Genomic DNA, 72,089 nt, shown 5'->3' with positions numbered 1-72,089 from the left:
GGCTGGGTCATTGAATATATTTAAGGTGGAGATGGACAGATTTTTGAGCGATAAGGGAATAAAGGGTTATGGGGAGCAGGCAGGGAAGTGGAGCTGAGGCAAGGATCAGATCAGCCATGATATTAAATGGCGGAGCAGGCTTGAGAGGACAAATGGCCTACTCCTGCTCCTATTTCTTATGTTCTTATGTGGTGTGGCTGGTGTGGACTGCAATCATTGTTCTCTCTAAGCCACGAGCATGTGCAGCCACGCAGTAATTGGCAAGGACCCGCGCAGGCCGCTCACCGCCGTTTACAGTGGCAATGCCGCGCATGCGCCGTAATTTAAAGGGACCGCATATTGAGAGAAACGGGCCACGCGGAATGGAGCACAGCTCACAGGGAAGGTTGACTTTTGTTGCTTTAACACTGTGAGAGGGAATCAAGCCCACAGCCTTCTGAAGCAGACAGGAAAGAGCTACCCACTGGTGAGCAGGGAGGGCTTACTGCAGTTGTACAGGGCCTTAGTGAGGCCACACCTTGAACATTGTGTACAGTTTTGGTTTCCTAATCTGAGGAAGGACATTCTTGCTATTGAGGGAGTGCAGCGAAGGTTCACCAGACTGATTCCCGGGATGACAGGACTGACATATGAAGAAAGACTGGATCGACTAGGCTTATATTCACTGAAATTTAGAAGAATGAGAGTGATTCTCATAGAAACATCTAAAATTCTGATGGGATTGGACAGGTTAGATGCAGGAAGAATATTCCCGATTTTGGGAAAGTCCAGAACCAGGGGTCACAGTCTAAGGATAAGGAGTAAACCATTTAGGACCGAGATGAGGAGAATCTTCTTCACTCAGAGAATTGTGAACCTGTGGAATTCTCTACCACAAAAAGTCGTTGAGGCCAGTTTGTTAGATATATTCAAAAGGGAGTTAGATGCGGCCCTTATGGCTAAAGAAATCAAGGGGAATGGAGAGAAAGCAGGAATGGGGCAGTGAGGTGAATGATCAGCCATGATCATATTGAATGGTGGTGCAGGCTCGAAGGGCCGAATGGCCTGTTCCTGCACCTATTTTCTATGTTTCTACGTCCAAACCACTACCGGTACGGTAGCAGACTGGTTCTGTTACTAATCTGGCGATGTGAACTCAAATCCCACGATGGCAGCTGGGGGAACTTAAGTTCACTTCATTAAAAATGGAACAAAAAAATAAAAAGCTAGTAGCAGTAATGGTGACTGTGCAACTAGTGGATTGTCGGGAAAAGCCCAACTGGTTCACTAATATCCTTTAGGGAAGGAAATTTGCTACCTTCACCCAGTCTGAGCCTATATGTGATTCCAGACCCACAGCAATGACTCTTAACTGCCCCTCTGAAATGGCCCAGCGAGAAAATCAGTTGTACCAAAACTCCTACAACAAAGTCAGCACTGTGGGAGCACCTTCACCACATGGACTGCAACGGTTCAAGAAGGCGGCTCACCACCACCTTCTCAAGGGGCAATTAGGGATGGGCAATAAATGCCGGCCTTGCCAGCGACGCCTACATCCATGAACAAATTTAAAAAAATATAACTTTCAAAAGTCAACAACCAAAGACCCTTTGCAAAGGCAGCGACACTGATAGAAATATTGCTCACTTTTTTCAAAAGTTAATTGTATAATTTTATCTTGTGATTTCTGCAATAAATTGGACCTTTTCCGGCACTAAACATAAAAGAAATAAGCAAAGATTTTTCTTGCTTTCCATTCTCCACAAACAAAAGTAAGATACTAGTATCTTGTAACCGTGTCTCAGCTCTACCCTCACTCGCTAGTTATTTCTCTTTGCCTCTCCGCAATTTTATTTGCCTTCCAATCTTTCTCTCTTTGTCATCCCCGTTTCTCTCAATTTGTCTCCGATTAATTGTTCAACAGCCTCTTTCTGTAAGCGAAATAAGCAGGGCTTCCCTTTTAAATAAATCTATACGACCTTGCTGTGATTTGGTTAGAGTTGTTATGGCAACGGTTGGAAAGGTTGCTACAAATATGCACATGCATTCAAAAAATCTCACTGTACCCAATCTAATTCCTAGATATTTTCCCTATCAGTCTCCCTGGGGAGTTTCCTACCCAGCGAATCTTGGGCAGCTTGTACCTTTGTGTTTGCTTCCCTCTTTTTCTCATTTTTCTTTCATCATCATAGGCAGTCCCTCGAAATCGAAAAAGACTTGCTTCCACTCTTAGCATGAGTTCTTTGGTGGCTGAACAGTCCAATACGGGAACCACAGTCTCGGTCACAGGTGGGACAGACAGTGGTTGAAGGAAAGGGTGGGTGGGGAGTCTGGTTTGCCGCACGCTCCTTCCGCTGCCTGCGCTTGATTTCTGCATGCTCTCGGCGACGAGACTCAAGGTGCTCAGCACCCTCCCGGATGCACTTCCTCCATTTAGGGCGATCTTTGGCCAGGGACTCCCATATGTCAGTGGTGATGTCGCACTTTATCAGGAAGGCTTTGAGGGTGTCCCTGTAATGTTTCCTCTGCCCACCTTCGGCTCGTTTACCGTGAAGGAGATCCGAGTAGAGCGCTTGCTTTGGGAGTCTCGTGTCTGGCATACGAACAATGTGGCCTGCCCAATGGCGCTGATCAAGTGTGGTCAGTGCTTCAATACTGCGGATATTGGCCTGGTCGAGGACGCTAACGTTGGTGCATCTATCCTCCCAGGGGATTTGTAGGATCTTGCGGAGCCACCATTGGTGGTATTTCTCCAGCAACTTGAGGTGTCTACTGTACATGGTCCATGTCTCTGAGCCATACAGGAAGACGGGTATTACTACAGCCCTGTAGACCATGAGCTACCTCTGGACTGGAATATCCCAATGCTCTCGCTCACCACCAGCTCTCTCGGCTCCTATACTCTCTCTGATTTGTCACGCTGTTCCGTCCGACATCCAGAATTGGATGAGCAGAAATTTACTCCGGTTAAACATTGGACAGACCGAAGCCATTGTTCTCACCACAAACGCCATTCTCTAGCCACAGACTCCACCTCACTCCCTGGCCACAGTCTGAGACAGAACTATTCGCAACCGTGGAGTCCTATTGGACCCCAAGCTGAGCTTCCTACCCCATATCCTCTCCATCACCAGGACTGCCTAATTCCACCTCTGTAACGTCACCCGACTCCACCCCTGCCTCAGCTCATCTGCTGCTGAAACCCTCATCCATGACTTTGTTACCTCTAGACTCGATTATTCCACTGCTCTCCTGGCTGGCCCTCCATCCTCCACGTAAACACAAGCTCATCCAAAATTCAGCTGCCCGTGTCTTAACTCACAAGTCCCGTTCACCCATCACATAGAAACATAGAAACATAGCAAATTAGAAAATAGGTGCAGGAGTAGGCCATTCGGCCCTTCGAGCCTGCTCCACCATTCAATACGATCATGGCTGATCAGTCACCTCAGTACCCCGCTCATTCTTCTAAACGCCAGTGAATACAGGCCCAGTCAATCCAGTCTCTCCTCATATGTCAGGCCTGCCATCCCGGGAATCAGTCTGGTGAACCCTCGCTGCATTCCCTCAATAGCAAGAATGTCCTTCCTCAGATTAGGAGACCAAAACTGAACACAATAGTCCAGGTGAGGCCACATCAAGGCCCTGTAAAACTGCAGTAAGACCTCCCTGCTCCTATACTCAAATTCCCGAGCTACGAAGCCCAACATACCATTTGCCTTCTTCACTGCCTGCTGTACCTGCATGCCAACTTTCAATGACTGATGCACCTTCCCTTTTCCTAAACTGTCGCCATTCAGATAATATTCTGCCTTCCTGTTTTGGCACCAAAGTGGATAACCTCACATTTATCCACATTATACTGCATCTGCAATGCATTTGCCCACTCACCTTACCTGTCCAAGTCATCATGCAGTCTCTTAGCATCCTCCTCACAGCTCACACCGCCACCCAGCTTAGTGTCATCTGCAAACTTGGAGATACTACACTCAATTCCTTCATCTAAATCTTTGATATATATTGTAAATAGCTGGGGTCCCAGCACTGAACCCTGCGGCACCCCACTAGTCACTGCCTGCCATTCTGAAAAGGACCCTTTTATCCCAACTCTCTGCTTCCTGTCTGCCAACCAGTTCTCTATCCATGCCAATACATTAGCCCCAATACCATGTGCTTTAATTTTGCACACTAATCTTTTGTGTGGGACCTTGTCAAAAGCCTTTTGCAAGCCCAAATACACACATCCATTGGTTCTCCCTTGTCCACTCTACAAGTTATATCCTCAAAAAATGCTAGATTTGTCAAGCATGATTTCCCTTTCATAAATCCATGCTGACTTGGACCGATCCTGTCACTGCTTTCCAAATGCGCTGCTATTTCATCTTTAATAATTGATTCCAACATTTTCCTCACTACCGAAGTCAGGCTAACTGGTCTATAATTACCCGCTTTCTCTCCGTCCTTTTTTTAAAAGTGAGGTTATTTTAGCTACCCTCCAGTCCATAGGAACTTATCCAGAGTCGATAGACTGTTGGAAAATGATTAACAATGCATCCACTATTTCTTGGGCCACTTCCTTAAGTACTCTGGGATGCAGACTATCAGGCCCTGGGGATTTATCGGCCTTCAATCCCATCAATTTCCCTAACACAATTTGCTGACTAATAAGGATTTCCTTCAGTTCCTCCTTCTCGCTAGACCCTCGGTCCCCTCGTATTTCCGGAAGCTTATTTATGTCATCTTTTGTGAAGACAGAACCAAAGTATTTGTTAAATTGGTCTGCCATTTCTTTGTTCCCAATTATAAATTCACCTGATTCAGACTGCAAGGGACGTACATTTGTCTTCACTAATCATTTTCTCTTCACATATCTATAGAAGCTTTTGCAGTCAGTTTTTATGTTCCCAGCAAGCTTCTTCTCATGCTTTATTTTCCCCTCCTAATTAAACTGTTTGTCCTCCTCTGCTGAATTCTAAATTTCTCCCAGTCCTCCGGTTTTCTGCTTTTTCTGGCCAAATTATATGTCTCTTCCTTGGATTTAACACTATCCCTAATTTCCCTTGTTAGCCACGGTTGAGTCACCTTCCCCATTTTATTTGTACTCCAGACAGGGATGTACAATTGTTGAAGTTCCTCCATGTGATCTTTAAATGTCTGCCATTGCCTGTCCACCATCAACCCTTTAAGTATCATTCGCCAGTCTATTCTAGCCAATTCATGTCTCATACCATCAAAGTTACCTTTCCTTAAGAAGGTTACTGCCCCCAAGATGGGATTGTGAGAGACTTCTTCACTCGGGGAATTGTTGGCCTGTGGGGTTCCCTGCCGCGGAGAGTTGTTGATGCCAGTTCATTGGATGTGTTCGCGAGGGAGTTGGATGTGGTCCTTGCGGCTGGAGGGGTCGGGGGGGTATGGAGGGGGCGTGGGGGGGAGGTGCTGGGGTGGGTGATCATCCATGATCTTGTTGAATGGCGGTGCAGGCTCGAAGGGCCGAATGGCCTACTCCTGCACCTATTTTCTATAATTCTATGTTTCTACGTTAAGTACAGGACCCTAGTCTCTGAATCAACTGTGTCACTCTCCATCTTAATAAAGAATTCTACCATGTTATGGTCACTCTTCCCCAAGGGGCCTCACACAACAAGATTGCTAATTAGTCCTTTCTCATTACACATCACCCAGTCTAGGATGGCCAGCCCTCTAGTTGGTTCCTCGACATATTGGTCTAAAAAAACCATCCCTAATACACTCCAGGAAATCCTCCTCCACTGTACTACTATCCGTTTGGTTAGCCCAATCTATATGCATCCCTAATTTTTTGTTTGATGCATTCCCCAACCTCACTACTACTGTTTGGTGGTCTGTACACAACACCCACTAGCGCTTTCTGCCCTTTGGTATTCCGCAGTTCTACCCATACAGATTCCACATCAACCAAGTTAATATCCTTCCTTACTATTGTGTTAATTTCCTCTTTAACCAGCAACGCTATTCCACCTCCTTTACCTTTCTGTCTATTCTTCCTGAATGTTGAGTTTCCAGCATTGGTCACCCTGGAGCCATGTCTCTGTCATCCCAATGATATCTTATTCGTTAATAGCTGCCTGCGCAGTTAATTCGTCCACTTTATTATGAATACTCCTCGCATTGAGGCACAGAGCCTTCAGGCTTGTCTTTTTAACACACTTTCACACATTTCCTTTTAGAATTTTGCTGTAATGTGGCCCTGTGCTCACTGACCTACATTAAGTAATGCCTCGATTTTAACATTTTCATCCTTGTGTTCAACTCTCTCCGTGGCCTCGTCCCTCCCTAAATCTGTAACCTTTTCCAGCCCTATAATTCTTCAAGAAATCTGCATTCTGAACACTCCGGTCTCATGTATATCCCCCACTCTCTTCACCCCACCATTGGTGGCCGTGCCTTCAGTTGCCTGGGCCCTAAGCTCTGGAACTCCCTCCCTAAACCTCTCCGCTTCTCCAAATCTCCTTTAGGAAGCTCCTTAAAATGTACTTCTTTCGCCAATCTTTTGGTCACTTGTCTCCTAATGTCTCCTTATTTGGCTCAGTGTCAATTTTTGCTGAATACCCTCCTTTGAAGCACCTTGGAACATTTTACTGCATTGCTGCAAGTATGGTCGAACCAAGGTCTGATCTTAGGCTGCCTTTACGTGGGTTTCATTCTATTACGGTGCTACCAGCTACTGACGCAAGGCTCTTGCGTGATTGGCGGCATCCAAAAGGTAAGCATGAGGCAAGTGCATGGAACAAACTATTTGCACTAAACCAGCATGAAACCTGTGACTTCCACCACCGAGAAGGACAAGTGTAGCAGGCGCATGGGAGCATCACCACCTCCAAATTCCCCTCCAATTCACACACTGACTTGGACATATTCCTTCATTGTCGATCGGTCAAAATCCTGGAACTCCCTCCCAAACAGCACTATGGGAGCACCTTCATCATCATCATCATCATCATCATAGGCAGTCCCTTGGAATCGAGGAAGACTTGCTTCCACTCTTAGAATGAATCCTTAGGTGGCTGAACAGTCTCTGCCACAGGTGGGACATACAGTCGTTGAGGGTAAGGGAGGGCGGGACAGGTTTGCCGCACGCTCTTTCCGCTGCCTGTGCTTATTTTCTGCATGCTCTCGGCGATGAGACTCGAGGCGCTCAGCGCCCTCCCAGAAGCACTTCCTCCGCTTAGGGTGGTCTTTGGCCAGGGACTCTCAGGTGTCAGTGGGGATGTTGCGCTTTATCAGGGAGGCTTTGAGGGTGTTGTTTCCTCTGCCCACCTTTGGCTCGTTTGCCATGAAGGAGCTCTGAGTAGAGCACTTGCATTGGGAGTCTCGTGTCTGGCATGCAGACTATGTGGCCTGCCCAGTGGAGCTGATCGAGTGTGGTCAGTGCTTCAATGCTTGGGATGTTGGCCTGATCGAGGACACTAACAGGAGGACATGAGGAGCACCTTCACCACAGAGACTGCAGCAGTTCAAGAAGAATGAAAGAAGAAAGAAAGAACTTGCATTTCTATAGTGCCTTTCATGACCTCAGGACATCCCAAAGCTCTTCTCAGCCAATGGAGTACTTTTTTTTAAAGTGTATTCACTGTTGTATTGTGTATTGTGTATATACACTATAGATATACTCTCTGTGTAGTCAATGTATAGTTGCATAACATGGAGACTTGTTACCTGATGTACCATCAATAAGGTTTACACTGTGTATATAAGATGCTGGCACCGCTAGAGGGTGCAACTGGTGGAGACCGAGGATTCCTGCCCCTGTGGCAGTAGCTGGCCACCAGAGGGCACAGCAGTGGGGGACCTGAGGGTCACCTGCATAGGTGTGCAGGGCCCAGTATAAAAGGCTGCCCACCATGCTTGTGCCTCACTCTGGAGTTTGGAATAAAGGACCAAGGTCACTGCAGTTTGAGTACAACACATTGCCTCGTGGAGTCATTCATAAGTACATTGTAGACATAACATATTGTAGGAAATACGGCTGCAAAATTAAGCACAGCAAGCTCGCACAAACAGCAATATGATAATGATCAGATGATTTGGTTTAGTGGCAGGCAGTGACTAGTGGAGTGCCGCAGGGCTCAGTGCTGGGACCCCAGCTCTTTACAATATACATCAATGATTTGGATGAAGGAATTGAGTACAATATCTCAAAGTCTTCAAATGACACTAAACTGGGTGGTGGTGTGAGATGTAAGGGGGACGCTAGGAGGCTGCAGGGTGACTTGGACAGGTTAGGTGAGTGAGCAAATGCATGGCAGATGCTGTATAATGTGGATAAATGTGAGGTTATCCATTTTGGGGGCAAAAACGCGAAGACAGAATATTATCTGAATGGCGGCAGATTAGGAAAAGGGGAGGTGCAACGAGACCTGGGTGTCATGGTTCATTAGTCATTGAAAGTTGGCATACAGGTAAAGCAGATGGTGAAGAAGGCAAATGATATGTTGGCCTTCATATCTAGGGGATTTGAGTATAGGAGCAGGGAGGTCTTACTGCAGTTTTACAGGGCCTTGGTGAGACCTCACCTGGAATATTGTGTTCAGTTTTCATCTCCTAGTCTGAGGAAGGACATTCTTGCTATTGAGGGAGTGCAGCGAAGGTTCACCAGACTGAATCCCGGGATGGCAGGACTGACATATGAGGAGAGACTGGATCAACTGGGCCTTTATACATTGGAGTTTAGAAGGATGAGAGGGGATATCATAGAAACATATAAGATTCTGACGGGACTGGACAGGTTAGATGCGGGAAGAATGTTCCCGATGTTGGGGAAGTCCAGAACCAGGGGACACAGTCTAAGGATAAGGGGTAAGCCATTTCAGACTGAGATAAGGAGAAACTTCTTCACTCAGAGAGTTGTTAACCTGTGGAATTCACTGCTACACAGAGTTATTGATGCCAGTTCATTGGATATATTCAAGAGGGAGTTAGATATGGCCCTTACAGCTAAGGGGATCAAGGGGTATGGAGAGAAAGCAGGAAAGGGATACTGAGGGAATGATCAGCCATGATCTTATTGAATGGTGGTGCAGGCTCGAAGGGCCAAATGGCCTACTCCTGCACCTATTTTCTATGTTTCTATGTTTCTATGATGTTGGTTGAGGGATAAGTCTCCTTCTCTTCTGTGAAGTAGTGCTATAAGAGGGTAGACGGGGTCTCGGTTTAACGTCTCATCACCTCCTTCTTAGGGCAACTAGTGACAGGCAATAAATGACAGTTTTTCCAGCGACGCTCATATCTCAAGAATTGTTTTTTTTAAAAAACAGCTTAACCAGGATTGTTGTAGCATGCAGCAAGACCTGGATGACATTCAGGCTTTGGCTGATAAGTGGCAAGTAACATTCGCACCACAGAAGTGCCAGGCAATGACTATCTCCAACAAGCGAGAGTCTAACCAAGGCCCTTTGACATTCAACAGCTTTACCATCGCCGAATAACCCACCATCAACATTGTGGGGGTCACCATTGACCAGACACTTAATTGGACCAGCCAGATAAATACTGTGGCAACAAGAGCAGGTCAGAGGCTGGGTATTCTGCGGCGAGTGTCTCATCTGCTGACTCCCCAAAGCCTTTCCACCATCTACAAGGCACAAGTCAGGAGTGTGATGGAATACTCTCCACTTGCCTGGATGAGTGCAGCTCCAACAACAAGAAGGTTCAAGAAGGCGGCTCACCACCACCTTCGCTTTGGGCAATTAGGGATGGGCGATAAATGCAGGCCTTGCCAGCGATGCCCTGATCCCAGGAATGAATAAAAAAAGTCAACGTTTGCCCTTAGCACCTGCTCCTCCGAGGCAACAGACCCAGAAACCATCTCCCTGTGCCGATGGTTCAACAGGACCTCAAAGGTTCTGTGGCACTATTGGAAGAAGAGCAGGGAGTTGTCCGGGTGCCCCCGCCAAGATTTTCTCAACCTGGAAGAATCTTCCAGAATTCCCACTCCTGGTCAATGTTCAGTTTAGGTCACAACCTCAAGAAGGATATGCAAGTACTACCTCCGGATTCTCGAAGCCTCGGGACCGAGGCCATTCTGGTTTTCGGGGACCTCCAGATTTCAGAACAAAAAACCCACATCCCGAATCCGGAAACCCCTGGGCCGAGTTTCGGGATTTTCCGGATTATGGAGACGAAATCCGAAGTCCCAAAATTTGGCTCGTAGTGCAGACGTAGTTAGGAAATAAAAACGCCTGGGAAAAACCTGCATTGCAGCCCTTGGAACAGGTATGAAGACCTGAAAAAAAGGTAAGTTAAAGTTTTTATTTTTTAAATTTTTAGCAGCGATTCGATAGTTATGTGTCTTGTGAATGTTTTGTGATTTTTTCTTTTTTGTTTTTTGCAATTTTTTTTTGGTGTGTGATTATGTGCGTGTGGACGGGGGGATTATTTACAGAATCATTTATTGCAAAGGGGATGGAGCATAAAAGCAGGGAAGTCTTGCTACAGCTATACAGGATATTGGTGAGACCACACCTGGAATACTGCCTGCAGTTTTGGTTTCCATATTTATGAAAGAATATACTTGCTTTGGAGGCAGTTTAGAGAAGGTTCACTAGGTTGATTCTGGGGATGAGGGGGTTGACTTATGAGGAAAGGTTGAGTAGGTTGGGCCTCTACTCATTGGAATTCAGAAGAATGAAAGGTGATCTTATCGAAATGTATAAGATTATGAGGGGGCTTGACAAGGTGGATGCAGAGAGGCTGTTTCCGCTGATGGGGAAGACTAGAACTAGAGGGTATGTTCTTAGAATAAGGGACCGTCCATTTAAAATAGACATGAAGAGAAATTTCTTCTCTCAGAGGGTTGTAAATCTGTGGAATTTGCTGCCTCAGATAGCTGTCAAAGGTGGGACATTGAATAAATTTAAGACAGAAATAGACAGTTTCTTAAATGATAAGGGAATAAGGGACTATGGGCAGGGGAGTGGAGCTGAGTCCATGATCAGATCAGCCATGATCTTATTGAATGACGGAGCAGGCTCAAGGGGCCGTATGGCCTACTCCTGCTCCTATTTCTTATGTTCTTATGTTCTTATACTGATCAGAATACCGGTGTCTGGTTGTTGGACCTCTGAATTTCGGAGGTTGTACCGGTATCGGCTTGGAGCGGGTGTAGCGCAGATTCACCAGAGTGAGACTGGAGTTTAATGGGTTAAATTATGAAGACACGTTCCACAGACTTAGCTTGTATTCCCTTAAGTTTAGAAGGTTGAAGAATGATCTAATTGAGGTGTTTAAGATGATTAAAGGATTCGACAGGGTGGATACAGTGACAGATTTCCTCTGATGAGCGATACAGAGCAAAGTGCCACAATGTTAAAATTAGAGCTAGGTAATTTAGGAGTGAAATCAGGAATTATCCTCTCACACATAGCGTAGTGGAAATCTGGAACTCTCTCCCCAAAAATGGATGCTGGGTTTTTAAGACTGAGATCAATAGATTTTTTGTTGGATGGAGGTATCAAGGCACACGGAGCAAAGGTGGGGAATGGGGAGTGGAGGTATAGATCCGCAATCAATACTTCTCTTCCTACACAACAACAACAACAAAAACCTGTATTTATATAGCGCCTTTAACATAGTGAAATGTCCCAAAGTGCTTCACAGGAGGATTATAATGATAAAATTTGACCACGAGCTGCATAAGTAGAAATTAGCGCAGGTGACCAAAAGCTTGGCCAAAGAGATAGGTTTTAAGGAGCATCTTGAAGGAGGATAGAGAGGGAGAGAGGCGGAGAGGTTTAAGCAGAGCTTGGGGCCCAGGCAACAGAAGGCATGGCTACCAATGGTTGAGCAATTATAATCAGGGATGCTCAGGAGGGTAGAATTAGAGGAGTGCAGATATCTCGGTGCGTTGTGGGGCTGGAGGAGATTACAGAGATAGGAAGGGGCGAGGCCATGGAAGGATTTGTAAACAAGGATGAAAATTTTGAAATCGAGGCGTTGCTTAACCAAAGTTCGCCAATAAACGTTAATGGAAGTATGTGTGTAAAGAACATTGGGGGAGGGCAGATAAATTGATGAAAAAAGTTAAACAAATTTAATTTTCTTCCTGGTTATTGAGGTATGATGGTTTATACAAATGGATAATTCTCACACTCCTCATTTTGTGCCTTCAGTTCATGCTTAGGTGTGGCCTGATTGGTTCAGCAGCCCCACTCCCAATACCTCAGATAATGAGGCCGGTGGCGGGAGGTTATTGGTGGCGGGAGAGGTTGAAGGAGACAGAGGTGTAGGATGGCAGCAGATGTCCAGAGGAAGGTTTGTTCGGGGAGAGCTCCATAAGGAGCTGCCATCCCATCCGCCATCATGGATTTCCAGAACTCACGCACAGTCATCTTCCACCCTTCAAAATGAAGTTCGGGATCTGGAACATCATGAACAACCCCAACAGCGAAAGACCGGAACGCCACACTGCCATCGTTGCCCGGGAGCTCACATGCTTCGATGTCAACATCACCGCCCTAAGCGAGACCCAGCGGGCAGGGGAAGGCCAGCTCAAAGAACAAGGTGGAGTTTACACCTTATTCTGGAAAGGCAAACCAGAAGAAGAACACCAACTCCATGGAATTGATTTCACCATCAAAAATGAGCTGGTCGACTGCCTCAGAGACTCCCCCTGCAGGATTAGCGAACGTCGCATGACTCTCCGGCTCACCCTATCCTGGAACCAGTGCACCATATTTATCAGCACGTACGCCCCAACACTCGACGCAACAGATGAGACCAAAGAGGTATTCTACTCCAGCATCGAACAATCTCTGTCCCACGTCCCTACGGACGACAACCTGATCCTCCTCGGCGACGTCAACACCAGAGTCAGTAAGGACACAGATCTCTGGGGAGACGTGATCAGCAGAGAGGGGGTAGGGAAAACTGACTCCTACGGAACCCTGCTCCTGACAAAATGTCTAGAACACGATCTTGTCATCATCAACACCTTGTTCCGTCAGAGGGAGAAGTACAAGGCATCGTGGCAATACCCTCACTCCAAACACTGGCATCTGCTTGACTTTGTCATCATTCGAACGAGGGACCGCAAGAACATGCATACCACCCGCGCCATGACAGGAGCCAACAAATAACAAATGCTGGATGGACCACCGCCTAATCTGATCCATCATCAACATTAATATAGCCCCAAAACAATTATGGCAACAGAAGCAATGCTGCAGAAAAATCAACACCGGGACACTCAAAGATCCAGCTAAGAGAGCCCTATACAGCCAGCACCTCACTGCCAACCTGGCGACCCTTGATGACCCCGAGACACAGAGTGTCCAAGCGCCTGGTCTGCCCTCCAGGCCACCATAACCAGTGCCTGCGAAGAGACACTTGGTCACTCAACCACCAAACAGCAAGACTGGTATGGCGAGAATGACCAGGAGATCCAGGAGCTAATAAGCCGCAAGCGAAAAACATTTCTGAACTTAAAGCAGCAACCCAACTCGGGAGCAGCAAAGCAGCTCTACAGACAGCGGAAGGCCGAGGTCCAACAAAAAGCCCGCGATCTAAAGAATAGATGGTGGGTGGGAGAAAGCACAGTAGATCCAGCAGTTAGCTGACAGCCATGATGTTTGAGGATTCATCATTGCAGTCAAGGCCACCTACAGCCCAAGCACCCAAGGCCCCACCCCATTGTTAGCCAAGAACGGGAGACACTCATCAAGGACATCAAGGCAGTCAGGGCCCACTGGAAGGAGCACTTCGAAGATCTTCTTAATCGAGACTCTGCCTTTGACACGTGTGTCCTCGACTCCATCCCGCAGCATGCTACCCACCACCATCTCAGCAAAACCCCAGCCCAGCACGAGGTAGAAAAGGCCACCTGTCAGCTCAAGAACAATAAGGCATCAGGAGCAGATGGAATCCCCGCTGAGGCACTAAAGTATGGCGGAGAGGCACTATTGGCATGAATGCATGACCTCATCTCTCTCATCTTGAAGGAGGAGAGCATGCCTGGAAATCTCAGAAATACCGTAATTGTGATCATCTGTGAAAAAGGGGACAAGTCCAACTGTGGCAACTACAAAGGAATCTACCTGTTATTGGCCACTGGGAAAGTCATCGCTAAAATTCTCCTCAACCGTCTTCTCCCTGTGGCTGAGGAGCTCCTCCCGGAGTCACAATGCGGATTCCATCCACTATAAGGTACAACCAACATGATCTGTACAGCGCGACAACTGCAAGAGAAATGCAGGGAACAGCACCAACCCTTGTACATGGCCTTCTTTGACCTCGCAAACGCCTTTGACACTGTTCACCGTGAGGGACTATGGAGCATCCTCCTCCATTTCGGCTGCTCCCAAAAGTTTGCCGTCATCCTCCGCCTGCTCCACGACGACATGCAAGCCGTGATCCTGACCAACGGATCCACCACAGACCCAATCCATGTCCGGACAGCAGGTAAACAGGGCTGCGTCATCACGCCAACCCTCTTCTTGATCATCCTTGCTGCAATGCTCCATTTCACGCTCAACAAGCTCCCCGCTGGAGTGGAACTAAACTACAGAACCAGTGGGAACCTGTTCAACCTTCATTGCCTCCAGGCTAGATCGAAGACCGTCCCATCTTCTGTCGTCGAACTACAATACGTGGACGATGCTTGAGTCTGCGTGCATTCAGAGGCCAAACTCCAAGCCATCGTCGAAATCTTCACTGAAGCGTATGAAAGCATAGGCCTTACACTAAACATCCTTAAGAAAAAAGGTCCTCCACCAACCTGACCCCACCACACACCACTGCGCCCCCGGTCATTAAAATCCACGGCTCGGCCTTGGACAAAGTGGACTATTTTCCATACCTCGGCAGCCTACTATCAGCAAGGGAAGACATCGACGACGAAGTTCAACACTGCCTCCAGTGCACAAGCGCAGCCTTCGGTCGCCTGAGGAAGAGATTGTTCAATGATCAGGCCCTCAAATCTGCCACCAAGCTTATGGTCTACAGGGCTGTAGTGATACCCGCCCTCCTGTAAGGCTCAGAGATGTGGACCATGTACAGTAGACACATCAAATCGCTGGAGAAATACCATCAACGATGTATTAGCAAGATCCTGCAAATCCCCTGGGAGGATAGACGCAACAAAGTCAGTGTCCTTGACCAGGCTAACATACGCAGCATCGAAGCACTGACCACACTCGACCAGCTTCGTTGGGTAGACCACATTGTCCACATGCCCGACACAAGACTCCCAAAGCAATGCTCTACTTGGAACTCCTACACGGCAAGCGAGCCCCAGGTGGACAGAGGAAATGTTTCAAGGACACCCTCAGAGCCTCCTTGATAAAGTGCAACATCCCCACCGACACCTGGGAGTCCCTGGCCCAAAACTGCCCGAAGTGGAGAAAGAGCATCCGGGAGGGCGCTGAGCACCTCAAGTCTTATCGCCGAGAGCATGCAGAAAACAAGCGCAGGCAGCGGAAGGAGCGTGCAGCAAACCAGACTCCCCACCCACCCTTTCCTTCAATGGATATATTCGTTGGATATATTCGTTGGTTATATTCAAGAGGGATAGATTTTGTTCTTACGGCTAAAGGGATCAAGGGGTATGGAGAGAAAGCAGGAAAAGGGTACTGAGGTGAATGATCAGCCATGATCTTATTGAATGGTGGTGCAGGCTCAAGGGGCCGAATGGCATACTCCTGCACCTATTTTCTATGTTTCTATGTTTCTATGTTTCTATTTTTCAACCACTGTCTGTCCCACCTGTGGCAGAGACTGTAATTCCTGTATTGGACTGTACAGTCACCTAAAAACTCACTTTTAGAGTGGAAGCAAGTCTTCCTCGATTTCAAGGGACTGCCTATTATGATGACCTCACATAAGTGTGAGCCGAGACAGTGAGGTTCAGCTGGTATTTGACTGCTGAGGGCGTTACACCGGACCCCCCACCTTGCCCTCGCTGAATCCTGCGAGAATTCATCCAAAATCATTGAGGCTCATCGCAATACCAACATTGCCATCCCAACTGAAATCAAGATGCGCCCCGAGGAGCGGGATTGCAACTGGTAACTTTCTGATCGATAAGAATCAGTACATAGAATTACATCAAGTGTACAGCACAGAAACAGGCCATTCAGCCCAACAGGTCTGTGCCGGGGTTTATGCTCCACACGAGCCTCCTCCCACCCCTCTTCATCTCACCCCATCACCATATCCTTCTATTCCTTTGTCCCTCATGTGTTTATCCAGCCTCCCCTTAAATGCATCGATATTATTCACTTCAACCCCTCCCTGTGGCAGCGAGTTCCACATTCTCACCACTCTCTGGGTAAAGAAGATTCTCCTGAATTCCTTATTGGATTTATTAGTGACTATCTTATATTTATGACCCCTAGTTCTAGTCTCCCCCACAAGCAGAAACATCTTCTCTACATCTACCCTATTAAACCCCTTCCTAATTTTAAAGACCTCCATCAGGTCACCCCTCCCTCAGCTTTCTCTGTTCTCGAGAAGAGCCCAGGCTCTTCAATCATTCCTGATAGGTATAATCTCTCAGTTCTGGTATCATCATGGTAAATCTTCATTACACTTTCTCCAGTGCTTCTATATCCTATTTGTTACATATGTAAACTTGTATTTATTCTGTACAGCCATCAGAGGGCTCATCCCCTGGAGTCTCAAGGGATCCCATAATGCCTTGGGAGCACAGGTATTTAAGGAGATTTCACAGGTTGGAGAGGCACTCTGGAGACCTGCAATAAAAGACTAAGGTCACACTTTACTTTAAGCTCACAGTGTTCAGTCTGATTCTTTCTCCATACACAACAACTGGCGACGAGGTACAGATAGCGAACCCAAAGATGCAGAGAACAGTGGGCATCCTGGAGAACTTCTCGGAGGGAGATGATTGGGAAACTTTTGTGGAGTGACTCGACCAATACTTCATGGCCAATGAGCTAGATGGGGAAGAGAGGGCTGCCAAATGAAGGGCAATCCTCTTCACCGTCTGTGGAGCACCAACATATGGCCTCATAAAGAATCTGCTCACTCCAGCGAAATCCACGGAGGAATCATATGACGATTTGTGCACACTTGTCCGAGAGCATTTGAACTCGAAGGAAAACGTTCTGATGGCGAGGTACCGGTTCTACACCTACAAAAGGTTTGAAGGCCAGGAAATGGCGAGTTATGTCGCCGAGCTAAGATGCCTTGCAGGACATTGCGAATTTGAAGCACGTTTGGAGCACATGCTCAGAGACTTTTTCGTACTTGGCATTGGCCACAAAACCATATTTCGCAAACTTTTGTCTGTAGAAACCCCAACCTTGAGTAAGGCCATAGCGATAGCCCAGGCGTTCATTGCCACCAGTGACAATACGAAGCAAATCTCTCAGCACACAAGTGCTGCTACAAGTACTGTGAACAAAGTGATGTTGTTTTCGAATCGTAACGTACAGGGCAGGTCACACATATCTGCAGCTATACGTCCGCAGATGTCTCAGAGTGCACCATCAACGATGATGAATGCAAGGCCATTAAAACCTTGTTGGTGCTGCGGGGGTGATCATCGTTTCCATTCATGCCGATTCAAAGAGTATGTTTGCAATGGCTGTGGAACAATGGGGCACCTCTAACGAGTGTGCAGGCAATCCTGTTAAACCTGCAAACCACTCTGTTGCAGAGGAGGACAGATCCACGGAGGATCACGATGAATCAGAGCCTCAGATCGAGGAGACAGAGATACATGGGGTGCACACATTTACCACAAAGTGTCCCCCGATAATGCTGAATGTTGAAATAAATGGTGTCAATGGAGCTGGATACAGGCGCAAGCCAGTCCATCATGGGCAAAAAGAACTTTTGAAAGGTTGTTGTGCAACAAGGTCTCAAGGCCAGGCTTAACTCCAGTTCGCACGAAACTAAGAACTTACACGAAAGAACTGATTCTTGTAATCGGTAATGCTACCGTAAAAGTCTCCTACAATGGAGCGGTGCACAAGCTACCACTCTGGGTGGTACCAGGTGATAGTCCCACGCTGCTCGGCATGAGCTGGCTGGGAACTGGGACTACGGCCGAGCGCTATCGCCCGCTGATGACACTTCGTGTGCCCAGGTCTTAAACAAATTTCCTTCGCTGTTCGAACCAGGCATCGGGAAATTCCAAGGAGCAAAAGTGCAGATCCACCTAATTCCGGGGGTGCGACCCATCCATCACAAGGCAAGAGCAGTACCATACATGATGAGAGAAAGGGTAGAGATCAAGCTAGACCGGCTGCAAAGAGAGGGCATCATTTCCCCGATCGAATTCAACGAGTGGGCCAGTCCTATCGTCCCAGTCCTCAAGGGAGACGGCATCGTCAGAATCTGTGGCGATTAAAAAGCAACTATCAATCGTTTCTCCCTGCAGGACTAATACCCACTACCAAAGGCCGACGACTTCTTTGCAACGCTGGCGGGAGGAAAGACATTCACGAAGCTGGATCTGACTTCCGCCTACATGGCGCAGGAACTGGAGGAATCATCGAAATCCTGCACCTGCATCAACACGCACAAAGGTCTTTTTGTTTATAACAGATGCCCGTTTGTAATCCGATCGGTGGCGGCGATATTCCAGAGAAACATGGAAAGCTTACTAAAGTCGGTCCCGCACACCGTGGTCTTCCAAGATAACATCTTGGTCACAGGTCGGAACACAGTCGAACATCTGCAGAACCTGGAGGAGGTTCTTAGTCGAGTCAACCGCGTGAGGCTCAGGTTAAAACGCTCGAAGTGCGTTTTCCTGGCACCAGAAGTGGTGTTCCTGGGAAGGAGGATTGCGGCAAACGGCATCAGGCCCACCAACGCAAAGACAAAGGCAATTGAGAACGCACTGAGGCCACAGAACGTTGCGGAGTTGCGGCCGTTTCTGGGACTCCTGAACTACTTTGGTAACTTTTTACCAGGTCTCAGCACACTGTTAGAACCACTGCATGTCTTACTATGAAAAGAGGACGAATGGGTTTGGGGCAAAAGCCAAGAAAATGCCAATGTAAAAGTGAGAAAATTGTTATGCTCAAACAAATTGCTTGTGTTGTATGATCCATGTAAACGTTTGGTACTAGCATATGATGCGTCGTCATATGGCGTCGGATGTGTATTGCAACAAGCTAATGATTTCGGGAAACTGCAACCGGTTGCTTCTGCATCCAGGAGTCTGTCTAAGACTGAGAGAGCCGACAGCATGATTGAAAAAGAAGCGAGGTAAAGAATGTACATCAGTACCTGTTTGGGCTAAAATTCGAATTGGAAACTGACCATAAGCCACTTATACCCCTGTGATCCGAGAGTAAAGGGATAAATACCGATGCATCAGCCCGCATCCAGAGATGGGCACTCACATTGTCTGCATACAACGACGCCATCCGCCACAGGCCAGGCATAGAAAACTGCGCCGACGCTCTCAGTAGGTTGCCATTGCCCAACACGGGGGTGAAAATTGCGCAGCCCGCAGATCTAGTCATGGTTATGGAAGCATTTGAGAGTGAGCAATCACCCATCACTGCCCAGCAGATCAAAACCTGGACAAGCCAGGACCACTTATTATCTCTAGTCAAAAGCTGTGTGCTTCATGGGAGCTGGTCCAGTGTCCCAGTGGAAATGCAGGAAGAGATAAAGCCGTTCCAGCGGCACAAAGATGAAATTTCTATTCAGGCAGATTGCCTTCTGTGGGGCAATCAAGTTGTGGTCCCCAAGAAGGGCAGAGATACCTTCATCAATGACCTCCACAGTACCCATCCAGGCATCATAATGATGAAAGCGATAGCCAGATCCCACATGTGGTGGCCCGGTATCGATGCGGACTGCGTTCACAGATGTAATACATGCTCGCAGTTAAGCAATGTACCCAGGGAGACGCCGCTAAGTTTATGGTCTTGACCCTCCAAACCGTGGTCTAGGGTACAAGTCGACTATGCAGGCCTGTTCTTGGGTAAAATGTTCCTTGAGGTTGTAGACGCTTACTCCAAGTGGATTGAATGTGAGATAATGTCGGCTAGCACGTCCGCTGCCACTACTGAAAGCTTGCGGGCCATGTTTGCCACACACGGCCTACCGGATGTCATGGTGAACGACAATGGGCCATGTTTTACCAGTGCTGAGTTCAAAGAATTCATGACCCGTAACGGGATCAAACATGTCACATCTGCCCCGTTTAAACCAGCGTCCAATGGTCAGGCAGAGAGAGCAGTGCAAACCATCAAGCAAGGCTTGTAGAAGGTACAGAAGGCTCACTGCAGACTCACCTATCCTGAGTCCTGCTTAGCTACCGCACGAGACCCCACGCACTCACTGGGATCCCACCTGCTGAACTGCTCATGAAAAGAGCACTTTAAGACAAGGCTTTCGTTAGTTCACTCTGATCTACATGAACAGGTAGAAAGCAGGAGGTTTCAACAAAGTGCATACCTTGATAGCGCAAATGTGTCACGCGAGATTGAATTTAAGGATCCTGTATTGTATTAAATTATGGACAAGGTCCCAAGTGGCTTCCCGGCACTGTTATGGCCAAAGAGGGGAGCAGGGTGTTTTGGGTCAAACTTTCAAATGGGTTCATTCACCGGAAACACTTGGACCAAATCAAACTCAGATTCACAGACTATCCTGAGCAACCCACCTTGGACCCTCCCTTTTTTGATCCCCCAACATACACACCAGTGGCAACTGGCACCACATTTGACCACGAAGCAGAACCCATCATCCACAGCAGCCCTGAAGGGCCTAACACACCAGGCAGCCCAGCAAGGCCAGCTGCACAGCAACCCAGTGAGGGCCCAAAAATGATTCAACACCAGCTTTCACACCGAGACGATCAACCAGTGCAAGAAGGGCCCGAGATCGACTCACATTGTAAATAGTTACACTGTTGACTTTGGGGGGAAGTGTAGTTATATATGTAAACTTGTATTTACTATGTACGGCCAACAGAGGGCTCATCCCCTGGAGTCCAAAGGGATCTCATAATCCCTTGGGAGCACAGGTATTTAAGGAGGCTTCACAGGTTGGAGAGGCACTCTGGAGACCTGCAATAAAAGACTAAGGTTACTCTTTACTTTAAGCTCATAGTTTTCAGTTTGACTATTTCTCCATAATACAGAACCATTTTATAGAGACCACAACTGTGCAAAGTGTGGTTTCACCAAGGTTCTATGCAAGTTTAACATAACAACAACAACTTACATAGAAACATAGAAAGATAGAAAATAGGTGCAGAAGTAGACCTTTTGGCCCTTCGAGCCTGCACCACCATTCAATATGATCATGGCTGATCATTCCCTCAGTACCCCTTTCCTGCTTTCTCTCCATACCCCTTGTGTTGCTATGAATTCTTAAGCAAAGAACCCATGAAGCAAATACATTACAGTGTTCAAGAGTCCATCAGTTAGGAAAAGCAAGAAAATAAATTAAAGGTTAGACTTTGTTAGTCCTAAGGCAATACCCTTAGCCGTAAGGGCCATATTAACTCCCTCTTAAATATATCCAATGAACTGGCATCAACAACTCTCTGTGGCAGGGAATTCCACAGGTTAACAACTCTCTGAGTAAAGAAGTTTCTCCTCATCTCAGTCCTAAATGGCCTACCTCTTGTCCTAAGACTATGTCCCCTGGTTCTGGACTTCCCCAACATCGGGAAATTCTTCCCGCATCTAACCTGTCCAGTCCCATCAGAATCTTACATGTTTCTATGAGATCCCCTCTCATCCTTCTAAATTCCAGTGAATAAAGGCCCAATTGATCCAATCTCTCCTCATATGACAGTCCAGCCATGCCTGGAATCAGTCTGGTGAACCTTTGCTGCACTCCCTCATTAGCAAGAACGTCCTTCTTCAGATTAGGAGACCGAAACTGAACACAATATTGCAGATGAGACCTCACTACGGCTCTGTACAACTGCAGTAAGACCTCCCTGCTCCTATACTCAAATCCCCTAGCTATGAAGGCCAATATACCACATGCATTCTTCACCGCCTGCTGTACCTGCATGCCAACTTTCAATGACTGATGAACCATGACACCCAGGTCTCGTTGCACCTCCCCTTTTCCTAATCTGCCGCCATTCAGATAATATTCTGCCTTCGTGTTTTTGCCCCCAAAATGGATAACCTCACATTTATTCACATAACACTGCATATGCCATGCATTTGCCCACTCACCTAACCTGTCCAACTCATTCTGCAGCCTCTTAGCGTCCTCCTCACAGCTCACACCGTCACCCAGTTTAGTGTCATCTGCAAACTTGGAGATATTACACTCAATTCCTTCATCTAAATCATTAATGTATATTGTAAAGAGCTGGCGTCCCAGCACTGAGCCCTGCGGCACTCCATCAGTTACTGCCTGCCATTCTGAAAAGGACCCGTTAATCCCAACTCTCTGCTTCCTGTCTGCCAACCAGTTCTCTATCCATGTCAGTACATTACACCTAATACCATGCTTTTGCACACCAATCTCTTGTGCGGGACCTTGTCAAAAGCCTTTTGAAAGTCCAAATACACCACATCCACTGGTTCTCCATTGTCCACTCGGCTAGTTGCATCCTCAAAAAATTCCAGAAGATTCGTCAAGCATGATTTCCCTTTCATAAATCCATGCTGACTTGGACCGATCCTGTCACTGTTTTCCAAATGCACTGCTATTTCATCCTTAATGATTAATTCCAACATTTTCCCCACTGCTGATGTCAGACCAACCGGTCTATAATTACTGGTTTTCTCTCTCCCTCCCTTTTTAAAAAGTGGTGTTACATTAGCTACCCTCCAGTCCATAGGATATGATCCAGAGTCGATAGACTGTTGGAAAATGATCACCAATGCATCCACTATTTCAAGGGCCATTTCCTTAAGTACTCTGGGATGCAGACTATCAGTCCCCTGAGATTTATCGGCCTTCAATCCCATCAATTTCCCCAACACAATTTCCTGCCTAATAAGGATATCCTTCAGTTCCTCCTTCTCAATAGATCCTCGATCCCCTACTGCTTCTGGAAGGTTATTTTTGTCTTCCTTCGTGAAGACAGAACCAAAGTATTTGTTCAATTGGTCTGCCATTTCTTTGTTCCCCATTATAAATTCACCTGAATCTGACTGCAAGGGACCTATGTTTGTCTTCACTAATCTTTTTCTCTTCACATATCTATAGAAGCTTTTGCAGTCAGTTTTTATGTTCCCGGCAAGCTTCCTCTCGTACTCTATTTTCCCCCTCTTAATTAAACCCTTTGTCCTCCTCTGCTGAATTTGAAATTTCCCCCAGTCCTCAGGTTTGTTGCTTTTTCTGGCTAATTTATATGCCTCTTCCTTGGATTTAACACTATCCTTAATTTCCCTTGTTAGCCACGTTTGAGCCACGTTCCCTGTTTTATTTTTACTGCAGACAGGGATGTACAATTGCTGAAGTTCATCCATGTGATCTTTAAATGTTTGCCATTGCCTATCCACCATCAACCCTTATATTGTGCCTTTAACGTAGTAAAACAGCCCAAGGCACTTCACAGGAGCGTCATCAAACAAAATTTGACACCGAGCCACATAGGGAGACATTGGGATAGGTGACCAAATGCTTGGTCCAAGAGGGCGGTTTTAAGGAGCGTCTTAATCGAGGAGAGAGACATAGAGAGGTGGAGAGGTTTAGGGAGGGAATTCCAGAGCTTAGATGTCTAGGCAACAGCAGGCACGACTGCCAATGTGAAGCGATGGAAATCAGGGATGCTCGAGAGGCTTGCATCGGAGCGGCGCAGAGATTTCAGAGAGTTGTGGCACTGGAGAAGGTTACAGAGATAGGGATGGGCGAGGCCATGGAGGGGTTTGAAAACAATGATGCAAATTTTAAAATTGAGATGTTGCCGGACTGGGAGCCCATGTAAATGAGCGAGCTACTTCTCTAGTTCTGAATTGTATTCTTCCTGAAATTAAGTGCATTGTCTGCATTTGTTATGGCTTTGTTAACCTGTGTTGCTGCTTTTAATGATTTGTGAATGTGTTGTGATACTGTGCGGGGAAATCCATTATATACAAGCGAGGAGCCAATGATTGAGTTGTTGATGTTATGTGTTTATCAGGATCACCGCAGACCTTTGACCTCACAAAGATCATTGACACTGTCAACCGTGAGGAACTATGGAGCATCCTCCTCCATTTCGGCTGCCCCCAGAAGTTTGTCACCATCCTCCTCCTGCTCCACGACAACATGCAAGCCGTGATCCTGACCAACGGATCCACCACAGACCCAATCTACGTCCGGACCGGGGTCAAGCAGGGCTGCGTCATCGCACCCACGCTCTTCTCGATCTTCCTCGCTGCAATGCTCCACCTCACACTCAACAAACTCCCTGCTGGAGTGGAACTAAACTGCAGAACCAATGGGAACCTATTCACCCTTCGTCGCCTCCAGGCCAGATCCAAGACCGTCCCATCCTCTATCGTTGAACTAGAGTATTTGGACGACGCGTGCATCTGCACGTTGGAGGCCGAACTCCAAGCCACCGTCAACACCTCCACCGAGGTGTATGAAAGCATGGGCCTTATGCTAAACATCCGTAAGACTAAGGTCATCCACCAACCTGACCCCGCCACACAGCACTGAGCTCCCGGTCATCAAAATCCACGGCGCGGCCTTGGACAACGTCGACCACTTTCCATACCTCGGGAGCCGACTATCAGCAAAGGCAGATATCGATGATGAGGTCCAACACCACCTCCAGTGTTCCAGCGCAGCCTTCAGTCGCCTAAGGAAGAGAGTGTTTGAAGACCAGCACCTTAAATCTGGCACCAAGCTTACGATCTACAGGGCAGTAGTGATACCTATATGGCTCAGCGACATGGACTATATACAGCAAATATCTCAAAGTGCTGGAGAAGTACCACCAACGAAGTCTCCGCAAGATCCTGCAAATCCCCTGGGAGGATAGACGCACCAACGTTAGTGTCTTCGATCAGGCCAACATCCCCAGCACGAAGTGCTGACCACACTCGACCAGCTCCATTGGGTGGGCCACATCGTCCGCATGCCTGAAATGAGACATCCTAAGGAAGTGCTCTACTCGGAACTCCTACATGGCAAGCGAGCCCCAGGTGGGCAGAAGAAACGCTTCCAGGACCCTCAAAGCCACCTTGATAAAGATTAACATCCCCACAGACACCTGGGAATCCCTGTCCCAAGACCACCCTAAGTGGAGGAAGTGCATCCGGGAGGGCGTTGAGCACCTCGAGTCTCGACGCCAAGACCATGCAGAAAACAAGCGCAGGCAGCGGAAGGAGCATGCGGCAAACCAGACTCCCCACCTACCCTTTCTTTCAACCACTGTCTGTCCCACCTGTGACAGATACTGTAATTCCCGCATTTTACTGTACAGTCACCTGAGAACTCACTTTTAGAGTGGAAGCAAGTCTTCCTCGATTTTGAGGGACTGCCTATGATGATGATGTTGGTGTTAACACGACTCTGTAACTGATGGAAAAGCATCCTCATTTAACTCTATCCACAGAGTAAACAGAATTCGTAAAGTGTTACCAACAATTGGAACTGGCAGTTTCTGTCCTTCCTATTCTTCAGTTAAAATCAAGAAATTTTACCTGTTGAGTTTTCACGCTGGAGTTTGACTCCCAAAATTTAAATTTACCTTCATATACATTTAAAACTCTATTGATCCTCCTCTGTGAGTTTGCCTGGTCACACTGTACCAAGCTGCCAATTTTGACTGACCTGTTCCTATTGTGTTGTACAAGAGGAGCTGGGTGGTAGAGACTGTCTCTGTTTCTGCCTGATACCCAATGAACCAAAAATCTCTGCAAAATAGCTTCTCTCAAACGCCTCTCCACAAAATTAGATTTGCGTGCAAGTGCTGGCAGACATGGGTCGGGCGAAATGTTCTTTCCGTTTCGGTTTCTCCATTTACAGTCTATTAATAAATTGAGGTCATCTAAAACTCGGCTGCCCGTGTCCTAACTCGCACCAAGTCCCACTCACTCATCACCCCTGTGCTCGCTGACCTAACTGGCTCCCAGTTAAGCAACGCCTCGATTTCAAAATTCTCATCCTTATTTGCAAATCCCTCCATGGCCTCGCCCCTCCCTATCTCTGTAATCTCCTCCAGCCCCTTGAGATATCTGTGCTCCTCTAATTCTAACTCTTGAACATCCCTGATTATAATCGCTCAACCATTGGCGGCCGTCTCTTCAGTTGCCTGGGCCCCAAGCTCTGGAACTCCCTCCCTAAACCTCTCCACCTCTCTAGCTCTTCTTCCTCCTTCAAGACGCTCCTTAAAACCTATCACTTTGACCAAGCATTTGGTTGGCTCGCTGTCAAATTTCATTTTACAACGTTCCTGTGAAGCGCCTTGGAACATTTTACTACATTAAAGACGCTATATAAATTCAAGTGGTTGTTCTTCTTCTTTCTGGGATCTTGCTGGTCGCAAATTGAATGCTGCGATTCCCCGCATTATAATGCTGACGTCACTTCCAACGTATAGGTACAACGTCGGAAATCCGGCAACCTCGGGACCGAGACCGTGCTGATTTTAGAATTTTTATGGATTTCAGACCTCGCTGTTGGCACTCCTCGCCTCCCGTTGATCCTCCGCTCCTCGCCGCCCGCCGATCCTCCGCTCCTTACCTCCCGTCGATCCTCCGCTCCTCGCTGGTTTTTACCGGTTTCCTCGTCCCTCGCCGTCCGATGTCGCGGGATTGGAGACGCCCGGTGGTTGGGCCAGCTCTAAAGTGTCCGGTTTTCGGACAGCCGGATTCGGGACATTGTACTTGTCCTTGGTTTGGCTGTGAAATACTTTCGCGACCTCCACAGGGGTCATGAACGGTGCTATATCTTTCTTTCCATCGGTCAGCGAAAGTGACAAATTGCAACGTGGGGCAGAGTCAGGTAGGCAAATGAGACCTGGCAGTTAAAATCCCTCGAGCCTCACGCTCCGGGGGGCCAGATGAATCACTTCGGCCCCCCACAAATGCCTCCCTGCCCCCAAGTTAAAATCATCTGTTTACAGCCTCAGGTCTTAAAGGGACATCCCTGATTAGGTTCTACTGTGCAGAATAATACACTGTATATGGTGTAACACAGCAGACCCACCGGTGAATTAAACTGCCCAGATATGGAATGAAATGACATGCAGTTTCCGACAGCTTCACAGTGGATTAATGCTCAGGCTTTTAATTCAGTCTGAAGCTCAAGACTGACCCTTCCCAAGTAACCCAGTGATCATGTGTACAGTCTCTTGTTCGACTGCAGGAGAGAGACCCACCGCTAGACTACAAGCATCAGGCGCATACCTGATAATTGACCATCACAAATTGAAGATCAGAAGGCCAGCTCTTCAGTTGCTTTGCTGATGGATTTGCCGGCCAGCTTGCAGCTGGGCCACGCAGGCTCGAACAGGCCCTTTGATCCAAGCTCTGTGCTGAGTTAGCTCAGCCCAGCTGGGGTAACTATTCCAAGGCTCTGCTGGCCGGGCTCCCACCTTGCACTCTCTGTTACCTGAGCTATTCCAAAGCTCTGCTGGCCCAAGTCCCGGTCACCCCCTGTACTCACTGACCGCAATCGGCTCCCGGTCCGGCAACGCCTCCATTTTAAAATTGTCATCCTCATGTTCAAATCCCTCCATGGCCCTCGGCCCTCCCTATCTCTGTAACATCCCCCAGCCCTACAGCCCTCTGAGATCTCTGCGTCCCTTCAATACTGTCCGCTAGCACATCCCCAATTTTAATCACTCCACCATTGGCGGCGAGGCCCTCAGCTCTGGAATTCCCTCCTTAAACCTCTCCGCCTCTCTACCTCACCCTCCTCCTTTAAGACGCTCCTTAAAATCTACCTCTTTGACCCAGTTTTTGGTCTCCTGTCCTCATGTCTCCTCAGTGGCTCGGAGTCAGATTTTGTTTGAAAGCACTCTCGTGGAATACGGGACATATTACTATGTTTAAGGCACAGTATAAATGCAAATTATTGTTGTAGGGAGGGAATTAAAGAGCGCAGCTGGCAATAGGGGCATGAAGGAAAGAGGTTGAGGAGGTTGGGATGTACCAGAGGCCAGAGTGAGAGGAACATATGGGGTCAAATTTGGTCAAGGCCCCCGCCCACCCAAGTGCTGCCCCAAGTGCTGCCGATGGCTGCCGGGTTACCAGACGCTACTCTGGGTGGGATATTCATCGCCGAGGTCCCTCGAGGGTCGGCGGGCAGCAAATGGACGACGTACACCGCCAATCTGAGCGGCAGCGGATAGGAGCTCTCATTCTCAGTGGCAGAGGCGCTTGCCACCCAAGTGTCGCTGAGGATGGAGTCGGGCCCATGGAGGGTCGAAGAGCTGAAAAAATAAATCATCAGGAAAAAAAAAAACTATCAGACCTTCAGGGGACCCCATGCAGGTAAGTCGCTGTGAAAAAATCTTTTAAAAATGTTCACTAACCTTTTTTACAGGATCTTCAGACTCACCGTCGGAGACAGACCAGCTTCCAGCCAGCGATCCGTCCCCGTTCTGTCGCCGACTCCCGCCCGCAGGAATCTGGGAGTTCGGCGGGCAGGAGCTCAGTTATGCCATTCGGCCGTCCGCTGACGACAGCGGGAGGTTCCCGGCGGCTCTCCCCTCCCGCCCACTCCAGACCACCCTGAAAGTGGCACTGAGCGGATCTTACATAAGAACATAAGAAATAGGAGCAGGAGTAGGCCATTTGGCCCCTCGAGCCTGCTCTGCCATTCAATAAGATCATGGCTGATCTGATCATGGACTCAGCTCCACTTCCCCACCCACTCCCCATAACCCTTTATTCCCTTATCGCTCAGAGGAATGCTGGCGGCAGTGGGCGGTGAGTTGATCAATTTCGGCCCCACACTGTTTTGCGGGGAGAGGGGGCGGAGGGGGCAGGAGGCACACGGGAGAGGTTGTAGATCTGGAGTGGAAAATAGAGATAGGAAGGGGCGAGGCCATGAAGGTTACGTAAACACAAAGATGAACATTTAAAAATGGAATAGTTGAGGGACTGGGAGATAATGTCACTCAGCAAGGACAGGAGTGATGGATGAGTGGGACATGTGGATGGACAGACTGCAGAGTTTTGGATGATCTGTAGTTGACCCACAATGGCTATGACAGCTGTGGGTCAATGGGTAGCAAACTTGCTTCTGAGTCAGAAGGTTGTGGGTTCAAGTCCCACTCTAGGGATTTGAGCAAAAAAATCTAGGTTGACACTCTCAGGGGAGTGCCGCACTGTCGGAGGTGCCGTCATTCAGATGAGACATTAAACCTGAGGCCCCGTCTGCTCTCTCAGGTGGATGTAAAAGATCCCATTGCAGTATTTTAAAAGAAGAGCGGGGAGTTATCCCCATTGTCCTGGCCAATATCTATCCCTCAATCAACATAACTAAAACAGATTATCAGGTCATCATTGCATTGCTTTTCGTGGGAGCTTGCTGTGCACAAATTGACTGCCGCATTTCCGACATTACAACAATGACTACACTTCAAAAGTACTTCATTGGGAGTTCCTGAGGTCGTGAAGGCGCCACAGAAATGCAAGTCTTTCGTTCTTTCTTTCTTTCTGGATGACCTGATATCGGCCAAGGTTGGAAGGCATTTTTTGGATGGGCTGAAGTTTACAGGAGAACATTAGGCAAAAGCTGGATCGCGCTCATCTACGATGCCACACCACCACTCCAACCACCCCCAAGTCAAATAACCTAGTACATTTCACCACATCCAGGCTCATCAAGTAAATAAAAAAACACAGTTCTGACCAAGGGTCACCGACCTGAAATGTTAACTCTGTTTCTCTCTCCACAGACGTTGCCTGACCTGCTGAGATTTCCAGCATTTGCTGTTTCCATTTCGGAGTCCAGCATCTGCAGTATTTTGATCTTGTCATTAAGTGAACTGTTGAATTCTTGGCTCAGGCATTCCAGAACTGCCACTGCCGATGAAACTGCTTCATCGTTTGAGACAATCCCTTTAGAAGATGAGGGGGGTAAAGGCAGAACACTGGAATGGGTAAAATAGTGAGATGGGTGTATCTAAATTTAAAATGGTCTAAGTTAGGTCAAATCGAGCCATTTCTGAATTAGCCCAAAGGTCATCAGTCCGAGTCATTTAGTCTCTTGCCGTTGATGTCTACACTGACTGCTTTCCCTCTTTTAATTTTCAGTGTATTTATCTTGTTCTTATTACTCTGGAGACTGGTTTTGGACTGTTTATTTTAAACTCAAACCAGTCTGACATAATTATTAATTACACATGAAACAAAATGGAAACGTGGCTATTCTGGGGGCAGGAGGTAGAGGGGGGGAAGTAGCCCTGTGCACACTGGGGCATTCTGCAACAATATTTAGTCAGAGGCTGCAGAAAACCACAGGGGCTTGGTACCATGCGGAAAACCCAGTCTCTAAAGATAAAAAAAATAGTGTAACGAATTATTACCGAGCAACTGAAAAGCTCCGAAATGTTTGTGGCAGTAAAGCGGTTGTTGCGAATACATGTCAGGCACAATCATAAATATCACAAAATGTTTAGACTCTCACCCGCTATTGTGGGTCTGTGAGCCAACATGGGTGAATGGGCGGTGATTCCTTAAAGTAAATTAAATTAAACCTAACCTTGTTTCCCCATGCCCTTTGCAGATGTTTGGTTAAATACATTCAATAAGTTGAATGAGATGGGGGTGACCCCCTTCAATGACGACCTCCACTGGTCCAGATGAAATTGGGAGAGTTTTTTTTTCTTTCGCTGAAAAGGATCAGGAGCAGAATTTATAACATATGCATTTTTTCCCTTTGGAGGCTGGGCATCTTGATCCAATTACGCATGTTCAAAACTCCCGGCACAAAGAGGTAAATCATGGGATTTAACTATAAAGCTGCACTGGATTAAGCTGGGGATTTAAGTAATGAACTCTCTGTAGCACTGAGACCTCACGAAGCGGAATAGTTTCAGCACGCGTAGCGCCGTGACACAAGATGTGCCACTTTCTAGCCTTTTAGAAGAATGAGAGGGGATCTCATAGAAACATATAAAATTCTGATAGGGCTGGACAAGTTAGATGCTGGAAGAATGTTCCCGATGTTGGGGAAGTCCAGAACCAGGGGTCACAGTCTAAGGATAAGGGGTAAGCCATTTAGGACCGAGATGAGGAGAAACCTCTTCACTCAGAGAGTTGTGAACCTGTGGAATTCTCGACCACAGAAAGTTGTTGAGGCCAGTTTGTTAGATATATTCAAGAGGAAGTTAGATGTGGCCCTTACGGCTAAAGGGATCAAGGGGTATGGAGAGAAAGCAGGAATGGGGTACTGAAGTTGCATGATCAGCCATGATCATATTGAATGGTGGTGCAGGCTCGAAGGGCCGAATGGCCTACTCCTGCACCTATTTTCTATGTTTCTGTGTTTTCTCTGCGAAAACCTCGCGTCCTGGTTCCATAGCTCCCTTAATTAGGTTCGTATCGCTATTTGCGACCCATTCGTGAATCCGAAACAGAGAAGGAACTTGCATTTATGTAGCACCGTGCTGCAATTCTAAAGGGGGTGCAGGAAAACAGAGACTTGGGGGAGGGGTGTATGCACCACAAATCTTTGAAGGTGGCAGGGCAAGTTGAGAAGGCTGTTTAAAAAGCATATGGGATCCTGGGCCTCAGAAATAGAGGCATAGAGTACAAAAGCGAGGAAGTTATGCTAAACCTTTATAAACCACTGTTAGGCCGCTGCTGGAGTATTGTGTCCAACCTTGGGCACCGCACTTTAGGAATGTCAAGGCTGTAGCGAGGGTGAGGAGAAGATTTACTGGAATGGTACCAGGATGAGGGACTTCAGTTATGTTGAGAGACTGGTGAAGCTGGGATTGTTCTCCTTAGAGCAGAGAAGGTTAAGGGGAGATTTAATAGAGTTGTTCAAAATAATGAGGGGCTGTGATAGGGGAACTAAGCAGAAACTGTTTCCAGTGAGAGGTGGGTCGGTAACCAGAGGACACAGATTTATGGTAATTGGCAAAAGAACCAGAGGCAAGATGAGGAAATGTTTAACGCAGCGAGTTGTTGTGATCTGGAATGCGCTGCCTAAAAGGGCGGTGGGAGCAGAATCAATAGTAGCATTCAAAAGGAAATTGGATAAATACTTGAAATGGAAATATTTGCAGGGCTGTGGGGAAAGAGCAGGGGAGTGGGACTGATTGGATTGCTCTTTCACAGAGTCAGCACAGGCTCGATGGGCCGAATGGCCTCCTTCTGTGATTCTCTGAGAACAAGCAGAAACCAAGCGCAGACAGCAGAGGAGCGTGCGGCAACCCAGACTCCCCACCCACCCTTTCCTTCAACCACCATCTGCCCCACCTGTGACAGAGACTGTAGGTCCCGCATCGGACTCTTCGGTCACCTGAGAACGCACTTTTAGAGTGAAAGCAAGTCATCCTCGACTCCGAGGGACTGCCTGTGATGATGATGATAAAGAATCTCAGATAACCCTTTATCAAGGTTCATGACCAAAGAATTATATCTGGAATGTTAACCTATTTTTTCTCTCTGCTTTTTTTTGTCCGAGGAATGATTATTAGCGATGTTAGTGGACTCCTGTTTATGGGGTACGTATACCACACTTCCCTGCGCTATTGTAACGGAGGTGTTAACCCATTTAAAATCAATGTAATTCAGTGTTAAAACAGCCGGCAGCAGATTGTCAAACAACGTTAACAGTTCATCCAGTAAACTGCTGGCTGCTATTTCTGGGCTAGTATTACTGAGCTGTAATTGTTCTTCTCATTGTCAGAAATCTATTTCACTCTTCACAAAGTCTCGCCAATAGTTCCCTGAGTTATTATTCATGTTCAGCACTTCACAGATCAGAATCCCAAACTGTGTTAATGCTGTTCTGTCACTGTAACCTACAACTCATCCTCAAGTAACCAAAGCCAATCAGAATCAGCTGCAGAACACGTCACTTCGAATGGAGCTGTGCTTTTTAGTCATGTTATCTGCACAGTGCATCATCATCATAGGCAGTCCCTCGAAGTGAGGATGACTTGCTTCCATGCCAAAAAGGGATGAGTTCACAGATGTTTCAATGAAGGACCTAATATTCCAGGTCCCGAACTACATCGTGAAGGGTGGAAGATGCCTGTGCGTGGATTTTTTTAATGTGTGGTGGCCAAAAAGACAGTGCCTACCATTGTTAAAATTGGCATGGGCCCGGCCTGCAAGACCATCAGCAGGCAGGGGCCATTGGAGGGAGCAGTGTGCGACGGCATACCACTGCAGGGATCTGCGCGTGGTGGTGCAGGAGGGCGACGGCTGTGAAGCCAGGTCGCTGATTGCAGTGCGGGCAGGCACAGCAGGTGGGACAAACGAGCGGCAAGGGTCCATAGAGGAAAGTGACCAGGGCCCAGGAGAGGCGTGAATCTGGGGCCCAGAAGAGGCGAGGGCCCAGGGGCAGCACGGGCCAGCCCACACTGCGATATGTGTGTGTGCTCGGTTTGTTCTGGACCAAGACCTAGCTCTGTCAAGCCCGTGTGGTGCACATTGCATGTGATCATTCAACAACATCAGTGACAACAACTGGCATTTATATAGCGCCTTTAACGTAGTGAAACATCCCAGGGAGCTTGACAGGAGTGATTATCAAACAAAATGTGACACCAGGCTACAAACAGCAAAATTAGAAAAGGTGATCAAACAATTGGTCAAAGAGGTAGGTTTTAAGAAATGTTTTAAAGGAGGAGAGAGGGACGGAGAGGTTTAGGGAGGGAATTCCAGAGCTGAGGGCTCAGGCAGCTGAAGGCACGGCCGCCAAGGATGGGGTGATTGAAACCAGGGATGCTCAAGAGACCAGAATTAGAGGAGCACAGATATCTCAGAGGATTTTACGTCTGGAGGAGATTGCAGTGATAGTGAGGGATGAGGAGGCCATGGAGAGATTTGAAAACAAGGATGAGAATTTTTAATTCGAGGCGTTGCTTAACTGGGGGCCAATGTAGGTCACCGAGCACAGGGGTGATGGGTGAACGGGTCTGGTTAGAGTTAAGACATGGGCGGAAGAGTTTTGGATAATCTCAAGTTTACAGAGGGTAGAAGATGGGAGACCGGCCAGGAGAGGACTGGAATAATGGACTCTAGAGGTAAGAAAGGCATGGATGAGGGTTTCAGCAGCCAATGAGCTGAGACAAATAGCAATCCTGAAGTCGGGCACTACTCTCCGAACAACCCTGGAGTCATGGCCTGCTGTATTTCGGAGATTGATCGCACTCAAGCATTGGCGAAGGATTTGATGGGCTGATGATATCCATAGAGGTGTACAGCACAGAACGAGGCTATTCGGCCAGTTGCTTCATCCCAAAAGAAATCCCACTCCTTTGCTATTGGCTGGTAGCCCGTATCTTTCTGTGGGTGTGCAAGTCAACTGGGATAGGTCACTGGAAAGCAAGATTGGTCTTGGTGTGGTGGGATTTGGCTACCGGGAGTAGATCCTCTCCCACAACATTTACACCCCAGCCGATGTTGAACTTTCCCCCTTGTCACTGTTCTGATGTCCCCAGAATGACTCACGATCAATGGATCACTTTGGAATTGCAGCCAATGTTGTTCTGCGGCCAAATGCAGCAGAGCAAATTCCCGTAAACTGCAAGGAAGTGACTGACCAGGTAATCTGTTATTGGGCAGCGGAAACGTTACATGGACACCCTCAAAGCCTCCCTGATAAAGTGCAATATCCCCACTGACACCTGGGAGTCCCTGGCCAAAGACCGCCCTAAGCGGAGGAAGAGCATCCGGGAGGACACTGAGCTCCTCGAGTCTCATCGGCGAAAGCATGCAGAAATCAAGCGCAGGCAGCTGAAGGAGCTTGCGGCAAACCTGTCCCACCCACCCCTTCCCTCAACGACTATCTGTCCCATCTGTGACAGGGTCTGTGATTCTCATATTGGACTATTCAGCCACCTAAGGATAATTTTTAGAGTGGAAGCAAGTCTGAGGGACTGCCTATGATAATGATGATGATGATGATGTGCCCCAGGGTCTGATTAGGAGCTCCACAGTCACATGATGGGGAAGCTTTAATCTTCCACCTATGGAGAAGGTGGCAGCATCGACCGTGACCGGTTCTGAGGCGGTCGATGGTTGTCCACTGTTTGCGAGGAAGGTTTGATCCTTCAGGTTGTACTGTGGGGTCCTCGATAAGGAATCCATTCCATGTGTCGCAATTCTTCAAAGCATTCATCGCAAACAGTATTGGTAATATTGTTTGAGTGTGGAATGTTGGCCGGAACATGGGGAGAATTCCCCTGCTCTTCTTTGAATAGTGCCTTGGGATCTTTTACGTCCACCTGAGAGAGCAGGTTCAACATTTCATCCAAAAGCACTCTGTCAGTAAAAGGGAAAAAAATGAATGACTTACATTTATATAGCACCTTTCATGACCTCAGAACATCCCAAAGCACTTTACAGCCAATGAAGTACTTAAAAAAAATATTGTTGTCACTGTTGTAATGTAGGAACAGCCAATTTGCGCACAGCAAGCTCCCACAAATAGCAACGTGATAATGACCAGATCATCTGCTTTTTAGTGATATTGATTGAGGGATAAATATTGGCCCCAGGACACCAGAGAGAACTCCCCTGTTTTTCTTCAAAATAGTGCTGTTGGATATTTTAATCATAGAATCATAGAAAATTATGCCACAGAAGTGTAATGTAGGCACCTGTGAGTATGCTCACAGGTTTGTGGAGCCGTTGAGGTCATTCAGCACGACTGCCTGCCTCTCTTCCATGGATACATCTGAGCCAGGGTGTCCCTGGAAATGGAGCACGTGTTGTTCACCGTTACGCTCGCGGCCTTCCGCGAGAGGTGGGCACCGGAGGGACTGGAGTGCATCATCACCCCCGGCAACCAAATTTTAATTTGATCCATTTACTGTTAAAAGTTTAATTTGTTAATATCTTGGTTTTAGTGCCCCCTTTAATCAAGGGGTACTTGATTATTGGTTCAACAACAAAATAGTTGCAGAGCTGTTGAGTTGCGAGTGGCTTAGCCAGTCATGTGATGTTCACATCATCATCATCATCATCATAGACAATCCCTCGAAATCGAGGAAGACTTGCTTCCACTCTAAAAGTGAGTTCTCAGGTGACTATGCAGTGCAATACGGGAATTACAGTCTCTGTCACAGGTAGGACAGACAGTGGTTAAAGGAAAGGGTGGTTGGGGAGTTTGGTTTGCCGCACGCTCCTTCCGCTGCCTGCACTTGATTTCCATATGCTCTTGGCGACCAGACTCGAGGTGCTCAGCGCCCTCCCGGATGCTCTTCCTCCACTTGGGGCGGTCTTAGGCCAGGGATTCCCAGGTGTTGGTGGGGATGTTGCACTTTATCAAGGAGGCTTTGAGGGTGTCGTTGAAATGTTTCCTCTGCCGACCTGGGGCTTGCCTGCCGTGTAGGAGCTCCGAGTAGAGCGCTTGCTTTGGTAGTCTCGTGTCGGGCATACAGACGTTGTGGCCCACCCAACGGAGCTGGTTGAGTGTGGTCAGTGCTTCAATGCTGGGGATGTTGGCCTGAGTGAGAACACTGAAGTTGGTGCATCTACCTTCCCAGTGGATTTGCAGGATTTTGCAGAAACAGTGCTGGTGGTATTTCTCCAACGCTTTGAGATGTCTGCTGTCTATAGTCCACGTCTCTGAGCCAAAGATTGGTGACAGATTTGAGGGCCTGGTCTTCAAAAATTCTCTTCCTCAGTTGAACGAAGGCTGCGCTGGCACACTGGAGGCAGTGTTGGACCTCGTCATCGATGTCTGCCCTTGATGATAGTTGGTTCCCGACGTATGGAAATGGTCCACGTTGTCCAAGGCCGTGCCGTGGATTTTGATGACCGGGGAACAGTGCTGTGTGGTGGGTCATGTTTGTGGAGGACCATTGTCTTACAGACGTTTATTGCAAGGCCCATGCTTTCATACGCCTCGGTGAAGGTGTTGATGATGGATTGGAGTTCGGCCTCTGAGTGTGCGCAGACGCAAGCGTCATCTGCGTATTATAGTTCGATGATAGAGGATGGGACGACCTTGGATCGAGCCTGGAGACGGTGAACGTTGAACAGGTTCCCATTGGTTCTATAGTTTAGTTCCACTCCAGCAGGGAGCTTTTTCAGACTGAGATGTTCACAAGTCTTCTGTCTTCATGAAGGAAGACACAAATGACCTTCCGGATGTACTAAGGGACCGAGGGTCTAGTAAGAAGGAGGAACTGATGGATATCCTTATTAGGCAGGATATTGTGTTGGGGAAATTGATGGGATTGAAGGCCGATAAATCCCCGGGGCCTGATTGTCTGCATCCCAGAGTACTAAAGGATGTGTCCCATAGAAATAGTGGATGCATTGGTGATCATTTTCCAACAGTCCATCGACTCTGGATCAGTTCCTATGGACTGGAGGGTAGCAAATGTAACACCACTTTTTAAAAAAGGAGGGAGAGAGAAAACGGATAATTATAGACCGGTTAGTTTGACATCAGTAGTGGGGAAAATGTTGGAGTCAATTATTAAGGATGAAATAGCAGCGCATTTAGAGAGCAGTGACAGGATCGGTCCAAGTCAGCATGGATTTGTGAAAGGGAAATCATGTTTGACAAATCTTCTGGAATTTTGTGAGGATGTAACTAGCGGAGTGGACAAGGGGGAACCAGTGGGTGTGGTGTATTTGGACTTTCAAAAGGCATTTGACAAGGTCCCACATAAGGGATTGGTGTGCAAAATCAAAGCACATGGTATTGGGGGTAATGTACTGACGTGGATAGAGAATTGGTTGGCAGACAGGATGCAGACAGTCGGGATAAATGGGTCCTTTTCGGAATGGGAGGCAGTGACTAGTGGAGTGCCACAGGGCTCGGTGCTGGGACCCCAGCTCTTTACATTATACATTAATGATTTGGATCAAGGAATTGAGTGTAATATCTCCAAGTTTGCAGATGACACTAAACTGGGTGGTGGTGTGAGCTGTGAGGGGGATGCTAAAAGGCAGCAGGGTGATTTGGACAGGTTGGATTAGTGGGCAAATGCATGGCAGATGCAGTATAATGTGGATAAACGTGAGGTTATCCACTTTGGTGACAGAAACACGAGGGCAGAGTATTATCTGAATGGTGGCAGATTAGGAAAGGGGAGGTGCAACGAGACCTGGGTGTCATCGAAAGTTGGCATGCAGGTACAGCAGGTGGTGAAGAAGGCAAATGGCATGTTGGCCTTCATAGAAACATAGAAAATAGGTACAGGAGTAGGCCATTCGGCCCTTCTAGCCTGCACCGCCATTCAATGAGTTCATGGCTGAACATTCAACTTCAGTACCCCATTCCTGCTTTCTCGCCATACCCCTTGATCCCCCTAGTAGTAAGGACCTCATCTAACTCCTTTTTGAATATATTTAGTGAATTGGCCTCAACAACTTTCTGTGGTAGAGAATTCCACAGGTTCACCACTCTCTGGGTGAAGAAGTTCCTCCGCATCTCGGTCCTAAATGGCTTACCCCTTATCCTTAGACTGTGACCTCTGGTTCTGGACTTCCCCAACATTGGGAACATTCTTCCTGCATCTAACCTGTCTAACCCCGTCAGAATTTTAAATGTTTCTATGAGGTCCCCTCTCATTCTTCTGAACTCCAGTGAATACAAGCCCAGTTGATCCAGTCTTTCTTGATTGGTCAGTCCCGCCATCCCAGGAATCAGTCTGGTGAACCTTCGCTGCACTCCCTCAATAACAAGAATGTCCTTCCTCAGGTTAGGAGACCAAAACTGTACACAATACTCCAGGTGTGGCCTCACCAATGCCCTGTACAACTGTAGCAAAACCTCCCTGCCCCTGTACTCAAATCCCCTCGCTATGAAGGCCAACATGCCATTTGCTTTCTTAACCGCCTGCTGTACCTGCATGCCAACCTTCAATGACTGATGTACCACGACACCCAGGTCTCTTTGCACCTCCCCTTTTCCTAATCTGTCACCATTCAGATAATAGTCTGTCTCTCTGTTTTTACCACCAAAGTGGATAACCTCACATTTATCCACATTATACTTCATCTGCCATGCATTTGCCCACTCACCTAACCTATCCAAGTCGCTCTGCAGTCTCACAGCATCCTCCTCGCAGCTCACACTGCCACCCAACTTAGTGTCATCCGCAAATTTGGAGATACTACATTTAATCCCCTCATCTAAATCATTAATGTACAATGTAAACAGCTGGGGCCCCAGCACAGAACCTTGCGGTACCCCACTAGTCACTGCCTGCCATTCTGAAAAGTACCCATTTACTCCTACTCTTTGCTTCCTGTCTGACAACCAGTTCTCAATCCATGTCAGCACACTACCCCCAATCCCATGTGCTCTAACTTTGCACATCAATCTCTTGTGTGGGACCTTGTCGAACGCCTTCTGAAAGTCCAAATATACCACATCAACTGGTTCTCCCTTATCCACTCTACTGGAAACATCCTCAAAAAATTCCAGAAGATTTGTCAAGCATGATTTCCCTTTCACAAATCCATGCTGACTTGGACCTATCATGTCACCTCTTTCCAAATGCACTGCTATGACATCCTTAATAATTGATTCCATCATTTTACCCACTACCGATGTCAGGCTGACCGGTCTATAATTCCCTGTTTTCTCTCTCCCTCCTTTTTTAAAAAGTGGGGTTACATTGGCTACCCTCCACTCTATAGGAACTGATCCAGAGTCAATGGAATGTTGGAAAATGACTGTCAATGCATCCACTATTTCCAAGGCCACCTCCTTAAGTACTCTGGGATGCAGTCCATCAGGCCCTGGGGATTTATCGGCCTTCAATCCCATCAATTTCCCCAACACAATTTCCCGGCTAATAAGGATTTCCCTCAGTTCCTCCTCCTTACTAGACCCCCCGACCCCTTTTATAACCGGAAGGTTGTTTGTGTCCTCCTTCGTGAATACCGAACCAAAGTACTTGTTCAATTGGTCCGCCATTTCTTTGTTCCCCGTTATGACTTCCCCTGATTCTGACTGCAGGGGACCTACGTTTGTCTTTACTAACCTTTTTCTCTTTACATATCTATAGAAAGTTTTGCAATCCGTCTTAATGTTCCCTGCAAGCTTCTTCTCATACTCAATTTTTCCTGCCCTAATCAAACCCTTTGTCCTCCTCTACTGAGTTCTAAATTTCTCCCAGTCCCCAGGTTCGCTGCTATTTCTGGCCAATTTGTATGCCACTTCCATGGCTTTAATACTATCCCTGATTTCCCTTGATAGCCACGGTTGAGCCACCTTCCCTTTTTTATTTTTATGCCAGACAGGAATGTACAATTGTTGTACTTCATCCATGCGGTCTCTAAATGTCTGCCATTGCCCATCCACAGTCAACCCCTTAAGTATCATTCGCCAATCCATCCCAGCCAATTCATGCCTCATACCTTCAAAGTTAGCCTTCTTTAAGTTCTGGACCATGGTCTCTGAATTAACTGTTTCATTCTCCATCCTAATGCAGAATTCCACCATATTATGGTCACTCTTCCCCAAGGGGCCTCGCACAATGAGATTGCTAATTAATCCTCTCTCATTACATAACACCCAGTCTAAGATGGCCTCCCCCCTAGTTGGTTCCTCGACATATTGGTCTAAAAAACCATCCCTTATGCACTCATAGCTGGGAGATTTGACTATAGGAGCAGGGAGGTCTTACTGCAATTGTACAGGGCCTTGGTGAGGCCTCACCTGGAATATTGTGTTCAGTTTTGGTCTCCTAATCTGAGGAAGGATGTTCTTGCTATTGAGGGAATGCAACGAAGGTTCACAAGACTGATTCCAGTGATGGCTGTCCTGACATATGAGGAGAGGCTGGATCAACTGAGCCTTTATACACTGGAGTTTAGAAGGATGAGAGGGGCTCTCATCGAAACATATAAGATTCTGACGGGACGGGCAGCTTAGATGCGGGAAGAATGTTCCCGATGTTGGGGAAGACCAGAACCAGGGGACACAGTCTTAGAATAAGGGGTAAGCCATTTAGGACTGAGATGAGGAGGAACTTCTTCACTCAGGGAGTTGTTAACCTGTGGAATTCCCTACCGCAGGGAGTCGTTGATGCCAGTTCATTGGATAAATTCAAGAGGGAGTTAGATATAGCCCTTTCGGCCAAAGGGATCAAGGTGTATGGAGAGAAAGCAGGAAAGGGGTACTGAGGTAAATGATCAGCCATCATCATATTGAATGGTGGTGAAGGCTCGAAGGGCCGAAAGGCCTACTCCTGCACCTATTTTTTTTCTATGTTAAGACTCAATAAAACCCCAGCTAGTGGGTTCGGGGGATCCACGATGAGGCAGGTGGTTGTGAGCCTGGTGGATGAACTGGCAATGTGCAGTGTGATTGTTAAACCTTTGCTATTATGAACTAGTTGGTTTATTAGAAATGTGTTGCTATGAATTCTTAAGCAAAAACCCATAAAGCAAATACATTTCAAGGCGACCATTCGGCCCATCATATCCGTGACGTGTTACATCCACTTGAGAGAGCAGATGGGGTCTCGGTTTAACGTCTCACCCAAAAGACGCACCTCCGACAGTGCAGCACTCCCTCAGCACTGCACTGGAAGTGCCAGCCGAGATTTTTTTTCTGCTCAAGTCCCTAGAATAGGGCTCGAACCCACTGCCTTCTGACTCAGAGATGAGAGTGCTGCCCATTGAGTCACGGCTGGCAAATAGCCACCGCACCGACTACTGAAGGGCAACACTCACGTTGGAAAGGGTTAATGAAACGAGGATCACTGTTTTGACCATACAAAAGCTAATTTAGGCCATGAGCTGACAGTGGTTGCTGGCAAATATCTGCAGGGTCCTTCCCATGATCTTTGTGTCAACTACTGGAGGTTACGGTGGGAGGCAACTTGCAGGCATTCTTCAACCCATCGCTGCTATTCGCATGCAAATGATGAGTATTTGTCTGAGACAAAGAGAAATTAGTCATCAAGTTGATGACTATTCTGCTGACAACTGTTGCCAAGATGTCTGGAGCATTGTTCGAAAGGATGTGCCATCCCTGAAGTTCAAAGACAACACTAGGCACTTTAATAAGATGCTACAGTACTTACGCATGCCAATGGATTCAGCCTGAAGCCTTGAAGCAACGGCCATGCATATTTAACATACTTAACAACATGAGGAATTAAAAACATCTTTTTCTGCAACTTTATATTTTCATGATATAATTCTCGACTGATGCAGTATACGGGCACAAATTAGTTTCGAACCGTTTATTAGGCATAGATTTGGCGCTCCTCGATCAATAACCTTCTAAATGTGGTTGTTAAATAGGGTTTAGGCCCCTCATTAACATATTTAAGGGGACTATCGCCTGTTTTAAGCATCCCTCTGCTCCCCACATATTTAGCAGTATGACCAACGCCTGCGCAGATCAAACACAAGCTGTCTCTCTGCTAAATCGGTATGCTGCACACCCATTTTACCCCCATAAAACGGGCGCAACACATGACAGTTTATACCCTACACCTGGGTTCACTATTATGATTATGGTGACTAGATTAATTAAAAGTCCATTTTCATGACCTTGAAAGAAAGAAAAAATGTTCCTTCAATGAGGGACTTCAGTTACGTGGATAGACTGGAGAAGTGGGGTTGTTCTCCTCGGAGCAGAGAAGGTTGAGAGGAGATTTGATCGAGGTGTTTAAAATCATGAGGGGCCTGGACAGAGTAGATAGAGAGAAACTGTTCCTATTGGCGGAAGGGTGGAGAACCAGAGGACACAGATTTAAGGTGGTTTGCAAAAGAACCAAACGCGTTGTAAGAAAAACCGTTTTTACCCAACGAGTGGTTAGGATCTGGAATGCACGGCCTGAAAGAGTGGCGGATGCAGATTCAATCACGGCTTTCAAAAGGGAGTTGGATAAGTACCTGAAGGAAAAAAAATACAGGGCTACGAGGAAAGGGCGGGGGAGTGGGACTGGCCTAGAATCGGCACGGGCTCGACGGGCCGAATGGCCTTCTTCTGTGCTATAACTATTCTATGATTCTATGATTCTAACTTGCATTTATATAGCGGCTTTCACGACCACAGGATGCCCCAAAGCGCTTTACAGCCAATGAAGTACTGTGTGACGTGTAGTCACTGTTGTAATGTAGGAAACATTGCAACCAATTTGTGCACAGCAAGCTCCCACAAACAGCAATGAGATAACGACCAGATAAATCTTTTTTAATGATTTTGGTTGAGGGATAAACATTGGCCAGGACACCGGGGATAACTCCCCTGCTTTTCTTCGAAAAGTGCCTTGGGATCTTTTACGGCCACCTGAGAGGGCAGACTGAGCCTCGGTTTAACGTCTCATCTGAAAGGCGGCATCTCCGACAGTGCAGCACTCCCTCAGTACTCCACTGGAATGTCAGCCTAGATTGTTGTGCTCAAGTCTCTGAAATGGGACTTGAAGCCACAAACGAGTGCTGTCCACTGAGCCACAACTGACATTCCTATGATTGAAATCATAGGAACATAGGAACAGAAGGAGGCCATTCAGCTCTACGAGCCTATTCCATCAGTCAACTTGATTATGACTGATCTGTATCTTAACTCCATCTACCCCCGATACCTTTACCTAATAGAAATCTGTCGATCTCAGCCTTGAAATTATCAAATGAAGGAAGGAAAGAGCGTCCATTTATATAGCGCCTTTCACAACATTAGGACGTCCCAAAGCGCTTTACATAGAAACATAGAAAATAGGTGCAGGAGTAGGCCATTCGGCCCTTTGAGCCTGCACCACCATTCAATATGATCATGGCTGATCACGCAACTTCAGTACCCCATTCCTGCTTTCTCTCCATACCCACTGATCCCTTTAGCCGTAAGGGCCACATCTAACTCCATTTTGAATATATCTAACAAACTGGCATCAACAACTTTCTGTGCTAGAGAATTCCATAGGTTCATAATTCTCTGAGTGAAGAAGTTTCTCCTCCTCTCGGTCCTAAATAGCTTACCCCTTACCCTTCGACTGTGACCCCTGGTTCTGGACTTCCCCAACATCGGGAACATTTTTCCTGCACTTAACCTGTCCAATCCCGTCAGAATTTTACATGTTTCTATGAGATCCCCTCTCATTCTTCTAAATTCCAGTGAATATAAGCCTAATGGATCCAGTCTTTCTTAATATGTCAGTCCTGTCATCCCGGGAATCAGTCTGGTGAACCTTCGCTGTACTCCCTCAATAGCAAGAATGTCCTTCCTCAGATTAGGAGACCAAAACTGTACACAATATTCAAGGTGTGGCCTCACCAAGGACTTGTACAACTGTAGTAAGACCTCCCTGCTCCTATACTCAAATCCTCTTGCTATGAAGGCTATAAGGTACTGTCTATAAGATTACTGGCTATAAGGTATGTTTGAAATGTAGTCACTATTGTGATGCTGGAAAAGTACCACCAACGATGTCTCCGCAAGATACTGCAAACCCCTGGGAGGACAGACACACCAATGTCAGTGTCCTCGATCAGGCCAACATCCCCAGCATCGAAGCACTGACCACACTCGACCAGCTCCGTTAGGTGGGCCACATTGTCCGCATGCTGACAACAAGACTCCGAAAGCAAGCACTCTACGCGGAACTCCTACATGGCAAGCGAGCCCCAGGTGGGCAGAGGAAACATTTCAAGGACATCCTCAAAGCCACCCTGATAAAATGCAACATCCCCACTGACACCTGGGAGTCCCTGGCCCAAGACCGCCCTAAGTGGAGGAAGAGCATCCGGGAGGGTGCTGAGCACCTTGAATCTCGTCGCCGAGAGCATGCAGAACACAAGCGCAGGCAGCGGAAGGAGCGTGCGGCAAACCAGACTCCCCACCCACCCTTTCCTTCAACTACTGTCTGTCCCACCTGTGACAGAGACTGTAATTCCCATATTGGACTGTTCTGTCACCTGAAAACTGACTTTTAGAGTGGAAGCAAGTCTTCCTCGATTTCAAGGGACTGCCTATGATGATGATTGCAGGAAATAAGGTAACCACAATCATTTGGGGGAAGAGAGTGCCAGATTTCCACTACCCTTTGTGCAAAAAAGTATTTCCTGATTTCACTCCTGATTATGCCTCGTTATGCTGGATTCTCCCGCCAGAGGAAATAGTTTCGCTCAGTGTCGCAGCCGTGCAGTAATGCGAAAGGTCGCGCGCAGGCCGCTCACGGTTTCCACATTGTAAACACTGCGCTTGCGCACAATTTTAAAGGGACCATGCACTAAAAGAAACAGGCCACGCAGAACAAATTGCAGCTCACATTGAACGTTGGTTTCTCTCTAGCTACCCTATAAAATAGTTTTAATATTTTAAACACCTCGATTTGATCACCCCTCTAAATTCTAAGCGCTACATTTTTGGGTTTTTGCACGAAAACGAAAGCAAGACGTGAAAATTACCGTTTTCGTTGCGTTACCAATTTTAGGCCGAACTTTCGGCTTTTGGGCTCACAAAGGGAGGTATTGCACAGTTAATGGTGGCGCTAAACGCGATCCTCGCCAACTTTAGGGCAGGGTTGTTTGTGCTGCGAGAGAGGCCTTGGGAGGTGGAAAAAACATTAAAAAAACATTACCAAGATTACCTAATAAATCGCTGCAAAAAATTAAAAAATGAAACCTTTAACTTACCTTTGTTGCAGGTTTTCTAACTTACCGCTGCTGGCAGGACTGCACCTGTCGCTGTTCTGGGCGCGGTGTACAAATCGGGAGAGAGCTGAAACTCGGACAGTAACGCAATCCATGTCATTACACGTCCAGCACAGCTCTTCCCGGGGGTACTTCCCATCGCGGCCGCAAACAACGAGCCCAAGATCGCGAGCGAGCTTCGCGACCGGGTTTTCGCCGCAGAGGGTCAAAACGTAGTGAAAACCCGGTCACAAACCACCCGAAATTCCAGCCCAAGGCAATACAAGCCAAAGTTTATGCTATGTGTCCTCATAATTTTAACTCTGGTACCTTGGTGCTTTGGGGAAAACATTTTTAAATTCCTCCCATTTGCAATAAGCTTTATGCTAACTGATGAGAGTCAAATTTTGTTTTTGTTGCTGGGTATTTTCCAAGATTTTTACCACCACTTGCACTTCATGATCCCGTCCATTTTGCAGTGAAGACCGCAAACATTAGCGGCGTATAGGCTTAACCCCGAGATGTCTGCCCTCCTCTAATTCTGCCCTCTTGAGTATCCCTGATTATAATCGCTCAACCATCGGTGGCCGTGCCTTCTGTTGCCTGGGCCCCAAGCTCTGGGCCTCCCTGCCTAAACCTTTCCGCCTCTCTACCTCTCTTTCCTCCTTCAAGATGCTCACCTGCCCTAATTTCTCCTTATGCAGCTCGGGGTCAAATTTTTAACTCATGTGAAGCGCCTTGGGACATTTTACAACTTTAATGGTGCTATATCAATACAAGTTGTTGTTGCAGTTCCATGGGCAATGAGGAAACATCTGTGGTACCAGTGCGTTTCTCTCGTAGAGGTTACAGGACTTTGGATATTAGAGCTTTCCCAGCCTCCATGTAACTCCTTCACCCTCACGTCTCAGAAACCGCACAGCTGCACAGCAGAAGGACTTGTACAAGGCAACTTGGTGTGTACCAGCCAGGGGCGTGTCGGCCATGTGGGATATCGGAGTTAGGACATTTCCTAGGCGCGCCCCTTAACCGCTCCTCAGCGCTGCATTATCGCCGCACTCGCGACCCATTGTTCCATGAAAATCCAGGAGAACCTCGCTTCCTTTCCGGGAAGCCAGTCCACCCCTAGTACAAGACACCTCGGTGTCAGCCGTGGCTCAGTGCGTAGCTCTCTCGCCTCTGAGTCAGAAGGTTGTGGGTTCAAGTCCCACTCCAAAGACTTGAGCACATATATCCAGGCTGGCACTCCAATGTAGTGCTGAGTGAGCGCTGCACTGTCGGAAGTGCCGTCTTTCGGATGAGACGTTAAACCAAGGCCCCGTCTGCTCTCTCAGGTGGATGTAAAAGATCCCATGACACTGTTTTGAAAAAGAGCAGGGGAGTTATCCCTGGTGTCCTGGCTAATATTTATCCCTGAACCAACATCACTGAAACAGATGATCTGGTCATTATCACATTGCTGTTGATGGGAGCTTGCTGTGCTCAAATTGTCTGTTGCATTTTCCACATTACAACAGTGACTGCACTCCAAAAAGTACTTCGTTGGCTGTAAAGTGTTTTGAGACGTCCGGTGGTCATCAAAGGCGCTATATCAATGCAAATCTCTCTTTTTTTCTTTCTGGTATGAGACACCTCACCAGGACGAGCTGTCTTATCTCAAAACTTACATTATCTTTAAATACAATTGTGTTATTACAATTTACATAATTACTGGAATGTACTTTGGACTGTCATAAGAACATAGGAATATGAGGAGATCATTCAACCTCTCAATCCTGCTCCGCCATTCAATCAGATCGGGGCTGAACTGTACCCCAACTCTATTTACGTGCCTTTGCAACCTCTCCCTCAATAACCTTACCCAACAAAAATATATCCATCTGAGGCTTCGAAGCTCCAATTATTCCCCAGCATCCGCAGCCTTTTGGGGGAGAGAGTTCCAGATTCCCACTGCCCTTTGTGTGAAGAAGTGTTCCCTGACATCACCCCTGAACGGCTTGGCTCTAATTATAAGGTGACGCCCCCTTGTTCTGGACTCCCCCCACCAGAGGAAATCGTTTCTCTCTGTCCATCCTATCGAATCTCTTTATCATTTCAACCACTTCAATTAGATCACCCCTCAATCTTCTAAACTCAAGGGAATACAAGCCACTTTTTATGCAACCTGTCCTCACAGTTTAACCCTTTATGCCCCGGTATCAGTCTGGTAAATCTGTGCCGCACCCGCTCCAAGGCCGATATATCCTTCCTGAGTTGCGGGGCGCAGAACTGAACACAATAATCCAGATGGGGTCTGACCAGAGATCTGTACAACTGTACAACTTTGGGGCCCAGCAGAGGCAAGGGCCCCAGGTGCAGCACGGGCCAGCCCACACGGCGATATGTGTGCACACTAGGTCCGTGCAGCAGAGCTGGTCTCCAGTTATGGTTAACCCTTGCCACTGGACCAAGATCTAGCTCTGTCAAGCCCGTGTGGTGGCTGGCATGCAACGGCCACCCCACGTTAAAAAAGTCCACGCACAGGCATCTTCCACCCTTCAGGATGTAGTTCGGGATCTGGAATATTAGGTCCTTCATTGAAACAACTGTGAACTCATCCCTTTTTGGCGTGGAAGCAAGTCATCCTCGACACAAGGCTGCCTAAGAAGAAGTACAACTGAAGCACACTTTCCTCCACTTTGATTTCCAGCCTCCTTTGAGATAAAGGGCAACATTCCATTGGCCTTTTGGACCAGCGGTGGCTCAGTGGGTCGCACTCTCCCTCTGAGTCAGAAGGTTGTGGGTTCAAGACCCATTCCAGAGATGTGAGCACACAGGTCTAGGCTGAGACTCCAGTGCAGTGCTGAGGGAGCACTGCACTGTCAGATGTAGATGTTAAACTGAGGCCCTGTATGCTGTCTCAGGTGGATGTTAAAGATCCCATGTCACTCTATCGAAGAAAAGTAGGGGAGTTCTGCCGGCATCCCGGCCAATATTTATCCCTCAATCAACACCACTTAAAAAAAACAGTTTATCTGGTCATTATCACATTGCTGTTTGTGGGAGCTTGCTGTGCGCAAATTGGCTGCCGGGTTTCCTATATTATAACAGCGACTGCACTTCAAAAAGTGCTTCGTTGGCTGCAAAGCGCCTGGGACGTCCTGAGGTCGTGAACGGCGCTATATAAATGCAAATCTTTCTTTCTTTACTTTTGATCTGTGCACGATGTATGGCACCGTGGTAGTGGCAAATGCAGATTCCGTGCCTATGGTGCCAATTTAACCATGCTGAAGAAGGCCTGAGCAGAGGTCAGATGCGTGGAGGGGGGGCCAGGAGACAAGAGCAATTTTCACATTGCTCCTCTTAACCAAGCCAGCTGAAAGAGGCAGTGGAAGAAGTCCAAGAACAAGTCACACCCACTCTGTCCAACGCACAGTGCATGGCCCAGGCAGATGCAGCACACAGGGAAACAATAGAGGGAGCTGTACCCTCAAAAAACATTGCAGCAAATATATTCTCAAATAAAGACAGAAAATGCAGAGTAAACACAAAAGGGGAAAAACAGAACATTGATACGCCCGTTTCTTGGGTGTCGGGGAGCGGGGGACGAACTTCAGGTCTTTCACACCGGATCTCACCCTGAGCTGCTGGTGCCAGGGTGCTCCACGATGCAGAAGAGCAGAAGGGATACAAGCAAGGATTGATGGGAAAGATGGGTGCAGAGCTGGCCCTGATGACAATTTTGAGGAAAGGACAAAGGGGTCAGGAGTGGATGGGGTAAGAGAACCGAAGGAAAAGGGGTGCCACTGACGACATCAGGGATCACTGGGCAAAGAGGGGCTTCAAATCCGTCCATGGCTCCCACCCTGCAATCCCTACAGGCCTCCGAGATAGCTGCTGTCCTCCAATTTTGGTCTTTTGTGCATCCACAATTTTCATCTCTCCACCATCGGTGGCCGGTGCCTTCAGTTCCCTAGGCCCTAAACTCTGGAATTCCCTCCCTAAACCTCTTCCACCTCTCTTTTCTCCTTCAAGACAGTTCTCTTGACAAAGCTTTTGGTCACCTGCCCTACCATCTCCTTATGTGTTCGGTGTCTAATTTCATTTTATGACTCTCCTGTGAAACAACTTGGGACATTTTACAATGTTGAACGTGTTGTCGCCTCCCAAATCCATACCCATCTTTCCCGCAATTCCATTTTTCATTCCCTCCAATCAGGTTTCCGCGCTTGCCACAGTATCAAAACGGCTCTCATCAAAGTCACAAATGACACCCTTTATGACTGTGACAAAAGGCAAACTATCCCTCCTCGTCCTTTTTGGCCACTCCATCCTCCTCCAATGTCCCTCCACCATCGTCCAGCTGGGTGGGACTGCACGCGCCTGGTTCCATTCTTATCTATCTAATCGTAGCCAGAGAATCACCTGCAATGCTTCTCTTCCCAACCCTCATCGTTACCTCTGGTGTCCCCCAAGGATCTATCTTTGGCCCCCTCTTATTTCCTATCTACTTGTTGCCCCTTGGCGACATCATCCGCAAACACAGTGTCAGTTTCCACATGTATGCTGATTGACACCCAGCTCTACCTCACTACCACGTCTCTCCACCCCTCCACAGTCTCTAAATTGTCAGACTGCTTGTCCGACATCCAGGTCTGGATGAGAAGAAATTTTCACCAATTAAATATTGGTATGACCGAAGCCATTGTTTTCGGTCCTCACCACAAACTCCGTTCCCTAGCCATTGACTCCATCCCTCTCCCCAACTTCTGTCTGAGGCTGAACCAGACTGTTCGCAATGTTGGTGTCATATTTGACACTAAAATGAGCTTTCGACCACATATTCACCGCAAAACTAAGACCGCCTATTTCCACCTCTGTAACATTGCCCGCTTCCGCCCCTGCCTCAGCTCATCTGCTGCTGAAACCCTCATCCATGCCTTTGTTACCTCTAGACTTGACTATTGCAGCGCACTCCTGGCTGGCCTCCCACATACTATCCTACATAAACTAGAGGTGATCCAAAACTCGGCTGCCCATGTCCTAACTCACAACAAGTCCTGTTCACCCATCACCCCTGTGCTCGCTGACCTACGTTGGCTCCGGGTTAAGCAACGTCTCAATTTAAAAATTCTCATCCTTGATTTCAAACCCCTCCATGGCCTTGCCCCTCCCTATCTCTGTACTCTCCTCCAGCCCTACAACCCACCGTGATGTTTGCATTCCTCTCATTCTGCCCTCTTGAGTATCCCTGATTATAATCGCTCAACCATCGGTGGCCATGCCTTCTGTTGCCTGGGCACTAAGCTCTGGACCTCCCTCCCTAAACCTCTCTACCCCTCTTTCCTCCTTCAAGATGCTCCTTAAAACCTACCTCTTTGACCAAGCTTTTGCTCACCTGCACTAATTTCTACTTAATCGGTGTCAAATTTCTTGTCTCATAACATTCCTGTGAAGCACTATCGGATGGTTCATTGCATTATCATCATCATAGGCAGTCCTTCGGAATCAAGGAAGACTTGCTTCCACTCCTGCAATGAGTTCTTTGATGCCTGAACAGTCCAATACGAGAGCCACAGACCCTGTCACAGGTGGGACAGACAATCGCCGAGGGAAGGGTTGGGTGGGACTGGTTTGCCACACGCTCCTTCTGCTGCCTGCGCTTGACCTCTTCACGCTCTCGGAGTTGAGACTCGAAGAGCTCAACCCCCCTCCCGGATGCACTTTCTCCACTTAGGGCGGTCTTCGGCCAGGGACTCCCAGGTGTCAGTGGTGATGTTGCACTTTATCAGGGAGGCTTTGAGGTTGTCCTTGTAATGTTTCCGCTGCCCACCTTTGGCTCGTTTGCTATAAAGGAGCTCTGCATAAAGCATTTGCTTAGGGAGTCTCGTGTCTGGCATGCGAACCATGTGGCCTGCCCAGCGAAACTAATCGAGTGTGGTCAGTGCTTCAATGCTGGGGATGTTAGCCTGGTCGAGGACAGTAATGTTGGTGCACCTGTCCTCCCAGGGGATTTGCAGGATCTTGCAGAGACATCGTTGGTGATATATCTCCAGCGACTTGAGGTGTCTACAGTACATCGTCTATGTTTTTGATCCATACAGGAGGGCGGGTATTCATCATCATCATAGGCAGTCCCTCGAAGCGAGGATGACTTGCTTCCACGCAAAAAAGGGATGAGTTCACAGCTGTTTCAATGAAGGACCTAATATTCCAGATCCCGAACTACATCGTGAAGGGTGGAAGATGCCTGTGCGTGGATTTTTTTAACGCGTGGTGGCCGTTGCTCACCAGCCACCACACGGGCTTGACAGAGTTAGGTCTTGGTTCAGTGGCACGTATTACCCAAGACTAACTGGAGACAAGCTCTGCTGCACAGACCGAGCGCGTACACATATCGCATTGTTGGCTGGACCATGCTGCCCCCGGGCCTTCACCTCTTCTGGGCCCCAGATTCACGCCTCTCCTGGGCCCCGGTTACTTCCCTCTATGGACTCTTGCCACTCCTTCGCCCCTCCTGCTGTGCCTGCCCGCACTGCAATCAGCGACCTGGCTTCATAGCCGTTGCACTCCTGCAGCAGCACGCACTAATCCCTGCTGCTCCCAATGGCCCCGGCCTGGTGATGGTCTTGCAGGCTGGGACCGCACCCATTTCTGGGTCGGGCCGCCGCACACTGCTCCCTCCAATGGCCTATTACTACAGCCCTGTAGACCATGAGCTTGGTGGTGGATTTGAGGGCCTGGTCTTCGAAAACTCTTTTCCTCAGGCAGCCAAGGGCTGCATTGTTGCACTGGAAGCGGTGTTGAATCTCCGCATCAATGTCTGCTTTTGTTGATAATAGACTCCCGAGATATGGAAAGTGATCCATGTTGTCCAGGGCCGTGCCGTGGATCTTGATGACTAGGGGGCAGTGCTGTGCGGCGAGGATAGGCTGGTGGAGAAACTTTGTCTTACGGATGTTTAGCATAAGGCCCCTGCTTTTATATGCCTCAGTGAATACATCGACTATATTCTGGAGTTCAGCCTCAGAATGTGTGCAGACACAAGTGTCGTCCGTGTACTGTAGCTCCATGTCAGAGGTTGGGGTGATCTTGGACCTGGCCTGGAGGCGCCGCAGGAGTTGTCGTGAGAGTTGTAGCTAGAGTTCTCCTCAACCGTCTTCTCCCTGTGGACGAGGAGCTTCTCCCGGAATCACAGTGCAGATTTCATCCCCTACGGGGCACAACGGACATGATCATTGCAGCGCGACAGCTGCAGCAAAAATCCAGGGAGCAGCGCCTTATGCATGGCCTTTTTCGATCTTACAAAAGCCTTTGACACTGTCAACCGTGAGGGTCTATGGAGTGTCCTCCTCCGTTTCGGATGCCCTCAAAAGTTTGTCAACATCCTTCACCTGCTCCACGACAACTAGCATGCCGTGATCCTTACCAACGGCTCCATTATAGACGCAATTCACGTCCGGACTGGGGTCAAACATGGCCGCGTCATCGCTCCAACCCTCTTCTCAATCTTCTTTGCTGCCATACTCCACCTCACAGTCAACAAGCTCCCCGCTGGAGTGGAACTAAACTACAGAACCAATGGGAAGCTGTATGACCTATGCCGCCTCTTAAAATGAGTCCTGAGGTGGCTGAACAGTCCAATCCGAGAGCCACAGTGCCTGTCACAGGTAGGACAGATAGTCGTTGAGGGAAAGGGTGGGTGGGACAGGTTTGCCGCATGCTCCTTCCGTGCCTGCGTTTGATTTCTGCATGCTCTCGGCGATGAGACTCGAGGTGCGCAGCGCCCTCCCGGATGCACTTCCTCCACTTAGGGCCAAAGACTGCGTTAAAGGCACGCTATAAATCCGAATTGTTGTGTTTTTTAAAGGCATTATATCAATGTAAGCTGTTGTTGTACCTAATGCCGTGCCATCCATTCTTACAATAGCTGGGACTATAAGCGTCAACGGGCAGTAAAAAGTAAAGCACAAGATGCAAAATACAAATGTCAAAGACATTAAAAAGATTTCAATCATATGGTTTATAACTGTAAGCAAGACTGCAGAGGCAAATTACAAACCATTCAACTTAATGGCAGCAATGGAAAGCCAGAAGAGCCCCAGGGGGCTGCAGATAACAAAGGAACGGGCTGGACCAGTGACCAGAGCAAACTGAATTAGAAAGCATTCGCATCAACATTTACATAATAAAAAGAAGGGAGCCCGTCACATTTCCTGAATGTAGATGAGTCTGTCCTTTCACTGCAGTCCCCTGGAAAGGGGCTACGAGTCTGCACCGTACGCATCGCATTAGTCTTCAATATTGTATCAGGATAAGTTGCGGTTTATCAGCCGAGCTGCAACAGCTCGTGTACAGTGCAGAAAGGAAAGCTGCCTTTCCACTCCCAGCGAATGTCACTCGAGATAGCTTAATGACGTCAGCCGAAGAGATTAACGGATGGAAATTCGCTCTTAGTGCAGATGTGTTGGATGGCATCTTTATCAGAGGCAGTCCCTCGAAATCGAGGAAGACTTGCTTCTACTCTAAAAGTGAGTTTTCAGGTGACTGTACAGTCCAATACGGGAATTACAGTCTCTGGCACAGGTGGGGCAGACAGTGGTTGGAGGAAAGGGTGGGTGGGGAGTCTGGTTTGCCAAACGCTCCTTCCGCTGTCTGCGCTTGATTTCTGTATGCTCTCGGCGACGGGACTCAATGTGCTCAGCCCCTCCCAGATGCTCTTCTTCCACTTTGGGCGGTTTTGGACCAGGGACTCCTAGGTGCCAGTGGGGAAGTTACACTTTATCAAGGAGACTTTGAGGGTGTCCTTGTAATGTTTCCTCTGCCCACCTGGGGCTCGCTTGCCGTGTAGGAGTTCCAAGTAGAGTGCTTGTTTTGGGAGTCTTGTGTCAGGCATACGGACGATGTGGCCCGCCCAAAGGAGTTGATCGAGTGTGGTCAGTGCTTCAATGCTGGGGATGTTGGCCTGGGCGAGGACGCTGATATTGGTGCGTGTGTCCTCCCAGGGGATTTGCAGGATCTTGCGGAGGCAGCGCTGGTGGTACTTCTCCAGCAATTTGAGATGTCTACTGTATATGGTCCACGTCTCTGAGCCATACAGGAGGGCGGGTATCACTACTGCCCTGTAGACCATAAGCTTGGTGCGAGATTTGAGGTCCTGGTCTTCAAACATTCTCTTCCTCAGGCGACCAAAGGCCGCGCTGGTGCACTGGAGGCGGTGTTGAACCTCGTAATCGATGTCTGCCCTTGCTGATAGTAGGCTCCTTAGGAATGAAAACAATGCCGCAGAATAATCCATGCCGGGGCACTCCAAAGACCCAGTTAAGAAAGCCCTATACAGTCAACGCCTCACTGCCAACCTGGCGACCCTCAATAACTCCGAGATGCAGAGTGCCCACAGCGCCTGGTCTGCCCTAAAAGTCTCCATAACCAGCGCCTGCGAAGATACGCTCGGTCACTCAATCAGGAAACACCAAGGTGGCACCATACATAGGATTACATCGGATATACGCCAAAGAAACAGGCCATTCGGCCCAACCAGTCCATGCCAGCATTTATGCTCCACTCAAGCCTCCTCCTGTCTTTCCTCATCTAACTCTATCTGCATAACCCTCTATTCCCTTCTCCCTCATATGCTTGTCTAGCCTCCTCTTAACTCCATCTATGCTATTTGCTTCAACCACTCCCTGTGGCAGCGAGTTCCACATTCTCACCACTCTCTGGGTAAAGAAGTTTCTTCTGAATTCCCTATTGGATTTCTTGGTGACGATCTTATATTGATGGCCTCTAGTTTTGCTCTTCCCCACAAGTGGAAACATTCTATCTGTATCCTCTGTCAAAACCTTTCATAATTTTAAAGAATTCTATTAGGTCCTTTCTATAATATGGTGACCAGAACTACACACAGTACTCCATCAACAATATGGGATATAGAAACATAGAAACATAGAAAATAGGTGCAGGAGTTGGCCATTCGGCCCTTCTAGCCTGCACCACCTCTATATGATCATGGCTGATCATGCAACTTCAGTACCCCATTCCTGCTTTCTCTCCATACCCCTTGATCCCTTTAGCCATAAGGCCACATCTAAATCCCTTTTGAATATATCTAATGAACTGGCCTCAACAACTTTCTGTGGGAGAGAATTCCACAGGTTCACAATTCTCTGAGTGAAGAAGTTTCTCCTCATCTCAGTCCTAAATGGCTTACCCCTTATCCTTAGACTGTGAGCCCTGGTTCTGGACTTCTCCAACCTTGGGAACATTCTTCCTGCATCTAACCTGTCCAGTCCCATCAGAATTTTTTACGTTTCTATGAGATCCCCTCTCATTCTTCTAAATTCCAGTGAGTATAAGCCTAGCCGATCCAGTCTCCCCATATGTCAATCCTGCCATCCCGGGAATCAGTCTGGTGAACCTTCGCTGCACTCCCTCAATAGCAAGAATGTCCTTCCTCAGATTAGGAGATCAAAACTGAACACAATATTCAAAGTGAGTTCTCACCAAGGCCCTGTATAACTGCAGTAAGACCTCCCTGCTCCTATACTCAAATCCTCTTGCTATGAAGGCAACATGCCATTTGCCTTCTTCACTGCCTGCTGTACCTGTATGGAAGTTTTACTGAGCTAGTTAATCGAAAGAGCTTGATTTCAAATACCACCATGGCAGTTTGAATTCAGTTTAAATAACCTGAAATAAAAAGCCATGATGCTGTTGAATTGTTGTAAAAACCCCTCAGGTTCCCCAGTGTCCTTCAGGGAAGGAAAGTTGCCGTCCTTACCCAGTCTCACACCACTATTTGTTGACACTACGTAAGCTAGAGGTGATCCAAAACTCGGCTACCCATGTCCTAACCTAACTCGCACCAAGTCCCGCTCCACCATCACCCCTGTGCTACATTGGCTTCCAGTTAACCAACACCTCAATTTCAATGGGGTGGGCAATAAATGCCGGCCTTGCCCACGACTCCCACATCCCGAGAATGAATAATAAAAATAAATCTTAGCAGGGAGCTGAACCTCGGTCAAAACACACATTAAATAAAGGGGAAGATCAAAACCTTTGTCCGTTGAAATCGGGAAGAGTAATTTCTGTGTTTTAACCGGAAAGGAAATTCACCTGACTGAGAAAAGATTTTTTAAAAAGACTGCTTTTGTTCAGCGAGAGGCCCAGGCCAGCGAGAGCGGTGTACGGAGCGATGTTCGCTCAGCAAGAGGCCCAGGCCAGCGGGAGCGGTGTACGGAGCGCGGGGTCGCTCAGCGAGAGGCCCAGGCCAGCGGGAGGGGTGTACGGAGCGATGTTCTCTCAGCAAGAGGCCCAGGCCAGCAGGAGGGGTGTACGGAGCGCGGGGTTCGCTCAGTGAGAGGCCCAGGCCAGCGGGAGTAGTGTACGGAGTGCAGGGTTCGCTCAGCAAGAGGCCCAGGCCAGCAGGAGTGGTGTACGGAGCGATGTTCTCTCAGCAAGAGGCCCAGGCCAGCGGGAGCAGTGTACGGAGCGATGTTCTCTCAGCAAGAGGCCCAGGCCAGCAGGAGCGGAGTACGGAGTGGGGTTCGCTCAGGGTGAGGCCGAGGTCAATGGGAGTGGTGTACGGAGCGGGGTTCGCTCAGGGTGAGGCCCAGGCCAATGGGAGCGGTGTACGGAACGTGGGGTTTGCACAGCAAGAGGCCCAGGCCAGCGGGAGCGCTGGATGGAGTGCGGGGTTCGCTCAGGGAGAGGCAAGCGGAAGGTAAAACAGCCAGGACTCGCCGAACCCGGTCTAATTGTTTCTTATGTGGCGAGGTTAATTGTGACTTTGTGCCATTAGTGTAAAACGGGCAACAGCCAGTCAGCAGCTGGCTTTAAATCTCTCCACGATTTTATCTCCACCAACTTCAATGGAAAGAGGTGTAAAACGTGCTGCCGTCTCGCTATCGCCCGTTAGGAAGGCAAATAGAATGTTGGCCTTTATTGCAAGGGTGATGGTGTATAAAAGCAGGGCAGTGCCACTACAACTGTACATCATCATCATAGACAGATCTCGGAATCGAGGAAGACTTGCTTCCACTCTAAAAGTTTGTTCTCAGGTGACTGAACAGTCCAATATGGGAATTACAGTCTCTGTCACAGGTGGGACAGATAGAGATTGAAGGAAAGGGTGGGTGGGAAGTTTTTTTTGCCGCACACTCCTTCCGCTGCCTGCGCTTGATTTCTGCATGCTCTCGGCGACGAGACTCGAGGTGCTCAGCGCCCTCCCGGATGCACTTCCTCCACTTAGGGCGGTCTTTGGCCAGGGACTCCCAGGTGTCAGTGGAGATGTTGCATTTTATCAAGAAGGCTTTGAGGGTGTCCTTGAAACATTTCCTCTGCCCACCTGGGGCTCGCTTGCTGTGTAGGAGTTCCGCATAGAGCGCTTACTTTGGGAGTCTTGTGTACAGGGCGTTGGTGGGACCACACCTGGAGTACTGTGTACAGTTTTTGTCTCTGTAATGTTTACACCTGTGAGGATGTTCACAGGCTGATAGAGTTGTGAGTGGCTTAGCCAGTCACATGATGTTCACAAGACTCAATAAAACCCCAGCCAGTTGGGTTCGGGGGATCCACGATGAGGCAGGTGATTGTGAGCCTGATGGATGAACTGTAATGTATAGTGTGATTGTTAAACCTTTGCTAATAAACCAACTACTTCTTCATAGCAATGTGATGCAATGAATTCTTAAACAATGATCCCATGAAGCAAATATATTACAGTGTTGTTTTGTAAAGAGGGATATACTTGCATTGGAGGCAGTTCAGAGAAGGTTCACTTGGTTGATTCCTGGGATGAAGGGGCTCTCTTCTGTAGAAAGATTGAGCAGGTTGGGCCTATGCTCATTGGAGTTTAGAAGTTTGAGAGGTAATCTTATTGAAACATATAAGATTCCAAGGGGACTTCACAGGGTAGATGCTTAGAGGATATTTCAGCTTGTGGGGGAATCTAGAACTAGGGGGCGTAGTTTCAGAATAAGGGGTCGCCCATTTAAGACGGAGATGAGGAGAAATTTATTCTCTCAGAGGGTTGTAAATCTTTGGAATTCTCCACCCCAGAGAGCTGTGGAAGCTGAGTCATTGAATGTATTCAAGGCTGAGATAGACAGATTGTTGAACTATAGGGGAGTCAAGGGTTATGGGGAGCGGGCAGGGAAGTGGAGTTGAGGACAAGATCAGATCAGCCATGATCTTATTGAATGATAGAGCAGGCTCGAGGGGCTGTATGGCCTACTCCTGCTCCCATTTCTTACGTTCTTATGTTCTGATGCTTAAACCATCGACCATAGTCATCATCTATGCCACAGTGAGTCCTCGTCAGTTTCACATTCAACTTGCACAAGCTGTTTAGGTTTCCCGTGTATATCTCACAGGTACTTATGTCATCCTCCACCATAATAAGGGCAAACCTTGTCCACATTCAAATGAATGAGAGAGGAGAATGAACACGGCAAAATATAGTGCAGCTCTCCCTCAAATATTTGGATTTGGTGTTTGACATTCTAATGAGTTAACTGTGAGTACAGCTGTTACCCACAACTCCCACTTCCTCGGCTATTTACACAACCTTTGTCTCTCTAATGCCTCAGTGTCTCTCTCCGCCACTTGTCTGATACATCATCCCTTTCATGATTCCTCTCTGAGCCTAACTCTGTTGTGACATATCTTTCTGTTCATAGGGCTGTCCTTCCTCCTCGTGTTTTTTCTGTTTTACGAAAGGTCAGCACCTAAAATGCCGACTGGCCGGTTCTCCCATAGTGTCACATGTCAACTTGAGCAAATTTAAAACCTCTTCATCTGAATGCACGTAGCATTCGTTACAAAATAGATGATTGACGGCACAAATAGATACAAATGGGTATGATCTGATAGCCATTACAGAGACGTGGTTGCAAGGTGACCAAGGCTGGGAACTAAATATTCAGGGGTATTTGACAATTCGGCAGGACAGACAGAAAGGAAAAGGAGGTGGGGTAACACTGTTAATAAAGGATGAGATCAGTGCGTTAGTGAGAAATGATATTGGCTCAGAAGATCAAGATGTTGAATCAGTATGGGTTGGGATAAGGAATAATAAGGGGAAAAAGTCGCTGGTGGGCATAGTCTATAGGCCCTCTAACAGTAGCTACACTGTTGGATGGAGTGTAAATCAAGAAATAATGGAGGCTTGTCAAAAAGGAATGACAATAATCATGGGCGATTTTAATATTCATATTGATAGGACAAAGCAAATTGGTCAGAGTAGCCTTGAGGAGGAGTTCATAGAGATAGCCGAGATAGTTTCCTTGAACAGTATGTTGCGGAACCAACCAGGGAGCAGGCTATCTTAGATCTGGTACTGTGTAATGAGGCAGGATTAATAAACAATCTCCCAATAAAGGATCCTTGAGGAATGAGTGACTATAACATGGTTGAATTTCAAATTCAGTTGGAGGGTGAGAAAGTTGGATCTCAAACCAGTGTCCTAAACTTAAATAAAGGAGACTACAAAGGTACGAAGGTAGAGTTGGCTAAAGTGGACTGGAAAATAGATTAAACTATGGGACGGTTGATGAGCAGTGGTAGACATTTAAGGAGATACTTCACAACTAACAACAAAAATATATCCCAATGAGAAGGAAAGACTGTAAGAGAAGGGATAACCATCCGTGGCTAACTAAGGAAATAAGGGATAGTATCAAATTGAAAACAAGGGCATACAATGTACCCAAGACTGGTGGGAGGCCGGAGGATTGGGAAACTTTAAAAAACAACTAAAAAAATAATAAAGAGAGGGAAGATAGATTATGTAATAAACTAGCATGAAATATAATACAGATAGTAAGAGTTTCTACAGGTACATAAAAAGGAAAAGAGTGGCTAAAGTAAATATTGGACCTTGAGAGGATGAGACTGGGGAATTCATAATGGGGAACAGGGAAATGGCAGAGATATTGAAAAATTATTTTGAAACATAGAAACATAGAAAATAGATGCAGGAGTAGGCCATTCGGCCCTTCGAGCCTGCACCACCATTCACTATGATCTTGGCTGATCATGCAACTTCAGTACCCCATTCCTGCTTTCTCTCCATACCCACTGATCCTTTAGCCGTAAGGGCCACATCTAAGGGCCAAACTCCATTTTGAATATATTTAACTAACTGGCCTCAACAACTTTCTGTGGTAGAGAATTGCACAGGTTCACAATTCTCTGAGTGAAGAAGTTTGTCCTCATCTCAGTCCTAAATGGCTTACCCCTTATCCTTAGACTGTGACTCCTGGTTATGGACTTCCCCAACATCGGGAACATTCTTCCTGCATCTAACCTGTCCAATCCCGTCAGAATTGTATATGTTTCGATGAGATCCCCTCTCATTCTTCTAAATTGCAGTGAATATAAGCCGAGTCGATTTTTCTTCATATGTCAGTCCTGCCATCCTGGAAATCAGTTTGATGAACTTTGTTGCACTCCCTCAATAGCAAGAATGTCCTTCCTCAGATTAGGAGACCGAAACTGTACACAATATTCAAGGTGTGGCCTCACCAAGGCCCTGTACAACTGTAGTAAGACCTTCCTGCTCCTATACTCAAATCCTCTCGCTATGAAGGCCAACATGCCATTTGCCTTCTTTACCGCCTGCTGTACCTGCGTGCCCACTTTCAGTGACTGAGGAACCATGACACCCAGGTCTCGTTGCACCTCCCGTTTTTCTAGTCTGCCGCCATTCAGATAATATTCTGCCTTTGTGTTTTTGCCCCCAAAATGGATAACCTCACATTTATCCACATTATACTGCATCTGCCATGTATTTGCCCACTCACCTAACCTGTCCAAGTCACCCTGCAGCCTCTTAGCGTCCTCCTCACAACTCACACCGCCACCCAGTTTAGTGTCATTTGCAAACTTAGAGATATTACACTCTATTCCTTCATCCAAATTGTTAATGTATATTGTAAAGAGCTGGGGTCCCAGCACTGAGCCCTGCGGCACCCGACTAGTAACTGCCTGCCATTCTGACAAAGAACCGTTTATCCCGACTTATCCTGTCTGCCAACAAGTTCTCTATCCCCGCCAGCACATTACCCCCAATACCATGCGCTTTGACTTTGTACACCAATCTCTTGTGCGGGACCTTATCAAAAGCCTTTTGAAAGTCTAAATACACCACATCCAATGGTTCTCCCTTGTCCACTCTGCTAGTTACATCCTCAAAAAATTCCAGAAGATTCGTCAAGCATGATTTCCCTTTCATAAATCCATGCTGACTCGGTCTGATCCTGTCACTACTTTCCAAATGGGCTGCTATTTCATCCTTAATAACTGATTCCAACATTTTCCCCACTACTGATGTCAGGCTAACCGGTCTATAATTACCTGCTTTCTCTCTCCCTCCTTTTTTAAAAAGTGCCGTTACATTAGCTACCCTCCAGTCCATAGGAACTGATCCAGAGTCGATAGATTGTTGGAAAATGATCACCAATGAATCCACTATTTCTAGCGCCACTTCCTTAAGTACTCTGGGAAGCAGACTATCAGGTCCCAGGGATTTATCGGCCTTTAATCCCATCAATTTCCCTAATACAATTTCCTGCCTACTAAGGATATCTTTCAGTTCCTCATTCTCACTAGACCCACTGTCCCCTAGTACATTCGGAAGGTTATTATTATCTTCCTTTGTGAAGACAGAACCAAAGTATTTGTTCAATTGGTCTGCCATTTCTTTGTTCCCCATTATAAATTCACCTGAATCCGACTGCAAGGGACCTACATTTGTCTTCACTAATCTTTTTCTCTTTACATATTTATAGAAGCTTTTGCAGTCAGTTTTTATGTTCCCTGCAAGCTTCCTCTCGTACTCTATTTCCCCCTTCTTAATTAAACCCTTAGTCCTCCTCTGTTGAATTCTACATTTCTCCCAGTCCTCAGGTTTGTTGCTTTTTCTAGCCAATTTATATGCCTCTTCCTTGGTTTTAACGCTATCCGTTGTTGGACATGGTTGAGCCACCTTCCCAGTTTTATTTTTTACTCCAGACAGGGATGTACAATTGCTGAAGTTCATCCATGTGATCTTTAAATGTTTGCCATTGCTTATCCACTGTCAACTCTTTAAGTATCCTCTGCCAGTCTATTCTAGCCAATTCACACCTCATACCGTCGAAGTTACCTTTCCTTAAGTTCAGGACCCTAGTTTCCGAATTAACTTTGTCACTCTCCATCTTAATAAGGAATTCTACCATATTATGGTCACTTTTCCCCAAAGGGCCTCGTACAACAAGATTGCTAATTAGTCCCTTCTCATAACACATCACCCAGTTTAGGATGGCCAGCTCCCTGGTTGGTTCTTCGACATATTGGTCTCGAAAACCATCCCTAATACACTCCAGGAAATCCTCCTCCACCGCATTGCTATCAGTTAGGTTAGCCCAATCAATATGTAAATTAAAGTCGCCCATGATAACTGCTGTACCTTGATTGCACACATCCCTTAATTTTTGTTTGATGCTGTTCCCAACCTCACTACTACTATTTGGTGGTCTATACACAACTTCCACTAGCGTTTTCTGCCCTTTGGAATTCCGCAGCTCCATCCATACTGATTCCACATCATCCAGGCTAATGTCTTTCCTTTCAATTGCATTGATTTCCTCTTTAACCAGCAACACCACCTGCCTCCTTTTCCTTTACTGTCTATCCTTCCTAAATGCTGAAGACCCTTGGATGTTGAGTTCCCAGCCTTGGTCACCCTGGAGCCATGTCTCCGTGATGCCAATCACATCCTAGGTGTTAACTGCTATCTGCGCAGTTAATTCATCCACCTTATACCGAATATTCCTCACATTGAGGCACAGAGCCTTCAGGATTGTCTTTTTAACACAATTTGCCCCTTTTGAATCTTGCTGTAATGTGGCTCTTTTTGTTTTTTGCCTTGGGCTTCTCTGCCCTCCACTTTTACTATTCTCCTTTCTATCTTTTGCTTCTGCCCCCCCTTCTATTTCCCTCTGTCTCCCTGCATAGGTTCCCATCCCCCTGCCATATCAGTTTAACTCCTCCCCAACAGCACTAGCAAACACTCTCAACTAGGACATTGATTCCGATCCTGCCCAGCTGCAGACCGTCAGTTTGTACTGGTCCCACCTCCCCCAGAACCGGTTGCAATGTGCCAGGAATTTGAATCCCTTCCTTCTGCGCCATTTCTCAAGCCACGTATTCATCTGAGCTCTCCTGCGATTCCTACTCTGATTAGCACGTGACACTGGTAGCAATCCTGAGATTACTACTTTTGAGGTCCTACTTTTTAATTTAACTCCTAGCTCCCTAAATTCGTCTCGTAAGACCTCATTCCGTTTTTTACCTATATCGTTGGTACCTATATGCATCACGACAACTGGCTGTTCACCCTCCCTTTTCAGAATGTTCTGCACCCGCTCCAAGACATCCTTGACCCTTGCACCAGGGAGGCAATATACCATCCTGGAAACTCGGTTGCGGCCGCAGAAACGCCTATCTATTCCTCTTACAATTGAATCCCCTGTCACTATCGCTCTCCCACTCTTTTTCCTGCCCTCCTGTGCAGCAAGCCAGTCACGGTGCCATGAACTTGGCTGCTGCTGCTCTCCCCTGATGAGTCAGCCCCCTCAACAGTACCCAAAGCGGTGAATCTGTTTTGCAGGGGTTGACCGCAGGGGACCCCTGCATTACCTTCCCTGCACTGCTCTTCCTGTTGGTCTTCCATTCCCTATCTGGCTGTGGACCATTTACCTGTGGTAAGACCAACTCACTAAATGTGCTATTCACGTCATTCTCAGCATCGTGCATGCTCCATAGTGAATACACCCGCAGCTCCAGCTCCGCAACGCGGTCCGTCAGGAGCTGGAGACGGACACACTTCCCGCACACATAGTCGTCAGCGACACCGGAAGTGTTCCCGACTTCCCACATAGTACAGGAGGAGCATAACACATGTCCGAGCTCTTCTGCCATGACTTAACCCTTAGATACACCTAAATTAGCAACAACAATGCTAAATGTTAATTACTGATATATATAAGGACAGGAGAGTGGAGAGAACCAGTTCCAACTGTCGCAGGAGAGCGATTGGAGAGCACCATTTCCAACTGTCACAGGAGAGAGAGTGGAGAGCACCAGTTCCAACTGTCGCAGGACAGAGAGTGGAGAGCACCATTTCCAACTGTCACAGGAGAGAGAGTGGAGAGCACCAGTTCCAACTGTCGCGGGGGAGAGAGTGGAGAGCACCAGTTCCAACTGTCGCAGGACAGAGAGTGGAGAGCACCAGTACCAACTGTCGCAGGAGAGAGTGGAGAGCACCAGTTCCAACTGTCACAGGTGAGTCAGCATGGTTTCATGAAAGGGAAATCAGGTTTGACAAATTTGACGGAATTCTTTGAAGAAGTAACGAGCAGGGTAGATACGGAGTAAGCCATTTAGGACCGAGATTAGGAGAAATTTCTTCACTCAGAGAATTGTGAACCTGTGGAATTCTCTACCACAGAAAGTTGTTGAGGCCAGTTCGTTAAATATATTCAAAAGGGAGTTAGATGTGGCCCTTACAGCTAAAGGGATTAGGAGGTATGGAGAGAAAGCAGGAATGGGATACTGAAGTTGCATGATCAGCCATGATCGTATTGAATGGTGGTGCAGGCTCGAAGGGCCGAATGGCGTACTCCTGCAACTATTTTCTATGTTTCTATGTTTCTATATCCCTTTGCAGATGTTTGTGTCCTCCTCACACAATGCTTTTCCACCCATCTTTCTATAATCAGCAAACTTGGCTGCATTACACTCGGTCCCTTCATCCAATCCATTAATATAGATTGTAAATAGTTGAGGACCCAGTACTGATCCCTGCAGCACCCCACTACTTACTGTTTGCCAACCAGAAAATCCCCCATTTATCCCGACTCTCTGTTCTCTGTTAGTTAACCAATCCTCTATCCATGCTAATATATTACCCTCAACCCCGTGAGCTTTTATCTTGTGCAGTGACCTTTTATGTCTTCTGGAAATCTGAATGGCCTACTCCTGCTCCTATTTCTTATGATCTTATGTCAGCTGTGGCTCAGTGGGCAGCACTCTCGCCTCTGCGACCCACTCCAGAGACTTGAGCACAATCACCACACTGACACTCCAGTACAGTGCTGAGGGAATGCTGGACATTCGGAGGTGACGTCTTTCAGATGCGACGTTAAACCCCATCTGCCCTCTCAGGTGGGTGTAAAAACATTCCACGAAGAGCAGGGAAGTTCTATCCTGGGGCCAATATTTATCCATCAATCAACATCACTAAAAACAGATGATCTGGTCATTGTCACATTGCTGTTTGTGGGAGCTTGCCGTGCGCAAATTGGCTGTTGCGTTTCCCCCATTACAACAATGAGTACACCCCAAAAGTACTTGATTGGCTGTGAAGCAGTTTGGGACGTCCTGTGGTTGTGACCAGGCGCTAGTCTTTCTTTTACTGAACCCTGCTATCTCTCCCTAAAATGCAGGCTTGGTGCCCCCGTCCCATTTCAGTCGGGGGTTAAAAATCTCTCAAACGAGAGAGATTCCCAAATCGGGATTCAGAAAGCACCCGCTGAAGGCAGGCGTTGAGACGGCGGTATTTTTTTTTGTTTTGACAATGTAATCATCTCTTTATCACTTTACCAAATGTTATTAATTTGCGAGACCCTGACATTCAGTGATCCAGCTGTTGAGCTCACACGTGTACCGCTCCCCCGCTGAATTCCAGGTGCTGGCTGTCAGCGTAGCAGATAAATTAAGTCTTTAAGCGCAGTTACACTGTGCAGTTGACTGATGGCTAAATGTAATTTCCAGGAAAATGATTGTTGCATGTAAAGTTTGCATATATTTCCTCGCCGTCGCTGACAGATTCATTAAACATCTTTGAATCACGCACGATGGGCCAGGTAACCTGAGATTTATTGCAAGCACTGAGCAAAGGCAACATAGGAAGCACGCCACTTGGTGCAACTGAGACAATATTTGGGTTCTCATTTCACGTCTTTTGCATTTGGTAAGAACATAAGAATTAGGAACAGGTGTAGGCCATTCGGCCCCTCGAGCCTGCTCCGCCATTTAATATGATCACGGCCAATCTTCATCCTCAAATCTACTTCCCGCCCGATCGGCAGATCCCTCGATTCCCTCAGTACCCAAAAATCGATCGATCTCAGACTTGAATTAACTTAACAACAACTTGTATTTATATAACACCTTTAATGTAGTAAAACATTCCAAGATGCTTCACAGGAGGGTCATAAGAAGAAAACTCGACACCGACAACTGAGCAGGCACAGCCCTGTGGGGAGGGAATTCTCCAGTGTCAGCCGTGGCTCAGTGGGTAACATGCTCACCTTTGAATCAGAAGGTTGTGAGTTCAAGTTCCACTCCAGAGATTTGAGCACAAAAATCTAGGCTGACACTCCAGTGCAGTGCTGAGGGAGTGCTGCACTGTTGGAGGTGCTGTCATTCAGATGATGTTAAACCAAGGTCTTCATTGGCTGTAAAGTGCTTTGAGACATCCTGAGGTCATGAAAGGTTCTGTATCAATGCAATATCGTCCTTTTCAAAGATTCACAACCCTCTGAGCGAAGATATTTCTCCTCATCCCAATCCTACATGGTTGACCCCTTATCCTCAGATTATGAACCCTAGCTCTAGACTCTCTAGCCAGTGAAACAAACTCTCAGACATTAAACCCATCTGCTCTTTCAGGTGGACATAAGAGATCCCATGGCACTATTTCGAAGAAGAGCAGGGGTGTTATCCCCGGCGTGCTGGCAAATATTTACCCCTCAATCAACATTACATTATCTGGTCATTATCACATTGCTGTTTGTGGGAGCTTGCTGTGCACAAATTGGCTGCCGCATTTTCCACATTACAACAGTGACTATACTTCAACAAGTACTTCATTGGCTGTAAAGGGCGTTGAGATGCCCGGTGTTTGTGAAAGGCGCCATGTAAATGCAAGTCTTTTTTTTACTATTTTTTTCTCAGCATCTACCCTGTCAATTCCCCTCAGAATTTTATATGTTTCAATGCGATCACCCCTCATTCTTCTAAACTCCAGAGAGTATAGGCCCAATCTAATCACTCTCTCCTCAGGGATTAATCCAGTGAACATTCATTGCACCGCTTCTATGACAAGTTCAGGTTGGATCTCCCATATCTGGCACCACCCCTCGTCCGGCATGATTCTGGTGGCCGGGGGAGCATGCGCAGAACACGGCCGAATTCCACCCCGACTTTGGATACTCAATCCGCCGGGGCCCCCTGACACTCAGCCCCCGGATACATGGCCCCTGACACTGGGACCCCGACACTTGGCCCCCCGACACGGGCACCCAACACTAGGCCCCCGACACTGGGCTCCCTGACACTGGGCCCTTCGACACTGGGCTCACCAGCACTGGGCCCCCCGACACTGGTCCCCCTGACACTGACCCCCAGAAACTGGGCCCTCCGACTCTGGGCCCTTTGACACTGGGCTCCCCAACACTGGGCCCCCCCAACACTGGGCCCCCTGACACTGGCCCCCCAACACTGGGCCGCCCGACACTGTGCCTCCCGACACTGGGCCCACTGACACTGGCCCCCTGACATTGGCCCCCTGAAACTGGGCCCCCCGACACTGACCCCCGACACTGGGCCCCCCGACACTGGGCCCCCGACACTGGGACCCTGACATTGAGCCCCCCTACACTGGGCCCCTGAAACGGCCCCCCTGATGCTGGCCCCCTCCTACACTGGGCCCCCTGAAACTGGGCCCCCCGGCACTCGGCCTGCGACATTTGGCCCCCCAACACTGGGACCCCGACACTGAGCCCCCGACACTGGGCACCCCCAACACTGGGCCCCCGACACTGGGCCCCCCCCGGCCCCCTGACACTGACCCACTGACCCCCCAACACTGGGCCCCCGTACACTGGACCCCCGGACACTGGGCCCCCAGACACTGGGCTCCCCGACACTGGGCCCCCTGACACTGGGCCCCCGACACTGGCCCCCCAACACTGGACCCCTCGACACTGGGCCCCCCAACACTGGGCCTCCCGACACTGGGCCCCTGACACTAGGCCCCCTGAAACTGGGCCCCCCGACACTGACCCCCGACACTGGGCCCCCCGACACTGGGCCCCCGACACTGGGTCCCCTGACACTCGGCCACCTGAAACTGGGCCCCCCGACACTAGGCCCCTGACATTGAGCCCCCCTACACTGGGCCCCCTGACACTGGACCCCACGACACTGGGCCCTCCGACACTGTGCCCTTCGACACTGGGCACCCCGACACTGACCCCCGACACTGGGCCCCCTGACACTGGGCCCCCGACACTGGGCCCCCCGACACTGGGCCCCCGACACTGGGCCCCCTGACACTGGGCACCCCGACACTGGGCCCCTGAAACGGGCTCCCCGACACTTTGCCCCCCGAGACTGACCCCCCGACATTGGGCCCCCCGACACTGGGCCCCCCGACTCTTGGCTCCCTGACACTCAGCCCCCGATACTGGACCCCCCGACACTGGGCCCTCCGACACTCGGCTGCCGACACTGTCGGGGGTCCCAGTGTCGGGGGGCCAAATGTCCGGGGCCGAGTGTCGGGGGCCCAGTTTCAGGGGGCCCAGTGTCGGAGGGGGGCCAGCATCGGGGAGCCCGTTTCAGGGGCCCAGGGCAGCGACCTCCTTCCCATCCCGGACCTCGGGCTGATGTCCCTTTAGCCGGCAAAATCTTTATTCGGCACAGTCCAGCTCCCGAGTTCCTTACTTTTTGACTCCAACCCCCTTGCAATAAAGGATAGCATACCATTTGCCTTCCTAATTTATTGCTGTACCTTCATGTTAACTTTCTGCGATTTATGTACCAAGGCCACCCAAATCCCTCTGAATACACACATTTATTCCTCTTGCACCATTTTAACAATATTCTGTTTTTCTATTCTTCCTACCAAAGTGAACACCTTCACATTTCCCCACATTATACTCCATCTGCCATCTTCTTGCCCAAGCACTTAACCTGTCTCTATCCCTTTGCAGCCTCTCTGTGTCCTCCTCACACTTACTTTCCCCACGAGTTTTGTAAACAGCCCACAGTGCCTCAGAAGACTCTGGTTTTAACCATCGATACCTTGTGTCAGCCGTGGCTCAGTGGGTAGCAATCTCGCCTCATGGCCAGATATCCATGGATTAGGAGTTCCACTCCAGAGACTTGAGAGCAAATTCGAGGCTGACTTCCCAGTGCAGTGCTGAGGGAGTGCTGCACTGTCGGAGGTACCGTCATTCAGATGAGTCGTCAAACCGAGGCCCCGTCTGCTCTCTCAGCTGGACGTAAAAAATCCCATGGTGCTATTTCGAAGAAGAGCAGGGGAGTTCTCCCCGATATCCTGGGCCAATATTTATCACTCAACCAACATCACTAAAACAGATGATCTGGTTATTATCACAATCATTTGTGGGAGTTTGCTGTGCACAAATTGACTGCTGCGTTTCCTACATTACAACAGTGACTACACTTCAGAAGTACTTCACTGACTTTAATATGCTTTGGGACATCCTGCGTTCATGAAAGGCGTTATATGCATACACAAATCTTTGAAGATGGCACGACAAATTGAGAAGACTTTAAAAAAAATTTACATAACATTTAGCGCACAGACACAACCTATTCAGCCCAACAAACCCATGCCAGTGTTCCACACAAGTCTCCTCATACCCTTCTTCATCTAACCCTGTCAACATTTCCTCCTAGGGTCCAAATTTGGTGAAGGCCCCTGCCTGCCCGAGTGCCGCCCAAAGGACCGCTGATGGCTGTCGAGATCCCTGACGGTACTTTGGGCGGGGTTTACATCGAAAACATCCTTCAAAGGTTGGTGGGCGGCAAATGAGGGACTTGCGCCGTCAGTCTGGATGGCAGCCGGCGGGAGCTCCCAATCTCGGCGGCAAAGGCGCTTGCCTAAGTGCCGCCGATGCTGGAGTCAGGCCCAAGGGGGGTCGAAGACCTGGAAAGGAGAAGCATCAAAAAAACCATCGGAAGACCTTCAGGGGGCCCATCCAGATAAATCACTGTAAAGAAAAAAATTATAAAATGTTTACTCACCTTTTTTTCAGATCTTCATACTCACCGTCGAGGACAGACCAGCCTCCAACCAACGGTCCACCCCCGTTCTGCTGCCGACTCCTGCCAACTCCCGCCCGCATCAATCTGGCATCTCGGCGGGCGGGAGGTTACTTACGCCACTCAGTTGTTGCTCAGCGGGCGGTTCCCGGCGGCTCTCTCCTCCCACCCGCTCCAGCCCAATTCGAAACTGGCACAGGGCGGAACTCGAGGAGGAATGTCGGTGGCAGTGGGCGGCAGTTGGGGGCAGTGGGCGGCAGTTGGGGGCAGTGGGTGGCAGTGGGCGGCAGTAGGCGGCAGTTGGAGCCAGTGGACGGCAGTGGGCGGCAGTTGGGGGCAGTGGGCGGCAGTGGATGGCAGTGGGTGGTAGTGGGCGGCAGTGGACGGCAGTGGGCGGCAGTGGATGGCAGTGGGCGGCAGTGGGCGGCAGTTGGGGGCAGTGGGCGGCAGTAGGCGGCAGTTGGAGCCAGTGGACGGCAGTGGGCGGCAGTGGGGGGCAGTGGGCGGCAGTGGACGGCAGTGGGTGGTAGTGGGCGGCAGTGGGCGGCAGTGGACGGCAGTTGGGGGCAGTGGGCGGCAGTAGGCGGCAGTTGGAGCCAGTGGACGGCAGTGGGCGGCAGTTGGGGGCAGTGGGCGGCAGTGGATGGCAGTGGGTGGTAGTGGGCGGCAGTGGGCGGCAGTGGACGGCAGTGGGCGGCAGTGGATGGCAGTGGGCGGCAGTGGGCGGCAGTTGGGGGCAGTGGGCGGCAGTAGGCGGCAGTTGGAGCCAGTGGACGGCAGTGGGCGGCAGTGGGGGGCAGTGGGCAGCAGTGGACGGCAGTTGGGGGCAGTGGACGGCAGTGGGCGGCAGTTGGGGGCAGTGGGCAGCAGTGGATGGCAGTGCATGGCAGTGGGTGGCAGTGAACGGCAGTTGGGGGCAGTGGGCGGCAGTAGGCGGCAGTTGGAGCCAGTGGACGGCAGTGGGTGGCAGTAGGCGGCAGTTGGAGCCAGTGGACGGCAGTGGGCGGCAGTGGGCGGCAGTTGGGGGCAGTGGGCGGCAGTGGACGGCAGTTGGGGACAGTGGGCGGCAGTTGGGGGCAGTGGGCGGCAGTGGATGGCAGTGGGTGGCAGTGGGCGGCAGTGGACGGCAGTGGGCGGCAGTGGGTGGCAGTGGACGGCAGTGGATGGCAGTGGGCGGCAGTGGACGGCAGTGGCCGGCAGTGGGAGCTAAGGCCATCAATTTCGGCCCCCTGATCTTTTCGCCCTCGTGTTTTTATCTTGGTTCCCGTTAAATGCATCTATCCTCGTCACTGCATCCATTCCTGGTGGTAGCAAGTTCCACCACTCTCTGGGTAAAGAAGTTTCTTTTGAATTTCCTATTGGATTTATTTGTGACTGACCCTGAAA

Source organism: Pristiophorus japonicus, chromosome 6, assembly GCF_044704955.1.
Source record: "Pristiophorus japonicus isolate sPriJap1 chromosome 6, sPriJap1.hap1, whole genome shotgun sequence".
NCBI classification, from domain to species: Eukaryota; Metazoa; Chordata; class Chondrichthyes; family Pristiophoridae; genus Pristiophorus; species Pristiophorus japonicus.
This window is presented reverse-complemented; position numbering follows the sequence as displayed.